This window comes from Impatiens glandulifera, chromosome 2 (assembly GCF_907164915.1).
Source record: "Impatiens glandulifera chromosome 2, dImpGla2.1, whole genome shotgun sequence".
Classification (NCBI taxonomy): Eukaryota; Viridiplantae; Streptophyta; class Magnoliopsida; order Ericales; family Balsaminaceae; genus Impatiens; species Impatiens glandulifera.
The window spans coordinates 13463885-13535973 of record NC_061863.1 but is presented as its reverse complement, the minus strand read 5'-3'; the positions used below and the strand labels follow the sequence as shown (position 1 = coordinate 13535973).

Below are 72089 nucleotides of genomic sequence, written 5' to 3'. Positions count from 1 at the left end.
CATTACAGCTGCTTCAACCAGCTTTTCGATGCTTTAACTTTACTAAGTTTACGAAAAGATGGGGCTGATCACTACAACAAAACATACTTTCAGCGACCCTTATATGCCAACCCATATTAAGCGTGAGTAAAAATTTAAAAAAAAAAACTTTTGCCAACCTTTATATCTATACCACCACCTTTATTTTTTTTATATACCAACTTTTTAATTTTGTTAAAACCTTATAATTTAAATATTCTAAATTTTAATAATTTTTATGTTTTATTTTTAAACTTTGTAAATATTTTATTATAATTTTTTAATTTTTTTAAAATTAAATTTGACTTAAAATTTTGTTAACATTAAAATTTAATTTATATTTTTTATATAACATAATTTTTAAACTTTGTATAGTATTATAAATATATGTCTTTTATTTAATTATTATTTAAATTTAATTAAAAGTAAAATATGATAGAGTTCAGTAGTTCCTGAAGTGTTAATATGACATTTATCCCACATTGGAGAAAAAGAAGAAGTTTTTGGTATATAAAATATGAGAGAGTTCATTAGTTTCTGAAGTGTTTTTAAGGTTATAATGTGCTCACCTTAAGGGTTTAGGGTTATGTTCATCAGGTACTTGAGAGATGAAGGGCAAATGTGACAATAGTAGAGATAAAAAAATAACATCTAAAATGAAAATAGAAAAAAACAAATTTTAAAAAAATAGTTTAAAAATAAAATAGACTTTTAGCGACGTTTTTTAATTTTGCCAACGCTTAAATAAGCGTTGTTAAAACTTTCGCCTTTCGGCAACGCTTATACCGACGCTTAAATAAGCGTGGTAAAAACTTGCGCCCACCCTGCTTCTGGCGACGCAAGAATAAGTGTCGGTAATGTTTTTAGCGACGCTTTTAAAGGTTGGCAGAAGTCTTTTTAAGCGTCGCCGAAAGTCATTTTTGTTGTAGTGGATGTGCACAGCCCAACAGCAGACCAACGTGAGATATATAAGTAAGTAATTAGAACCTACTTCAATATTTATTGTCAAATTATTAACTTGTTGAGAGTAAGATCTCACTTCTAATAAATACTATTTAAAAAGATAAAAAAAAGGATAAAACTCATAACAAAAAACTTTCATTCTAAGTATTATATTAAGTTAATATTTGAAATCATTTTGCCTTTTTTTATGTATATAGTCTAAAATTGATAACTTCTGAAAAGTAATTGCAGAATTATGAAGTATCTAGATTAGGAAAGAGTTCATAGGGAGGATTAGGTAAAAAAAATGAAGCTATCAGTTTTGATATTTTTGGGGAACAAAAGTATTTTTTTACTAGGCCACTTTTTAATTTCCCCCGAACTTCAATATGTCCTCCAATAGATATCTTGCTAACAAATTTATTTGCACAAATTTGATCATCACATCCATCAAATAAATGAAGACAAAATAAAATCCCTATTTAACTTTGTTTAGAGTACATTATTTATACAAGTCAGGACCATGGTTAAAATTTTAAACTATTCATAAATTCCAGAATAAAAATAAGAATTTGAGTAGATAAAATCAAACAAAATTCACATAAAATTTAAATGTGAATTAAAATAAAATTTGATCTAAATAATTATAATTAATTTATTAATTATTTAATTAACCTTTAATGATTTGAAAAGAAATTAAATATATTAAATATTGTTAATTATTGTTGTAACCCACATGAATTTATTGTTATCCATTTATTAACAATTTAAAAATAAAGTGAGGACGTAATCAAGTTGAACCATTGTATTAAAGATTTATGGTTAATTTATTTTTGTGACAGTTTATTATTTTAACAAATATGAATGAAGTTTCATTTAACATTAAATGACAACCTATAATGATTTTTGAAAAGATAAATCATAGAATCTGTAACCACAATTAGGGACGCCCTTACTCAAGGACTGACTGGGTTTAAGCCTATCCTTAATTTTTTTTTAATATATATATATAATAAAATAAAAAATCTGTGCTTCTCATTTATATTCCCCACTTCCCATTTTATTTGGGATTTATTTAAACTTAAATTTTATTTTACTAATTTAATATATTATTAATTTTTTATTATTTAATTATTTTCATTTAAATTTTTTATATTTATTTTTCTAATTTGAAAAGAGATTAAAAATAATATTTTTTTCTAATTTTCTTCCCTAATATCTATTTCTTAATTTATGTATTGGTTAACTTTATTATATTTATAATTGATTTTATTTTATTATGTTGGATTAATATATATTTTTCTAATTTTCTATTTTTCTTATAATTTCACTATAACTCTTTAATAAAATATTTATTTAATTTTTTTAATAATACGGAGCAAACATTTTCGACAATGAAAATGTGAAGACTGAATTTCGCAATAAAATAGATCATGATTTTTTCGCCGATTCTTTGACGCTTTATATTGAACGAGATTTATCTATGGATGTAAATATATATATTATTATAGATGAATTTTATGTTGTAAAGTCTCGTAAAGTTTAACTTATTTAATTATTATAGTATAACGTCTTTTTTGATATATAATTTATTACACAAAATTTAAACTCACTTAAGGTAAATTCCTGGATCCATCCCTTATCGGGATAATTTGATGGGCATCCCATAAACATCCAAAAATCCGAAGATGAGTATATGATGGATTTTGTTTTTTTTGTTAAAAAAATTGAAGAGGAGATAGATAATTTAATAATTTATGGAGAAAATATTAAGTAATTATGTTTCCATTTGTAATGAATGATGCCAAAATTATGGAGGTAAAGAAGCCTGGGAAAGTAAAGTACGATTAATATTATTAAGCCTAAAGATTTTCTTTCAATTTTCCATTTTGAGGTGATGTATGAGGACATAAGAAACAAAAAAAAGGCCATGTTATTTACAAAATTCCCAAAAAGGGTCTCACAATCGTTATAAAATTGGATGTTTTATGTCTATTTCAAACCAAGTGTGAATAAATATTCTAAAATTTAAGTCCATAGAATAATTATCAGATTTATTTCACAAAGAAAAAGTTCACAAAAACTTATAATAATCCTTCAATAATAATATATAATATCGGTGATCGGAAAATTCAAAACAAAAAATGTTCATAATATCTTCATAATCTTCTTATTTGAGGTTTTCGATTGACAAAATGATAAATACGAATAACTTAATAAATTATTTGCCTTTTTGTATGTTTTTATTTTTAACTTAAACGTTGCATCATTTGGATTGTAGGTTACTTTCAATTCTTCCGTATCCTTCTTTTCTCATCGCAAAATGAAGAACTAGATACTATATACTTCACAATTTTTTCATCTCTTTGAAACATTACTATATTTAGCCGTCTTAAACAATGTGTTACCTTCTTTCTTCAATTGCCTCAATTTTCTCTTATGTATCATATCCCATGACTTAGTTTTTTTTTCATCTTTTCCAGTGATTAGGAGTTGCGGATGCATGGTTGAACGCTTTGGGGACAGACTATTATTGAATCTCTATCTTTTAGAAAGAATTTGGTCACAACTTTAAAAAGACTTATTTAGCACAATTGTATAGCATTTTGGCAACAAGGTCATGTATTCGAACATTTACAATCATTAGAACTTAGTGGCAACCACCGTGGAGTGGAGTTGACGACATCCCCGATAAACAATCATTTTAAAATGAACTCTTGATATAAGTTTAACAATCAAAACCTATTTATTTCTTATTAAATTTGTTTATTGGGAGAAACAACACATCCAAATGAGATAAAAGACATAACCAAACAAAAAAAAACACCAATCAACTCTTAACTAACAAACACATAAAAAAAAAGTAAGGAAACATAAATAAAAAAATTTAGGATCGAGGAGGATTATTGTATGCAATGATAGTATAAAATGTTTGGATGAAAGTGAGCACCAACAATACAGAAGCTGCCAAGAGAGATATGGCCGACCATGGGCTGTCGAAGTAGGTGTTGCTTAATTTTGCCATCTGCACATTCCATTTCTTTCCATGATATAGGTTTATATTGTAAAACAACTCCGATAGGTAAGAAGTTTTTGGTTCAAGCGTCAAACCTTTTCCCATATTGCGGAAAATCTTAATGACATCATTCTCTGTACCTGAGAAATTTTGGACTTGAATGATTTTCTGATCGATCAAGTACTTGACATCATTATCATTGGTCATAAGGCAGTTAAGTAGAGTGATATATGTTGAAAATTGTGTTTTGGTTGGATCTTGACATTGCTCAAAAGCCATGCTGTTGAATAGTAAACAAATCATTAAGTTGTTGAGAATCAACGGGGTCATTAACAAAGTCCCATGTTTGAAATCCGCCTTCAAGAAGAACTTTGTATCCCCGGTCTTGGCGGTGATCCCCGCCTTTTGCAGATCAGAGATGGATGGGATCACTCTGGGTTGAATCATTTTGGATAAGTGTGCATACCTAGTCTTAAACTCAATGTCCGGAATTTCTGGCCACAAGGAGGTAAACAAAGTATGGAGCATGTGTAGGAGGTGTCGGAATGGCTGAAAAGGTTCTCCACCAAATCTATTTGTCGACATAGAATAGTTATTCATAATATTAAGATTAGATTTCATATTGTATTCACGAAATGTGTCTCTGAAGGCTGATACTATAGTTTCTTCTAGAGTAATGGAAGACCTTGTTATGCTAAACAATTCCTCTAGGATAATCCAAGGAATTTGATTTTCTAATTTAATCAAATCTTCGAGTATAGACTGATAGATGTTTGAAACAGATGTTATTTGATCGTGTTCAAATGAAAGAATTTGGCGTGACTTTCTAAAGAGTTCGATGATGAAACATCCGTCGAGGATAAGCATCTCAACGAATTCGAATGAGTCGAGCTGATCAACCTCTTCGGTGTATGACTTTCGAGCTCTGTGTTCGAGAGGCATAATTTTTTTAATGAGGTCTTCAAGGGATAGTTTCTTCCTATCCATTAATGCATGGAGGTAACTCCACTTAAATTGTTCAATATAGCGATATTGATCCTTTCCGCGGTGTAATGGTCCGATAGAGACCGTGTGAGGAATATATGAAGATGTCTCAGAATCGGGAAATCTTGGTGGTAGGCGATGTATGAAGGGGTATCTTTTACCATTGGAGTCTACAAGTGATTGTGGCGCAGTGGAGATCTTGATCTGCATTAGTTGGATTCTTTCTACGTCGATCTCAAATGATTGGCCTTCTTCATGAGCTGATGCTTCTGCAGGAGTGATCATATCCATATTATGGATTGGAATACTTTTGTTAGAACAGAGGAGGTGATTGAAATTTGAAAAGAAAGAGAACTGAAGAGAACTTTATGCATGTAAATTTGATTCCAAACTTCATGGGTGGTGCTTGCTGCAACTTAATATTCGTTGGTAAAAAAAATGAAGATGCTCATACAAAAGAATTCAATATATAATTATAAAGTTCGCATTCTTCTCTTTTTCCCATTTATGGGCAATTCAAAATTTGTGGTAGGTACTTTCCACTTTATTTCTCTCTTCTTTTTTATTTTTATTTTTGTTTTTATTTTTGTTTTTATTTTTAAGAAAAGGTGGTTCCATTGGGTTATATATATGAAGCTTGTATATGGTTGCTTAGTTTACATTTTAAAGTGGTTGTCTTTGAAGAAATCTCAAGCAACAAATAATTTTATCCTATACCACTTTTATTTTATAAAATTTTCAAACACTTTTACAAATAATTTAAATATATATATATATATATATAATAGTTTAGCCTTTGGGTATATCAAAAGAGTCTCACAGAATGTCATCCATTTTCGGCCCTAAGAATTTGGGACCCAATGCAAACTTAAATTTTGGGGTCCTAAAATAGTAAAAAAAATAATTTGTAATAATATAAATAGTTAATATATTATAATAAGAAAATAAGAGATTAAAAAGGAGATAAAAATAATATATATATATTGTATAATATATATTTAATATTAAAGGAGAAAAAAAACGAAAAAATAAGATTAATTATAATATAATACTTTTAAATATTAAAAATTGGGGGCCCTATAAAGATGGGGCCATATACAACTGCATAGGTTGCTTTACCCAGGGCCGAATCCATTTATGTCAAGTTGAAAAAAACTTCCAATAAATTTCTTCCAAGTATAAAGATGTACACGTTTATTCCCACATCCTTCCATCCAAATTATAAATAAAAAAATCTAATTAACCATGGTCTTCTCATTAGAGTCTTTATGAACAAATTTTATTTCACTATTAGATTTAATATTTGTTTGAAGAGTGAAGAATTCATTGATCACATTCTTCTTCATGGTAATCTTGCCAAGAGCATATGGGTTCTTTTGCCGAACTTCCTTCAAATTTTAATGAAATACACCACCAAAAGTCGTTGACTTATGGGTCAAATGGATTGAATTGAGCTCTAACAACAAAACCGCGGACGACTGAAAACCAATTCCTCTCATCATGTGGTGGACAATCTGGAAATAAATAAATAAAAGAATTTTCGAAGGGAAAAATTATGAATACGAGCGTCTCAAATAATTTATGTTACGCCCGTTTACCTTAATACGAAAAAGAGGGGCTTGTACGGGATGCTAATCATTTTTTTAGTTTCAGTTTCAGCCTTCTTGTTTCAACCGAGAATTCTAAGGTCAGTAAATTCTAACTCATATCACCATTGAGACTGAGTCAGGATGCATTGGAAATGTATTCGAGTTAGCTATAAGTTTCGTATTCTCCATATGTGGAGTTTCAAATATGTACTTGAAGAGATGTTCAGATTGTTTGACTAGAAAACAAAGACGGGTGTCATTTAGATCACTTGAATCAAAGAAAAAGTCAGAATTACTAGACTTTGTGCATTTTAAATTATGTGGGTCAATCAAGATCACTCGGTGGTGCATACTACTTTGTAACATTCATTGATGATTATTCTTGAAAAGTATTAAGCATATACATTAAAGACGATGTTGGGATACTAGGAGATGAAATATCCCTTAATGCAAGAGCAACAACAACATCGAACAATTGTGGAAACGCAAGAAAGCAACTAAAGGATGCAGACACAATATTTATAGTGGTTCGAACAAAACAGGTCTAAATCCACTTTCGAAGCACAAGAGACTCTCAAATTTATTATCAAAAATGTTACATGAATATTACCATGATTCTCTCATAATTATAGCTCACACACAACTCACAAGGAAGTAATCCTCTCAAGGCAAAGACTTGGCTTTCTAAAGTGCCAAACTTCACCTTAAATAAGCTCCAACTAGGTCAATATCAATATCTTGTACAAAACTCTACTAGAGCTTTCAAAATATTTTTATCATATTTTCCTAATTGTATTTTCATAACAAAATATCTAATTTTCTTTTGTGTTAATCTTATTTTCTAATATCAAGATTATACACCAAAAGATATAGTTTATTTTTTTTTTGTTGAATATACTATTTCTTTGTACCAAGATTGTGTACCATAAATATACCATAATTATAATATTATAAATCAATTCTCAACACTCCACCTTAATTTGCAAGCTATCTCTTTATTGTCTTTCATTATTTGTTTGGTCAACAAACAAAGTCTCCATAACTCCCTAATCCAGGAAACTGTAACATATCAGCAATATTGTCACCTTTTTGATAACAACTTCTTTTTACTCGATTATACTCCTCTCAATATAAAACCTCACATCAAACTTTAGCGTGAAAAACTCTTTTGACAAGAGTAAAACCCCGGGACCCTTATGTCTCTTAAATCATCTATTATATCACATATAATGAACCACACAATATTTTTGCAAATTAAGATTTATAATCTAACGGATTATATAAATTTTCAAAAATGCCATAATAATTAAAGATGGTACATACATATAAAATTGTATCTTCACCAATGGTGGAAATACCTAAACCTAAGTATCTAGGGAGAAAAGATAAAATAGGTGAAGAAAATAGTTTTTTCTTCCTAACACTTGCCTTCTTCTTGATTCGTCTCCCTTTTATTGTCTTGTTCTTGTCTTTGGAATTTATAATATGATAGATTACATAAATACTCAAGAACAACATCATCATGAAAGATGACATATATATATAATCTATCTTCACATATTGTGGAAATACTTATACGTATGTATCTAGGGAGTGAAGAGAAAGTAGTTGAATAAAAATAGATTTTCTTCCTAATATCTGCCTTCGTCTTAATTTTCCTTTCTCTCTCTTTGTCTTATGTTGGAAAAAACCCTAACAGAAACAAAAGAAGAAAACAAACGAAAGAACACACTAACAAAATTTGATAACGGAATTCGGCCAAAATGTTGCATACGTCTCCGAGCACTAAAGTTATCAATTAATAAGAAGAAGAGATACAAGTATTGGGTACAAATACTAATTTTCAATATTAAAAAATAGTTTTAAGTGCTTCCAATTGGCGCTCTTCAGCGCCGACTCAAACACGGAAGATGTTTACCAAATCTAAACAATGTTTAGATTTGGTTTTTCCCATGTCTTTCATCTCCAACACTTTACCCAACCTTCAATTTATTAATTTCATATTGGCTCATTGATACTATCAACATATCATCAATGTACAAGAGTAGATGGATATAAGACTCATCTTGCAGTTTGCACAAATACACACATGAATTGAATATGCTTCTTGTGTACTTGTGCTTCATCATAAACTTGTCAACGCCTGTACCATTGTCTCGACGATTGCTTCAACCTGTACAATGATTTATTCAACTTGCAAACTCAATTTTCTTTATCAACAACTTTGAATCTATCTGGTTGATAAATGTAGATTTCCTCGTTCAAATGACCGTATTTGACTGTGGTCTTCACATCTGGTTGAGCTAACTCCAAATTCATCTGCGCTACTAAGACCACAAAATTCTAATGGAAGAGTGTTTAACAACAGGAGAAAGTACCTCATTATAGTCAACTCCTTCCTTCTGAGCGTAATCTTTAGCTACCAATTTTTCCTTTTAGCGAACATCAAATTTTTCGAGAAATTCTTCTTTCTTAGCAAATATTCATATACAACCAATAGCCTTCTTCCTTTTTGGTAGATGCATCAACTTGCATATCTCATTCTTCTGAAGAGATTGCATCTCATCCTTCTGAAGAGATTGCATCTCATCTTCCATAACACCTCTCCTTTTTCCATTTTCAGTACTTCGACTGACATCTAAAAAATTGGATGGAACATCATCTACGATTAGAAGTGCATAGGCCGCCATGTCAACAAACCGACCTGGTTTTTGAATAACTCATATTGATCTGTTCACAGTAATTGATTCATGTTGTTGTGAAGGTTCTTAGGTCGGAACCTCTTCCTCATATGACTCTTCGTCTATAGTTAGAGAGTCACTTATAGTTGGGCTTATCTTTATATGCTCAAACTCCACCTGTTGCGGAGTACAATCAATCTTTTCTAGTGTTACCTTATTCAAAATTGAATAATTGTCAAAAGAAATATCTCTACTGATAATGGTTTTCTTTGCATCCAAACACCAGAGGCAATATTCTTTAACTCCCGTAGTAAATCCCATAAAAAGAGCCTTCTTTTCTTGTGGATCTAACTTTGATTCAACTACATGATAATATGCAGTAGAACTAAAAATATACATAAAAATCAAAATCAGTTGCAGATTTTCCAGACCATACCTCTAACGGAGTCTTTCTAACAAGTGCATATGATGGTAGACAATTTACCAAATGTTGAGCCTATGACACAGCTTTTGCCCAAAATTTCTTGTCTAACCCAACATTAGACAACATACATCAAACTTTTTCCACCAATGTCCTATTCATACGTTCCGATACTTTATTCTGTTGTGGTGTTTTTCTAACTGTGAAGTGTCGAAATATGCCACACTCTTGGCATAACTTCTGGAATGGATCATTCTTATATTCTCCACCGTTATCAGTCTAGAGAACTTTGATCTTTCTTCATGTCTCGTCTTAAACTTGAGTTTTTCATTTAAGAAAAATCTCAAACACTTCATATTTGTTCTTCATAGTAAACACTCATACTCTTCTGAAAAAATCATTAACAAAAGTTACAAAATAATGTCTACCTCCAAGAGATGGAGTCTTGGTAGGTCCCTAGACATATGAGTGCACGTAGTCCAAAATACCCTTGGTGTTATGGATAATAGTGCCAAATTTTACCCAGCCTTGCCAAATTCTTTAAACTCAAAGTTTACGTACTCATAATCATTTTAAGTCCTCATCTTCTTATTTCTCTTATCCACTTGATTCTCCACCAAAGTCTCTCAATCTTTGAACTTTTGAATTTCTTAACTCTTGTGCTTCATTGTCCATGATGCCAGAATCTTGATGTGAAGTGACCTCGGAGATAATAACTAAATATACTTGTGAGTTACCTTACAAAGAATACACATTCTTTGTATTAATTCTTTCCATAACATCTAAAGTACCTTGCGCTCCAATAATGATCCATCTTTTGCCTTCCAAACATAATATTTTCTATTATGCTTCTTTAGTTTTAGGTAGTCTTTTCTAAAGTTTCCTTCCTCTTAACACTAGAAACACTTCACATTTTTTTAGTCTTCAACATACATAGACTTAGAAATCTTAATTCTTTGCCTTCTTTCTCATGATGTTGTTTACTTTTTGCAAATATGTGTTCTTCATTGTCTTATTGTCTACAATTTGTCCTTTTTGTTTGTTCTTTGGACATCAAGTACCTCGTACTTCTTCCACCTTAAACTTGGAAGCCATTCATACCAACAAGAACTACAACTTGGACATTTTTTGGAAACCTCCTTAAAACCTGTCAAGAACCTTTAAGGATCCTTCAAGCTCTTAAGCTTCCTCTCCTCTCGAATAACCTTGCTCTTATACCACTTGTTGGGATACAAGGAGATGAAGTATCCCTTAATACAAGAATAACAACAACACCAAACAATTTTAGAAATGAAAGAAAGTAACTAAAAAACGCAGACACAAGATTTATAGTGGTTCGGCCAAAATAGGCCTACATACACTTTCGAAGCAAAAGAGACTCTCAAATTTATTATCAAGAATGTTACAAAGGTATTAAAATGATTCTTTCACAATTAAAGCTCATACACAAATCACAAGGAAGTGATGCTTTCAAGGTAAAGACTTAATTTTCTAAAGTATCTAACTACACCTTCAAATAAGCCTAATTAGGTCAATATCAATATCTTGTTCAAAACTCTCATAAAACTTCCAAAATTTTCTTACCATATTTTCCTAATTGTATTTCCATAACAAAAGATCTATTTTCCTTTTGTGTTAATCTTATTTCCTAATATCAAGATTATACACTAAAATATATATGTTTCTTTTGTTAAATATATTATTTTCTTTACCAAGATTATGTACCATAAACATAATATAATTATAATATTGTAAATTCATTCTCAACAAACGAAAGATCAAGTGCTAGACACATTCAAAGTATGCCTTGAAGGGTACCTTGAAAACGGTTTGGAAATGCTCTAGAACCCAGTTGAGTTGGACTGAAAAGCCCAAACTCTACTTGTTTGGCATAGAAACTATTAGGCACAAGGTAGAAAATAGAAAGGATGCCTAGTTGATAGCCACCCCCTTTGATATGGCCACCATTATCTCGAATCTTTCTTGGGTTTAGGCGTCAAACGACCATGCTTTCCCTTGAAGAGATTTTTCAATAATATCATTAAGAAAACAATACTCATATTTGAGATACTTTTTCATGTTAATTGCTACGGGACCATCGATGTCTGAAAAAAAGGCTTGCATATCTTAGATGTTCTCGGCCAGAATCTCATCAGAGAAGGTTCGACCTTCCGTCCGAAGCCCAAGAATCTAGGCAAAGAGAGCTTCGGATAAAGAGATTCCATCACCCTTCGCTGTTACTAAAATGGAGTCTCCGACTAGATTTGTAGAATCAAACAACTCACGCACCTCCTCGTTGTGAAAAATAAACGGTCCGCCTAGAAACTTCATGAGGCCGGAAGCCTCTACAAATCTGAATATCGCCACCATCGTTGACAGCCCTGATGCATACACAAAATCAGAATCCACATGCATGGTGTTTTGAGCGAAAGAGACAATTTTCTTAGTCATCCTAGGGTTTAGAGAATAAACGATGAAGAAGGCAATTTTTCTAGAGAGAAGGCAAAGCGAAATAAGCGACATAGGGTTTAGGATTTATGGTTTCTGAAAATCTCAAATAGAATGTGAGACGTCTTAGGCATGCAAGTCACCCTTTTATATATTTTAACTGACACGTCTCAAGAGACATTATTAAAATAAACCGTCATTATTTAAAATAAAATACATTATTTTAAAAAATCATTATTAAAAGGCGTCATTAAGATATGTCATTGAATAGAAATAAAATACATCATTAATGGTAATGCGTGTGGTAATGAACCGTTAGGCGTGTTGGTCTCATTTTAATGACATGATAGACATGTGTCTTCATGTTATTCGTTATTAAAGATATTTATAAGATAAGTGTTAGATTAAGTTAAATAAAGAAAATAGAAAATTAATTAAGAGAGAAATAATTAATTAACTTAAGAGAATAAGTACGACATAGTTTTGATGATGTGATCTAAATAAAACTAAGTTGTGGTTTAAATATGACTAAGTTGTGTAATTTGCATTTATGCAGGTGCAGATCTAAAGAAGTATATCTTTTCGGACGTAGTCTGAAATAAGCGCAAGTAGACATCATCTAACTACTAAAACGTGTAGTATAAAGTAGTGCGCGAGTAGACGTCGTCTAACTACTTAGACATGTAGTCTAAAGTAGTGCGCGAGTAGACGTCGTCTAACTACTTAGACGTGTAGTCTAAAGTAGTGCGTGAGTAGACGTCGTCTAACTACATAGACGTGTAGTCTAAAGTAGTGTGCGAGTAGACTTCGTCTAACTACTTAGACGTGTAGTCTAAAGTAGTGCGCGAGTAGACTTTGTCTAACTGCTTAGACGTGTAGTCTAAATTAGTGCACAAGTAGACGTCATTTAATCTTCTTAGATGTGCTAGTCTAAAAAAAAGCTCAGTTAGATGTCGTCTAATCTTCTTAGACGTGCTAGTCTAAAGAAGAGCGCAAGTAGACGTCGTATAATCTTCTTAGACGTGTTAGTCTAAAGAAGAGCGTAATCAGACGCCTTACTTCAGCAGACTTCTAAAGAAGCATCCGTCTATCTATCCAACTCATCAGTAGAGTTCATTATCAGCAGTCAAACAAGCCAACTGATCTTATCAAATGAACGATCGCCACGTACGTTATTATTAAAATTGTCCGCGTTGTACTATTCCAGTACAACACGATCTAAGAGATTATTCGGCACACTATCAGTACAGTACGCCCACGATCCCAACGAATATAGTCTTATGTACTAGCTCGTACATCTGGCGTACATCCAATGGATTGCTGACACGTGTTAGAGTAGAAGATTTGAACGTTGGTGCTTTTCAAGTATAAATAGATATTCAAAGACAATGGGCGAATCTCTCGGTTTTCAGCACATTCTCTCGATCTCTTTGTCAACTTGATTAACATAAAAACACAAGTGCAAGAATCTCAAATTGTCAAGTGCTGTGATTATTCTCCCTGTGCTGTAATGGCAATAGTCATTTGACTACTTTTGATGCCAAAGTAGACGCTGGTATAATGTTAAGATATTCAGCAGTTAGTAAAGCATATCGAGTATTTAATAAACAAACTTTGACTGTTGAAGAGTCCATACACTAGTCTTTGACGAATCTGTGGAAAGAAATTCTAACAAAGTCATCGAAGTTGCTAACATATTAGAAGATGTTAACCTTCAATCTAATAGTGACGATGAAGCTCAAGATGTAAGAAACATGTCGTCTGATTAGACAGCTGATCCGATTGATGCTCAACCAAACGTCTAGACTATAAGTCAACAAGTTGCTGACAGTCTGGATGTTACAGGGCCAACTAATCAAACATCTGACCTTATTGGACCTAACTTCAGATGGAATAAGAACCACCCGCCTGAATCCATTATTGGTAACTCGTTTTCTTCTATTAGAACAAGACACCAACTAATGGATGAGATGACTAATTCAGTGTTTATTTCACAATTAGAACATAATAAAATAGATGAAGCATTGCTTGACCCCAATTAGATCAATGCAATTAAATAAGAACTAAACCAGTTTGAAAGGAACAAAGTATGGCATCTAACTCCAAGACCTGGAAATCAATCGGTCATTGGAACTAGATGGGTATTTCGAAACAAATTAAGTGAAGATGGCCTAGTTGTGAGAAACAAGGTCAGGCTAGTAGCTCAAAGCTATAGACAAGAGGAGGAAATTGACTTTGAGGAGTCTTTCTCTCCTGTAGTAAGTCTTGAAGCTATTAGGATATTCCCAGCCTACGCTGCTTTTAAGAATTTCAAAGTTTATCAAATGAACGTTAAAAGTTTCTTTCTAAATGACATTCTTAATGAAGATGTGTATGTCGAACAACCTTTAGATTTTAAAGATCATTCGTTGCCTAATCATGTGTTTCAGTTAGACAAAGCACTTTATGGTCTCAAGCAAGCTCCTAGAGCTTGGTATGATACATTAACAAAGTTTTTATTTGAACACGATTTCATAATAGGCACAGTGAATAAAACTTTGTTTAGATTTGTTAAGGATTCGCATACTCTACTTATTCAGATATATGTTGATGACATTATTTTTAGGTCAACTAACCCCAAACTCTGTGAAAAGGTTTCTAAGCTCATACAGGACAAGTTCGAGATGAGCATGATGGGTGAGCTGACATTCTTCCTAGGTCTTCAAGTGCGTCAACTTAAAGATGGAATCTTCATCAACCAAGCCAAGTACACGAGGAAATTGCTAAAGAAATTTGGCATGAAGAGCTGCTCAACTGTCTCTATCCCCATGAAATCATCTAGCAAGTTGGACAATGATGAAGATGGTCAGAGTGTGGATATCACGGCATACTGAGGGATCATAGGCTCGTTGCTCTACATAACAGTTAGTCGATCGGACATCCTGTTCGCCGTCGGCATTTACGGGAGATTCCAAGTTAACCCTAAACTATCCCACTATATAGCTGCCAAACATATCTTAAAATATTTAAAGGGGATTCAATATGTTGGACTGTGGTATCCAAAGGATTCCAGTCTCAACTTAATAAGTTACTCTGATGCAAACTATGCAGGGTGCAAGATTGATTGGAAGAGTACCAACGGAACTTGTCAGTTCCTAAGTGACCGTCTGTTTTCTTGGTTTAACAAAAAGAAGACGGCCATCTTCACGTCTATAGCAGAAGAAGAATACCTTGTCGCAGGTAGCTACTATGCTCAATTTCTTTGGATTCAACAGCAATTGAGAGACTACGACATCCAGGTAGACGAGTCTCCCGTCTTCTATGACAACACTAGTGCGATAGCGATCACATTCAACCCGGTATTACACTCTCGGACCAAACATATCGACATTTACCATCACATCATTCAGGATCATGTGGCATAGAAGCACGTCCGGTTGGAATACGTGCCAATAGACATTCAAGTGGCAGACATATTCACAAAGCCACATTTAGAGACTATGTTTTCCTATTTAAGAAATATCTTGGGACTTTTTGATCTAAACTAAATTTATTGTTCATTTTATAAAACTATTTTATGAATAAATTTAAGGGGAACTTGAAACACATCAAATAAGCTAGACATGTTGAAACGGATTTTCGCAAGTTTTCTGTTGGATGTTTTTATCCCGATGTAGCAGAGCATCCATTCTATTTTTAATAGATTGGTGATTCTGGAAGAGAGATCTATTGAGACATCTCGGGCCCAATCTGATGTAAACAAGGAGATTGAGAAGACTTCGTGTGATGTAGCAAAGATCATGGATCATATGAACATTATGAAGTCTACTTTGATCAATAGCAATCTCCACCTCCACATAGAGACAAAATTTGTCATAGAAATTCTCACTCTCTAGATTGTCTAAATGTCCAAATCCCTCAAGTCTGCTGAAGCTGAGTGCATAGAAGATGCTGACGCGGTCGCTCGTCGCTTCTAGGCTGAAGAAGACGCGACTGCTGAAGTTGCTAGAGCCATTGTTGTTGTTGACCCTGATAATGTTAAAAAGTGGGAAAATAGCAATCGAGGGGGAACAAGCAATCAAGGTACTCGCTCCAGGAGAAAGCCAGATCAAGGAGGCCGTGGAGAAGGTCGAGGAAAGAAGCTCTTTTCAACAAAGTAAACGACTTTGAAAAAGCACAAAAGCGAAAAAGGGGAGGATCGTGATCTTAAACTTTACATATCCTATTTATTTTCTATTTATAAATATATTAGTTAACGTTTATTCTATTGTTCCCAACTTAATTTTTTACTTAGTTTTAACATCATCAAAAAAGAGAAATTGTTAGATTAAGTTAAATAAAAAAAGAAATAATTAATTAAAAGAGAAATAATTAATTAAGGAAAAATGTTCTAATAAACTTAAGTGAATAAGTTTAAATCAATACGACATAGTTGACATAGTTTTAATAATATGGTCTGAACAAAACTAAGTTGTGTAAATTGTCTTTACGCAAATACTACTCAAAAGACGTATGTCTTCAGATGTAGTCTGAAGTGCACGAGTAGACGAAGTCTGAACTTCTACAGACGGGTAGTCTAAAAAAGTGCGCAACAGACATAGTCTAAACTTCAATAGACGGGTAGTCTGAAGAAAGTGCGCGAGCAGACGTAGTCTGAACTTCAACAGACTAGTAGTCTAAATAAGTGCGCGAGCAAACATAGTCTGAACTTCAATAGACGGGTGGTCTAAAGAAGCGCTAGTAAACGTCTAAGCTTCAACAGTCTCTCTAGTCTAAAGAAGCGCTAGCAGACGTCTAGGCTTCAACATACACTTTGGTCTGAAGAAGAGCTAGCAGACGTCTAGGCTTTAACAGGCGACTAAAGCAGCGCCCGTTCATCTTCCTTGCTCATCGCCCAGTAAACGAGAAAATGCCACATCAGCACACACATTAATCAAAGGAATAATGCCACATGTCAATATTCAAATTCGACTATTGCATTAACTGTCGTATATCATTATACAAACCTTCTAAGAAGCTCAATAATTACATGTTATTCAAGTAGGGTTACGATACTCAAGTGCGGTTACAGTATTCAAGTAGAGCTATGCTACATCAGCACGCGGAGCTCCACATCACGCCATCATTGAATTCAAAGCAGTTGTGACTCATATATATAAGTGGATTTTAATCAAGAAGAAGGTTGTTGTCTCTTTTGAATCACTAGTTCTTCCATTTGGTTCTCTTGACGTTGTTCACATACGATACAATCACTCTCTCACTATTCTAGTTGTAATTCGTATACTCTATACTTTCCATTAAGATAAGCTAAGAGAGAAATTGTTGTAATATCTGTTAAGAATATTAAGCACGGTAAGTTGAACATAGGTGTTTTTTTCAATAGAGTGAGAGCTAAGAGTTCAGAACAAGCATTGTTAAGTCTTGAGTTTCTGACCGAGCTTGTGTAGAAGCTATACAAGCTAAAGTCTTCTAGTGAATCCTTCTAGATAAGAAGAAGGGGTGACGTATGAGTTTTTATCTCCGAACATCCATAAATAACTCCATATCCATTTCTTACTGTCTTATTCATTTTGCATCAATACGCTTCAAATTTAGCGAGTAATTCCGCACTTGAATCCGATTCAAGGACTCGCGAAGATTTGTCACGAGAAGAGAAACAGGTCTTAACCTCTAACAGGGTTAACACCGAATTGGAAGTCGATATCGTTTAACAATACTCAAACCCCACCAGTTGTTATTGACGCTGATCCCAACAATCTATGTTTACCGTAGTTTGTACCGTTTGATCGACTTCAAACTTTGACAATTTGTTGGTTATTTCTATGCTTACGTTCTGAACGGTGAATATCTGTTTTCTAATGCTTTTAAGTCAGTTCGACGAACAACCGAAATTGTAGAATTTGTATAGTTGGTTGATCTTGCTCTTTCTTGTTCTTTATTGTTATTTGTCAAGATTGTTGTGCGATTTTAATGTAATGGATTAAACTTTAGTTTAGTTATATCTAAAGTGAACCCTTAATTGTAGCATTGTTAATGATAGTGCATATTCGGTCTCGATTTGAAAAGATATTTTTTTACGCTAAAACTTGTCTTGTATTGTTATTTTGATTTTATACACTATTTTGTTAATTTATTATACTCAACTTATTAAAAAAATATTATGTTTTAATGAATACATTTTTTCATAAATAGTGGTGATGTGTTTTATATTGGGTGCTGAAGAATATTATTAATTTTAATGTTTTAGATAATTTAAAGTTCATGGTATATCCTACACGCATAATCATTGGACCAAATTTTGTTATTCAAATTGACATTTTCTAATATATGTATTTTAGATTAAAACCTGATACAGAAAATGAGCCCATGGGCACTGGCACCACAAATGATGAAATAAGTTCGGACGATAGGGCCGACCGGCCCATGGTGATGAATTTTAGGGTTTTGGGGCCCATGAACCCTTTAAACCTCTCCTAGTTCTTTCTCACCCCTATATAAACTGGTGCAAACAGATGGATATCAATAACATCTAGGGTTTTATGTACACCATCGGCAGCCATTTTCATTACCCACATAGCCAAGCATCTAAATTTTTCATTTAGTCTCATTTCTAGTATTAAGTTTTTATATTTCGCACTTCTCCACAGCTTTTGTTAACGATCGAAGAGTTTCAAATGATGAACACTTTCAAGTTGAGTACTCATAATCTTTTGGGTACTGTGATTTTCTTCTTGAATAGGAAGATCTGATGCCTTCTCTTTACTAATTTCTTGATTGCTGTTTGTTATTGTCTGTGGTGATTCATGCTATTTTGTAAGCCAGTGATGACTAAGATTTAATTTGTTGTATTTTCTTATTGTTTGAGGATGATGATACAGAAAAAATCACAGTTATCCCTGTCTGATATACAAAGTGATGAATTCTATGTGATCTGACTCATTTTTTTTATTCCTTTTACAATTTTTCAACCTGCTTCACACCTTTAATTTTAAATTGAATTCAGTTCTTGTGTTCCAATGATGACTAAGTTGAGATTAACTGAGCTGTAAATCATTTTTGCAGCAAATGGTGATAATTTTGAACTAGGACGGTCTGAGGTTGCTTTTGATCAATTTTTTATTTTGATTGAAATGAAATTAGTTTAATTTGTTGAGGATGATGAGACATAATAAATCACAGTTATCCCTGTCTGAGCAAGTATTTGCTGAATCCAATGTGATCTGACTCTCAATTTTTTGAATTTTATTTCATTTCCTTTAATAATCTTTTATTTGGTTAAGTTTTGTTTTTGTTACAGAAGATTTTGTACCTATGATTTTGATCCTGAACTATTAAGTTTTAATATGATTATTTTCAAATTGTTTGGTTGACTGTTACTGAATTGCTATATACCCTCTGAAGGCAAGTTTTATGTAAAATTTCAATCTTATTTTCATTCATCCAATTGTTATGATCATCCCAGTATGCTGTTTCATTGTATTTTTTAAATTTAAATCTTGATTTGTGAATTTTTGTTTGTTTATGACCAATATTTAAACAAGTAATCACTAAGATTTAATTTTACATAGCTCAAAAGATTCAATTTTATCCTATTTTGTTCTGTTATTTTTACATTTTGAGGATGATGATATATAGAATTTCACAGTTATCCCTGTCTGATATATAAAGTGATGAATTCAATGTGATCTGACACTATTTTACTTTATTGGGTTTTCTTTTGTTCTATTTTTTCAATTTGTTTCATATATGTTAAATGAAATGGATGTTCATTTCATTCTTGTGTTCCAATGATGACTAAAAGTTGAGATTAACTGAGCTGTAAAATATTTGCAGCAAATGTTGATAAATTTGAACTAGGACGGTCTGAGGAGTAACTTTTTTATCTATGATACCAATTGCCATAAACTCTGGCATTTTATTTATGGTGATCGTGAGAATGAAATTGTTTGAATATTTGATAATTACGAAGTGGCTTAAATTAAGTGTCCACCTAAATTAATGTCATTTGGTAGTTAGAAGACATGTTTTGCATTAGTGTTTTTAAATTTTGAATTATTTTGTATTAATTTAGAGATTTATTATAGTTTAATATCAAAATTATTAAACATATATTGGTTTGGTTAAGTGTGATTCTAGTTTTTGTTGAAATATTAGAAAACATGTTTTAAAATTTTATATTTTGATGTTCTCCAGTGTTGTCGTGTAATACTAATGACTTGTTATTTTATTTTTCTTCTTATTTTTTTACCTTTTTATTGAAAGTTTCCATCTTAATAAATTTTGTTTTCCCATTTTCATATTATCCATGCCCCTATGCTATCCATATTTTCCCATTTTCACCATTTTTGAGCAAGAACATGGTCTTCAAAGTTTCTTGTTTAAGGTAGTTCTCTTTTCGGATAATAATCATAATCTCCATAAAGGGCTTTTATATCCACTGTTTTGTCTATTTTTGAGCAAGAACTTTCAATGGTTTTTGTTCTTGACATTTTGATTTAGATTTTTGCATAATAACTTGTAAATATTTTATAAATGCTAAACTTACCCTAAATCGGTCTTAAATTTCTTTGGATGTTCTGTCATTTTTTTTAAATCGGATTGAATTTTGGGCCCAAGAAAATTTTAGAATTTGAAATTAAAAATTCTTGATCCTAATAAAACTAAAATTCTTGATCCTTCTTTGTCATTTGGTGTAAATCAGGTTTAATTATTGATTTTTCTTTGCACTCATTACATTTATATTACATATACATATGAGAGCAAAAATATTTGGGTTTAGGGATAAACAAGATAATTTTGTCCAAAAGTAGTACAAAAATCTAAAAAACGACCCTAAAAAGTCTATGCCTTGTGTTGTTTATTTTATTTTCGTTTTACTTTATGTTTTATTTTATTTTTGTAAATAATATTTAATTCCATGGATATGTGATTTGAGGAGTTGTTTTTTACCATTTAGTTAGAAACAAGGTTTATTGGGGGCCTTTAGCGACGCACATCCAAGCCACACATTTTTCCATTTTTTTGCTTTCTAGTAGTGAGCAACATGGAGCTTTTCTTCGAGAGTTTTTGAAATAATGATTTGTCTTTAAAAGTGTTCAATATTTGTTTTGAACTGAATATTTGACCGAATTCAAATATGGTTTTCGAATTTTATTTTTAACTTTTGAATTGAATATCAATCTGACAAATTCAAATATTGTTTTTGAATTGAAATTTTAAACCAAACTGAAAATCGAATCATTTTTTATTATTTATTTGATTATATCATTTATTATATATAATGTATAACATTTTATTATATATAATAATTTATTTATTTTATTATATATTATATAATTTATTATATATTAATTCATCCTTAATTCTTTAAACATAATTCTTCACTCAGCTTACTCATATATATTTTTTAAATTGAATTTTAATTTTTAGTCATATATATTTTCTAACTCTAATTTTATCTATATTAAAATTAGGTTTAGAGAATATATATGAATGATGAATTAAAATTCGGTTTAGAGAATGTATTGATTGATGAATTAGGTTTAGAGGATGGGAGATGAATTATTATATATTTATAAATTATATAATATATAATAAAATAAATAAATTATTATATATAATAAAATATTGTATATTATATTCTATTAAACCCAAATTATATAGGTGACCCTTAAATTACTTTGATCGCTTACTTTTAGCTCTCGAATTATTTTTTAAAACAAATTACCCCTTAAACTTTCTGAAAGGTGATCAATGACCCTCAAACTATCAAAAAAGGGTCACCAAAGTCTGTCAATTTTTCTTTTACAATATAACGACTTTTAATTAAAACCCTCATTTTCAACCCTCCCTCTCTTTATTTTTCTCTTTCTCTCTACAAATTTACAAAAAAAAAATATAAAGTCATCTCTCTCATTCGCTCAAGTTCTCAGTCTCATATTTTGTTAAAGATCCCGTAGAAGTTAAGATTCATCTTCTTTCGATCGAGTACGAATCTACCTTCAAATCAATCGTCGCTCCAGTACAAAATTACCTCAAAAGCCATCCTAAATCAAATAGGATTGCCATTGTTGCTCTAGGACATTGCTACAACGTCTTGGATAGGACTAAAAAATATTTATTTTACAACATCTCTTGAAAGCTAACTTGATAAGAACTTTCTTGCAAGCTAACTTGATAAGAAGTTGATTGTATTGCTGCAAGATGAAGAAAGCTTATGGGAATACTTCGTTCCTTTGACCAATTTGCAAATGCGGTGCTGGAAGGTGCTTGTGAGAGTTATAGTTTGTGATATTTATTGTGGCATTCTTCTAGGCCTTTATATTATTCGAGGGGAGAATGTGGTTCTAATTGGCGAAATGAATTTGGAAAGGAAGAACTTCCTCCTCACATGACCTCTGTTTTAGTTGCAAAAATAACAAGGGCGAAGGTGGAAAGGGAAGCTTTAGATCTGAAAGGTACAATGAGAAGGAGAATGGAATTCCTTGACATGGATTAATTGATGATTCTTGTGATTGTGTATTTATGAATCCAACCATTTTGGCGAGTCTTTTAGACCAAACTACAAAACATACCGACTTAATATCTTAGGTAGTGTTGTTTCTTTTCTATACATTTGCATCATTCTTTTTAAGAGAAGCCTTAGTTGAGAAAGAATGATCTGCTAAAAATGAGTCAAGATTGAATATATTGATAGTTTTGGGGAAAAGTAATTTAAGGGTTAAAAATCAACCATCAAAATAGTTGGATCCACTAGTGACCCATTTTGAAAATTTAAGGACTAAAAGTAAGCGATCGAAATAATTTGAGGTCCATCTAAGTAATTTGCCCTATTAGGGCTAGGGATGGCAATGGGTACCCGATACCCGTGGGTACCCGATGATCGGGTTCGGGTATTTTAAATCGGGTTCGGGGTCGGGGTCGGGGATGGGGAGTGAAAAATGGTACCCGATCGGGTTCGGGGTCGGGGATGGGGAGTGTTGAAAACCCAAACCCGATACCCGATACCCGAATATATTAAATATTAATATATATTAATAAAATTTAAGTGACTTATCAAATTCCAACTACTAACTATCATTAAATAAATACATTAATTATGTTATCATTACTCCTAACATCATTTTCTACCTACATTATGCACGCTTAACATAATTTCATTAATTTGTAATAAATATTTCCCTCTCATATATCTCCATTCAACCTTATTTCAAGAGTTCAAGTCTTCAACTTCTATCTTCTTCAACTTCTTCTTTTCAACATAAGTTACATGGCTATGCAAGTAAGTAATGTTTTCAGTTTGTTCTTCAACTTTTACAATCTTATATTTATTTGTTTACTTAATCTTCAATATTTATTTTGTAGCTTCTTCTTCCGTTTTAACAGCAACAAAGTTGATTTTTTCTATAAGATCTACATGACTACAAGTCTACAACACAAGTAGGTAAGTAATACTTTCATTATTTTTAAACTTTTTATTTAATATGTGGAATCTCTTCAATACTAAACATAACTGATATATAGGACAAGAGATTTATGCATACTTTCATTATATATAATATGTCTATCAGTTATTTGACTTAGATTAAATAAATCGCATCAAACATTATATAAATTTATACAAGTGTTAGATGAATTTTCACAACTAACCAACTAGGGTTCTAAATTATAATAGAATATTAATATTATTAAATATTTTTTATGAAATAATTTATAATTTAATAAAGTAATACAATAAATAAATTTATTTTTTATAAAGAAAAAAATAAAGGGTCAAAAGAGTTTTTTTAAGGAATATTAAAAGTTCTTTATATTTAGTTTAATGTATCAGTTTAAAAATAAAAGAGTTTTTTTTTTTTAAATATTATGCTTAACTATATTTAGGGAATAATAGTTCAACATATTAGTTATTTATTTTTATAAATATTTTTGGAAAAATATTAATATATAAGACCAGGTAAAAGAATCATATTAATCCTTATTTTTATTTTCTAAGTAATTAATTGTTTGTCAAAGATTTGAGATATGTTATTAGTATATTTTGTATTTGTTAATGTTGATTGTTTTTTATTGATTTTGTAGGTTGTAATTAAATGTGTTGAAGAAGTGTATTCAAGAAGGATGTTTTTTGTGAGAACTAATTTGATGATATTTGAAGTTTTGTGTTTAATTAAGAATTATGTTCTATCACTTTTAAGTTTATTTGTATTAAAGTTTATTTGTATTTTTTAGTATGGATGAATTTATATTATGTAGTAGGAATGAATTTATATTTTATTGTGTGGATGATTTTCTGTTTAAGGATATTATAATATTTATTAATAGTTTTAGGTTAATTATATTTTGTAGTAACATATTATATTTAATTTATATAATTTTAGTTAATTAAAATATAATTTTTTAATATTTAATATCGGGTAATGGGGTACCCGTCGGGGATCGGGTACCCGATGAATCGGGGATGGGGATATAAATAGAGATACCCGTCGGGTTCGGGGTCGGGGTCGGGTAGTAATTTGAAAATCGGGTTCGGGGATGGGTACTTCACTACCCGGCGGGTAGGGTACCCGTTGCCATCCCTAATTAGGGCGATCAAATTTTCCTTTTATCAATTTTATTCTTTTTTATTTTCTGTCATGCATAGACTTATGTTTATTTTATGTTTTTGGTTTGATTAGGGGTAGGTTTGTGTATTTTTATATCTTATGTTAGACTAAGCCTAAAACAGAACTTATAATGAAAAATATAAATCTCAATACCAAAAATGAAATATAAAACATAAAACCCAAAATAATGAAGATTTCTCCATGAGTTTACCTAAAGTCTATACTTAAATGAACACTCATTTATAATCCTAAAATTTGGCAACATAGAATAACCTAAACTTTGGGAAATCTATTATTAGACTTCATTAATCATCAGGAAAACTTATGCGAGGTTTTATTTTTGTAGGCTTTAAGTTGTCTTTTATTTGTTGTGCTTTCTTTTCATTTTATTTTCCTGTACAAACACACAAGACCTACATCAAAAATTGACAAAATCACATTTATTTTTAGGGTAAATAAAAAAATAAAAAGTATAGCTTAAACTATGTTTTAAAAGGCTAAAACTAACTTAGTAAAGATCTAAGGGGTGTTTTGGGTCATGTGATCTATTTTCAAACGCAACTAAGCACCGAACTCGAAAAAATCCTTAATTATAGCGTGCATACCCTATATTATTTTTCTAATTTTATTAAAATTAGGTGACGACTCTATATTCGTGAGATTAATAAAAATTGAAAAACTCTAAATAAACTATCAAAACATCTCATTAAATATTCTAATATCATTCCATTGATGATAGGTTATGAAGTCATGTATAGTATTATTTTTAATGTTAAATTTTTTATCACGTAAATTTGACCCCTCACAAATTTTTTTTAAAATGCAGAGTTTTCTAGCGACTATTAAAAATATTTACACTTAGCTTGAAAATTAATTTTGGCCTAATTTTAACACCTACTTTATGCTTTAATGCAGAGTTTTCTAGCGACTATGCAAAATACACTTACTTGTTATAATTGAATGAGTTTGAGACTGAAATGTGAAGATAGTATAAAGTATATGTTGTTGGACAAAGCCTATCTATACACATATATATTTTACGTGTTAGGGTTTGTCAATGTGGATGAGCATCCCAACCCATTCTTTGAGGCTCTGTTTGATTTAATAAGTATATACTCTAGGAAAAAACCTGAGTTAACCCTCTCTTTCTTTCGAACATTCTCTACTCTTGAAAATGAGGAGTTTTATATTGGAGGTGAAGGTACATCCAATTGAGAGTCTCTTACATCGACTGTCTTTGTCCTTTCGTTGTTGGTGGAACAATTCTCTCTTAAGCCCTTCCACGCTTTAGAACAAAATCCAAAATGTTAATTCTACCCAGCCATTGTTTTGTCTTGGGTTGTCGAGCAACAAAACCACGTTGCAAAGTCTTTTGTTCATTATATTGATACTATGTATATATATGTAATTGCGTGTATGCATATAGTTATACCTAGACACTGAAGTCATAGAGGCAAACGCGAAAGCAAAGACAACGTGAGAACTCAAGATCAAACTATTTGGATCCATTGATGGACATGTCGATTCAAGAGATGCTTACATCACATCAAATAAATGGATCATATGATAGAAATACAAGCCTAAATTTTGATGAAATTGAATGAACCCATAACTAGGAGCACCCATAGAGCTGTTGAAATCGTGGAGACAATAGTATGGAAGCTGATAGAAACACTAATATACCTCATGGATTGAAATTGTTGAATCTGCCTTACGCTAGGAAGAAAGACCTATCAAACTTTATGGACGAGTATATCATGAACATCATGCCTTATAAGTTAGTGGAGGTCACGATGACACAACTATTCTTTGAGTATTTGTCTCTATATCGCTATAGAGTGGAATAATCGTGAGAAGATTGCGTAGTATCAAACTATGGAGGAATAGACAAATGTTTTCATTAGTCGGTTTGCCATGTTTGTGAAAATTGACAAGTTAGAAAGAAAGATGCGTTTGATTCGGAAAGGAACTAGTGAAACATTTGAAATCTATGTGAACACAGATGGAAAGACACCGCGTCTGAAATGGATGAGCTACCAAGTGAACATGCTCAAGTTGACATGTTGAATGTCGACATGAATGTTCAATATACAAAGAATTTGTTAGGAACCAAGTACCGTTATCTAGAATATCTTATTAGTGCCGGAGAGGGTTATGATAATGCCCTCAAGAAAGAAGCATAAAAAAGGGAAGAAATATGTTCAAGTTGTTCCCATAAATAGCCAAAAGAAGAGATCAAAAGTTAACCAAATCGCTAGTATGTGGGAAGATAAGAATGCATGGCTGGAACAACCTGTCCCTCTGAACATATTCAACCACCTTTACAACAAAGTAACTCCATTGTTGTTTGGATAATACACATAAAATGATGTTTTATTTTAATTTTTAATTTTTAATTTTTAATTTTTAATTTATTAATAAATGGTTTTAAAATTATAATATTTAAATAAATTTTATTTTATTTTTTTTATAAATAATTACAAAACTAATACCTCTATAAATCTTACATGAATTTGTTGGAATTATTTTCAATATTTGGGTACATATATTATTTAATAATTGTATATTAGTTGTTATCATAATAAAGATTAAAACTCAATTAAAGTGATCTATTAAAGTATAAAGATTATGGGGTTTATTTAGACATTTATAATAAATGTGAGGATACATTTGTGTAGAAGCAGAAATACCATTTATTATTTCGTTGATGGGCCGAATAATAAATGGGTATATTAGGGCTAGGTCTCAAACTCATATAGATAGTCTACCGATTTGTTTTTCTCATCTAATAATAAGGTTTATGTTCATCTCTCAAGAACACTCAAGAAGGGCTATCGATATAGGGTTGGAAGACTTAAACCCCACCCACATCAGACATTCTGATCCAGGTCCAGATCCAGAACAAGAAGATCCACATTTCGATCCAGATTTAGAACAAAAAGATCCAAGATCAATAGAAGATCAAGAAGAAGAGAATAACGAAGAACGACTTAATGTTCAGATTCAGGTACGTTTCCGCAACATATGTTTATCTCAATTTATTAAAATAGAGTATTAAGAATATAGATTTAAGGATTAAAGATCTAGACTAAAGAATCTAACAGAATTATCTTCAATATCCATTGATTGATGATGCCTAGGAAGTTGACAGAATTTAAGCTTGGCCTAGTTTGGATAAGTCAAGGTAATTATGGACAACAAACATGTCCTTAATTTATAAATGGGGCATTATTCTTTAGGTTAGTTGGGTTGCATATCTAATGTCAAGAGGAATCATAACCATGTCAATTGCATCAAGAGATAATCATGAAGCACAAGTCCAGTTTGCTTTGGAAAGAGGAGTACCGGCTTTCTTAACGGGCAAGGAGAATATATCGCGAAAGCCCTTTTCCAAGCGTAGTACAATAGACCATTTATGAAAACTCTGGTGTTATTAAGTTTTTATACATACACTAAAAGATTTATTTTTAAATCTCTAACGAAGCGCCAAAGCTACATTTTTGTATAAATCATTTTCTAAAATAATGTTTTATTTAAAGAGATTTTTGGCATGTAAACCTGGGCTATATTTTTATACCTTCGACCAACTCAGTCTGGTCTTATTTTTAAATTAGAACCTAAAAAAACTAGAGGAATCGGACGTAGGGGTCAGTACCGACGGGAGGGCACGTACAACTTTTTTGTGATAATTAAACCCTAATTTAGTTTAATTAATTAAAAATTTAAAAATAATTTGGGGTTAAAATATTATAATTATTTTACCCAAAATAATCCCAAAAAGGGGTTAAATAATTTAATTGTGATTTTAAACATATATTATGTATAGTTTGTGCCTTAAAATAATTAATTAAGTACCTCAAAATACCCAAAAATAAAACAATATGGACATAATTTTTATTATGTTTTCAAAAAATATTTTTGTGTATTAATTTAGTGAAAAAAACGCAAGAAAGGGTTAAAAATTCGATTTCAAATAACATTTTTATTAAAAATAAAACTAATAATCATGCGGGTTAGAAATTGTGTTCAAAGTTTGCACTAGGATTCGTGGCTATCAAATGAGCGCATGGGCTTCTTCCAACGCGCCAAGACGTTCCACGCACCAGTTGTAACCAATGAAGCGTGCACCCGGGTCGTAGTAGAGGAAGGGACGTCCGTTAGATAGGACACTAACAGAATGCCCAAGCGACCAACGAAACGAAACGATGCATTTCATTTAAATGAAACGATGTTGTTTTGAGAGTCTTCTTCGCCGAGACTAGACGAATGCCGGAAAAACGCGATGGACGCCGACGACCTTCCAAAAAATTGATCTATACTATTACTCATCCTTATCCCTCTAAACTTCTCCAACGTGCACGTCTCTCCATCGCCTTCAATTCCCCTAGGATAAGAATTCAAACCCTACCCTAGAACTAGGCTTGCGAGGACAGAATAAAAATCAAAGTATAAGGTTTTCAGAAGCCAAGTTGAGCACGAATTCCGCTTCGAAACCGACCTAGCTCAAGTATAAATACTCCCTAGGTCTTCATCTTCTGATCCATCGAACAAAATCCAATAATTATGGCCTACTTGAATATTTCTATTAGAGCTCGAACGACTAGTTTTTGAAGAAACTGCTCCAGTGCTCCAAGCTTCGATTTAGAGTTTTGAAAAGCCTTCTTAAGATCACAGGAGTATTTTTTAATCACAAGTAAGCTTCCAAATCATCAGTAATTCAAGTTGTGATTCAAACTTGATTTTTTTAAGTTCGATCAGGTTGATCTTATTTAGGGTTTAATTATGTACTTTTTATAGTCGAGATCAGTCCTTAAATGATTTTCAAGTTTTCTGTCGAAAGAAATTTCATCAATGCAACCCCAATAAAAAAACTCAAATTTGATTTGAAAATCTGAAAATTTTGAAATTCGCGTTCTAAAGCTTTTAAGCTTGAATTTTGATTCAAATAGTTGCATAACAAATGAATTTCAAATGATATTACATACATTCTGATCATGACTGTGACCAAGAACCGAGAAAATTGACTTGGACTGAGACCAATGACCGATATTCTTGAGTTAGGACAAAACCCCAAGACTAGTGTTCTTGAACTAGGACCAAAAAATCCGACTGGGGATTTTCGCCCAGGACTGATACCCAAGTCTTAGGACGTAGAAGTCCAGCCTTGGGATCGAGCCTCCCAAACCCAAGACCGAAAATCTCATCCCAAAGCTAGCCCCAAATCGAGAGATTTCTACACCTTGACCAAGAAACTTAGCCTAGGCTAGTCTAGGATCGGTAGGATTTTACACTTAGACTGGCAATTTCATTCAAGGACTGAGAGCCCTTGGCACCCTAGCCTAGGACTCCGATCCTTCGACCAATGGTCTCGAGCCTCGACCGAGAGCTCCCTTAATTTAGACCTCGCCTCTCCGGTCCCCGACCGATGAAAACGGACCCAAGCCTTATGACTCCGGTCTTAAGGCCTGTTTAGTTCCATTTTCAAAACCTAAAATTACTTTTGTAATTTTGCACTCCAATCCATTTTCAAATAATCTTGAGAGGTATGAAAATAATTTCAAAATATTTCTGGGATATTTCCCATGCAAATATTTTGACTAAGACCCCCGTTTGATGTTTATTTCTAAACTTTAACTCATTTTTTTAATATTTTTTAAAGTTTTTACTCAATCTTGTACAACACACAATCGCATGTACGCCCTTTAAATAATTTTAAGTAATTATTTACATAATCCAAATTTATCCTTGTTTAGGACCCCAAAGTAATAATTTGAGAAAATGAATGTTCTAAATAAATCTTTAGCTAGTTAGGTTTTTAAAAAATAAAACTGTTTTCCACGGGCCCGGAGAACATAGCGCGAAAACCATTTTCCGAGCATAACTAAATAACATACCTCTTATGAAAATTCTGGTATTATTACATTTTTATACGTACACCAAAAAATTTATTTCTAAATCTCTAAACGAAGCGTCAAAGCTACATTTTTGTACAAACTATTTTCTTAAATAATATTTTATTTAAAAAAGATTTTTAGCGTGTAAACTGAGACTATATTTTTATAACTTTAACCCGCTCAGTCCAGTCTAACCTTTAAATTGGAACCTAAGAAACCGGACGTAGAGGTCGATACCACGCGAACAATAATATAATAACTTAATAATTAATAAAATTATTTCAATCAGATTTGTGGTATTAAAAGTATAATATAATAAATGTTATTATTACTTACTATTTTTTATAAAAATTTAATTAATACATAATTAATTTAAAATATTTTAATAATTATACTATAATAATAAAAAATATTATAGTTATCTTATCTTATTTTATGATATATACGTGTTATCAAAAATTTTAATTCGAGTAAGTTTCACAAAGTTATTGTTTTTATAATATGAATATAATTTAATATAATATTTAAAATTTGATATTTAAAATTTTATAAATATTAAAATATAAAAGATACAAATTAAATATATTTAAAATTATGATAATAATTATATTATATAAAAATAATAATTTTAAGGTTTTATTAGTGAGGCCCATAAACCCTCTAAACCGCTCCTAGTTCTCTCAGCCCTATATAAACTGGTGCAAACGGAAGAATTTCAATAACACCGTCTAGGGTTTTATGTACACCATCTGTAACCATTTGCCAAGCGTCTAAAATTTTCTTTCCGTCTCGAAGGAGTTTCAAATGATGATCACTTTCAAGTTGAGTACTCATAATCCTTTACAAAGATTTTATGTGGGTATTGTGATTTTCTTCTTGAATAGGAAGATCTGATGCTTTCTTTCTCTTGTAGTGTTTGTTACTCATTTCTTTTCTTCATCTGTTCTTATAGTGTTTGTTATTGTCTGTTGTTGTTCAATCTAATTTCTATGCCAGTGATGACTAAGATTTAATTTGACAGAGCTTCAAATATTACTTGTTGTTATGTTGAAATATTCTTGAACTAGGACGGTCTGAGGCTTTCTGTTTGTATTTTCTTATTGTTTTTAGGATGATGATACAGAAAAATTCACAGTTATCCCTGTCTGATATACAAAGTGATGAATTCTATGTGATCTGACTTATCTTTTTTAGTTTCTCTTTCAATTTTCCAAACTTTCAATACCTTTAATTGTCTGTTGAATTCAGTTCTTGTGTTCCTATGATGACTAAGTTGAGATTAACTGAGCAGTAAAACATTATTGCAGCAAATGTTGATAAATTTGAACTAGGACGGTCTGAGGTTGATCTTTTATCAATATTTTTCTTTTGATGAATGATTATATTACTCTTTTGAACTTGTTTTGAATGAAATGAAATTAATTTAGTTTGTTGAGGATGATGAGACATAATAATTCACAGTTATCCCTGTCTGAGCAAGTATTTGCTGAATGCAATGTGATCTGACTCGCAATGTTTCACATTTTATTTCATTTCCTGTAATAATCTGTTATTTGTAAAGTATAGTTTTTGTTGCAGAAGATTTTGTAGCTATGATTTTGATCCTGAACTATAAGTGTTAATATGGTTATTTGCAAATTGTTTGGTTTGGCTATTACTGGATTGCTATATGCTCTTTGAAGACAAGATTATGAAAAGTTTCAATCTTGTTTTCAGTTATCCATTATTTTAAATTCATTGTTATGATCATTCATCCCTGTCTGCTGTTTCATTGTATTCTTTAACTGAAATCTTGATTTGTTTTCATTTTTCTTCATGACCAATATAAAACCAGTAATTACTAAGGTTTAATTTTAAATAGCTCAAAAGATTGATTTTTTCCTCTGTTTTGTTTTGTTCTGTTATTTTTACATTTTGAGGATGATGATATACAGAATTTCACAGTTATCCCTGTCTGATACATAAAGTGATGAATTCAATGTGATCTGACAAATGTTTTTTTTTGTGTACTTTTTTGGGTTTTCTTTAGTTCTATATTTTCAAATTGCTTCAAAAGTGTTCATGAATTGGAGGATGTTAATGTAATTCTTGTGTTCCAATGATGACTAAAAGTTGAGATTAACTGAGCTGTAAAATATTTGCAGCAAATGTTGATAAATTTGAACTAGGACGGTCTGAGGAGTACTTTTCTTAAAACTTTTTCTTTTGGTGGATGTCAATTGACCCAAAAAATTTCTGTCAAATGGGATTGTTTTATTTTTTTAATTAGTTTAAAGATTTATTATAGTATAATATTAAAATTATTAAATATATATTGGGTTGGTTAGTTGTCTTTTAAGTGTGATTATAGGTTTGGCTAAAATATTTAAAAACATATTTCAAAATTTTATATTTTAATGATCTCCAAGGTGTGGTTTAAACACAAATGTCTCATTATTTATTTTTCTTATTCTTTTTATTTTTGTACCTTTTTATTGAAATTTTCAAACTTAATAAATTTTGTTCTAATTTTCCCTTCTTAAGTTTTACAATATATGTAACTGTTTTATGTTAAGAAAAATTTAGTCTTCTTTGTGTTAATATTGAATAATTTAAAAGCAAAATAAATAAACAGATAAATTATTTTTTTTTTTGTATTTTTCAAACTTAAAATTAAATATATGTTTAATAATTTTTTTTGTTTTGTTTTTTTCAGAAAACAGTGTGCTTATTTTGAACTATAAATGAATGGCAAATTTCAAATATACGAGAAGGTTGATTTTTGGGTTTTCACTTAAAAATTATTGTTTAATAAAGATTAGGAAATAATTGATTTTTAAAATATTAAGATAAATATACCTTTTTGTTGAGAGAATAGTAGAGGTGTAAACTAGCCCTGATTCGAGTTTGGCTCGACTCGTTTTTTATTGGTTCGGCTCGATCGAGCTTTTAATATTAAGTTTGAACTCGGCTCGATCATATAACCATAGTCTCGATAGCTAGAATTTAAATATATTTATATATTAATTTCTTATATTAAAAAATATAAATTAATATATTTATTTCTGTATAATTATTATTTAATATATATTTTTTAATTTATAATATTATTCTGGTATATTTTGATATATCAAAATATTGGAAATCTTTACTTTTTACGTACTAATAATTTTGGTTTCGTTATCATAAGCAATAAGCCTATAAATAGTTTTATGGGTGTTTTAAATTTTGATTAAAAAATAAAATATAATAGAAAAAAATTATATAATTAGACTCGAAAAAACTCGACGAATCATCAAGTGAGTCTTATCTAAGCTCGAATCTTAAACGAGCTGGCTCAAACTTGGCTCGAATTCGATTTTAACCGAACTCGAATCGAGATTTGACCGAGCGGCTTAGCTCATTTACACTCCTAGAGGATAGGTTGAATGTGAGAGAATTGAGGTATTTTTGATATTTAAATAAATAAAATTGGTATTTAAATATATATATAATTGATTATTAGATTGTTAATAAGATGAGTTTGGGGATAAAAATCGGGTTTTATCTCAATAACCAAATATCAAACAAACCTTAAGTTATTTTATTTGTATCCCAACCGAAAGAAGAGCAATGAATACAATCAAGTGATGAAAAGGATCTTGATTTTTAAAAAACATTGATCGACGAGTTGAAAATATCTAGGACGCTCTTTAAAAGTTGATTTTGAAAATGTAAGAGAAATTAATTTAAGGTTTGAAAATTTTTAGTTTATAAAATGATGTTTTTATAAACAATTTCATAACATATCATCTCGTCGAATCGAAAAGAGTTTGAGAGTTTTTTAATGGGAATAATATCATAGGCTTATTTTATAATTTTCACTATTAATTAACCTCACGACTTCACAGTCTTTACATAATTTTAAAAATTAGGAAATTAAGAGAGTGAGTTCAGCGTTTGGTTATGTGTGGAAATGATTTTTTAGACGCTATGTTTCACAACGTCCTACAGTCTCCACTATTTAATTTTGGTTGTTTGTTAAATTCCTTACACCACAATTTAGATTTTTCTATTTTTAACATCTCAAAGGTTTGAATGTAAAAAATGACAAAGAAAGAAATTGACAAATTCTAAAAGACTAAATAAATAATCCACAAATAAAATTTTCTTACAGGATGTCGACTCTTTAGTAGTAAGGTTAATTAATATTAAAAATTTTAAAGTAGATTTATGATATACTTTCCATTAAAACAACTGACAATCTCTTACAGATTCGACGGGATGATAAATTATTGAGTTGTTTACAAAGACTCGTTTTAGAAACTTAAAATTTTCAAACCTTAAAATTAATTTCCCACACATTTTTAAAAATTGATCACACTCTTTTGGCGACTTTGCTGGGACATTCGACAATTAGCTCAAAAAGTAATTCTGGCCAAGTATTTAAAAGTATTTAATTCGACGTCATTTGCGGGTCTCTGGAGTTCGCAAAGGAGACGAACAAAACGACGTCATTTTGTTTAATCAAAACGTGACGTTGTGTTTTGTTGGCACTAGAGAGATCGAGCTAACGGGGTTACCGTCCTCGTTAGTTGTTTTGGTGTAGACTAGGCGCGCGCGTGCTTCTACTACAATCGGGTGCGTGGCGTGTTCCCGGACGATAGATGAAAAAATCCAGCGCTGATCCGATGGCTAAAATCTTTACTGTAACAATTAAACATAAATTCGGGTACACATGATTATCAATTTATATTTTTAATAAAAGAGTTATTTGAAAGCGAATTTTTAAAAATTTCTTGCTTTTTCTTTACTAAATTAATACACAAAATATTTTTGACAAAATAATAAAACTTATGATCATTTATTTTATTTTTGGATATTGTTTGGTATTTTGGGGTATTTATTTAATTGTTTTAAGGCATAAATTATATTTATGTTTAAAATTATATTAAATAATTTAAACCCATTTTTGTGTTTAATTTGGTTAAAATAAATACACTATTGTAATCTCAAATTATTTTTTGAATTTTTATAAATTTTTATAATTAGAGTTTAATTATCACAATAATTAATCATAATTTGATTTTTAATGTCTTTTTAGATTATTTTAAATTTAAAAATTCAAAATATTATTTTAATATTATTAAAAATTAATAATATTATTTATAAATTAAAGTATACCAAATTTTCATGCTTATAATATTAATATCTACATTATTTAATATTAATATATAAAATCAAAATCATAACTTTCCTTATGAGTTTATATAAAGAAGGTTCATGGGCAAACATTTTGAAGAGATAAATAATTTTTGGTAAAAATACTTAAGTGGTATTTATATATATATATATATATATATATATATATTTATATATATATATATATATATAATTAATGATGTTTAATTTTTAAAGTGTTCGGATTGTCAGGTCGAGAGTTGTGGTTAACTTGGATATATATGTGAGAGTAATGGATATTTGTTGATCCGTTGAAGCATATTCTAGAATAATATTCTTCTGTCTGATATGCTCCCGGATTCCTCCATGCAACTGACTTATTGTACCTATAAGTAAACATATTTACATCTTTTTGGTATCCACATTCACTTGGATCCTCGGTCAATCAGTCCATTGGGAATCTATATTTGAATTATCTTGATGAATTTCCCATGTTGTGTTGTGATCAGTGCATAAAATTTCAGCTTAACAGACGTCTTCCTGCTAGCAGCTGATCCGTTAATCTTAGAGAATGATTTTTGTCTAAAACTCCTTGACTTCCTATCATTTTTGGTTTGTCAGACTTACTAGCTGCTCCTTTCTTAGGCTTCAGCCAGCTTTCGGTTGGCTTAACATAAATTATTTCATCCTTTATGGTTAGATCTTCACAGCTATGATCAGTCCTGTATTAGTTAAACTACTCCTGACAAAACTTATTGGCTTAAACTTGTCTTTCAGGTTTAACTTTTCACAAGACTTGTCTGGGATGGCATTGTCAAATCCTAAACTAGATTTGCATCCAACAGGCCTCAACATACTTATTTGCTATTTGACTGCATCTCCAAACCTCGTCTAGGAACTAACCACATAAGTAAAACGTTGGTTTTCAGAAAAAGTGTTTGAACCTTTTCCTTGAGCTCCTCATTCTCAGATGAGAGCTCAACCACTCCATTTTCAAAATATTTTGGTTTAGAAGTTTTAGATGAAGAAGAGTTATCATTTTCATATTTCAATCTCATGTCATTACAAGAGTCTGTCAACTTCTTGTACTCAATAATCATGTCATTAAGTGCAACAGTTAATTAATCTCTTGTAAACTCTTCAAAGAAGAAGTCAAATACCTCATATTCTTCTTATACCATAAAGCCTATATTCATCATTGATGTCGCTAGATGAAGAATCATCTAAGTCGCTTTGTTCCCACTTGGCCTTGCTATCAGCAGCCATGAGAGCATTCAGCTCTTTCTGGGCCTTCTTGTCATCCTTTCTCTTGTCATCACGCTTTGACTTCTTGCATTCCATTTTGAAGTGTCTTAGTTTATCATAATTAAAACACTTCAAGGTAGCCTTATAATTACTATTATCATCATTGTTATTATTTGAAGAGCTTGATTTATGATTGCTCTTCTTCATGAATTTTCCGAATTTTTCACGAAGAGAGCCATGGCGTCGCTGCTAATCTGCTCCACAATAGTCTTCACATCATTGGCGGCAGGTGTCTCCTCAGCAGTCATTATCGCCTTGGTAGAAATGACAGATGTGGAATGATCCTCTTCGTTCCTAGAGTTTATCTCAAATTTGTAAGCCTTCAGATCGTCTAGCAAATCATAGAGCTCTATCTTATTGAGATCTTTGGATTCCCTCATCGTCATCGCCTTGATATACCACTCTTTGGGAAACGCACGCATGAATTTGATTGTAACCTCTTTGTTGCTGTAAGTCTTGCCCAAAGTGGAGAGAGTAATGATAATTTGCTAAATCTCTCATCGAATTCAGTCATCGTCTCTCCAGGTCACATCTTGATGTTGTCGAACTGTTGTGTGACAACCATGAGTTTGTTTTCTTTGGTTTGCTCATTGCCGTCACACAGTTGAGTCAGCTTCTCCCAAAATTTTTTTGGCTTTGGGGAATGCGATGATCTTGTTGAACATGTTATCATCCAATATTTTTTAAAGGATGTCTTTAGCCATGTTGTCGAGGTTGTTCTTCTTATCTTCACCTGTCCATTCAGATCTTGGTTTCTCAATTTTTATTGGACCATCGATGATGATAAACCACATGTCATCATCTATGACAGATAAATGAGTTTGCACTCTCACTTTCCATCCATTGTAGTTTTTATTACAGAACATATGAACTTTGTTGGTGGCAGCCATAAACATGATTTCGGATCTGGTGATGCTTTAAGAATAGAAAATGAGGCTTTAATACCACTTATTAGAATCGGTGTTGACAATAGAGACAGAGGTCTAGCTATTGTAAACAATTTATACACTTCAATTCGATTTTAACTCTATTAAAAGTTAAAATATGTTTCTATTCTTCACAAATCTTTATAAACTCTTGAACAAGTTCAAGTACGGAAACCGTTTATTGGATTTGAAGTTTCAGACAGATGAATGTAAATGGTAGAAAGTAAAGGACACATGATTTATTTATGGATGTTCGGAGTAAACCCTTCTACGTCACCCCTTTTTCCTCAACACGAAGGATATTCACTAGAAAACTTTGATTTGAATAGAACCCACTATACAAACCCAATCAGAAACCACATGACTTAACAACCGCCTGCTTCTGAATTTCTAGCTAACTCTCTGTTGAACAAAACACCCCCTATTCAACTTACGACATTGAGATTTCACACAGAAATAATAATGAGTGAATTAGAGAATAATCACATAGACAGAAAGTGAATTATTAGTGCTTGAGCTTGAGAGATTGAATAATCAAAGAGAGCTTAAACAACTTGTGAAAGTAAGATTGACCGGTTGTTCATCCGTTCTCCTTGAGCTTCTATTTATAGTTGAAGTGCACAAACATTTGAACTTTCTTGGAGGACACATGGCATGTCTACGTTGAACACCCGCCAATAGTACGAAGGTACAACAAACTTAGCATTGGGATCGTGCTCGTACAAGACATGTAGTGCGTCGAATATCCTCTAATATACTTTTGTACTGCATCGTGGGCAATTTGAATATTGAAGTATGTGGCAGTTGTTCATTCGTTCAGATCAGCTGGCTTGTCAGACTGTTGAAAACGATAACTGCAGATGAGCTGAGTGAGTACGTAGTTAGACGCGCCTTCGGACATCTAAATGAGATAGACCGCGTCTAACTGTGCTTTACTTTAGACGACGTCTAAAGGAGTTAGACGACGTCTAACTGCGCTTCCCTTTAGACCACGTCTAAAGGAGTTAGACCGCGTCTAACTGCGCTTTCCTATAGACCACGTCTAACAGCGCTTCCCTTTAGACCACGTCTAAAAGAGTTAGACCGCGTCTAACTGCGCTTCCCCTTAGACCACCTCTAAAGGAGTTAGACCGCGTCTAATTGTGCTTCCCTTTAGACCACGTCTAAAAGAGTTAGACTGCGTCTAACTATGCTTTCCTTTAGACCACGTCTAAATGAGTTAGACCGCATCTAACTGCGCTTTCCATTAGACCACATCTAAAGGAGATAGACGACGTCCAAACAGATAGCCTTCTTTAGATCTGTACTTACACAACGCCAAATTATAACCTAACTTAGTTTTGTTCAAACCATATCATCAAAATTATGTTGTGCATATTCTTTTACGATAATTAATTATTTCTTTATTATTTAATTTTCTATTTTCTTTGTTTAATTTAACCCAACAATTTAGTAGAACAATCGAGTTAAGAACACAAATTCAACTTTAGATTACGAACTTAAGAATTATCTAGTGTATTTAAACAGAAATAAAGTACATAACGTAAGATAATAGATTTAAGATCCTTCCCTTTTAATTCTTAGAATTTCGTCTTGAAGAATTTATTCATCGGTTAAAAGGTTATGCATCTGACCTACAACTCGACCATCACCACCACCGCCTCTATCGTTTCTTCGACCACAGCCACCTCAATCAGATTGGCAGCTACCTCGACCGCCTTGAGCAAGTTTTATTTTTGATCGAGTTCCACGAGTGCTTGACCCCCTCTATTGCTACCTTCCCCCTTTTTAACAACATCGACAACTTCCTTAGCTGCCTTAGCAGTAGCATCCTCTTCAGCCTGGAAGTGTTGAGCAACAGCGTCAACAACTTCCATACGTTCAGCTTCTACAACCTTAAGGGATTTGCCTATCTCCATGAGTTGATGAGTGAGTGACACCAACACATATTTTGTTTCATTGTGATGTTCAATATTTCGAGACTCGGTTTTGACAGAAGTTTCATCGATATGAGTGAAAACGAATTGCTGCATTCTTTTAGCATGAGTGTGGAGAAGCTTAACATCTTGAGCAATTTCTAGTAGATCTTTATTTGTGCTCTTTTGGGCATTGGCTAAGGCAGTACACGCCTTGGAATTCACATCATTTGCCCTGGAGTTTGACACGTTTGCTTTGGAGTTTGAAGCGTTAGTCTTCTCAATGTTCTCCATTCTTGAACCAAAGACTGAACACTTTGTTGAATGGTGAACAAAGAGTCCAGAATAAATTTCTGGAAGTTCATGACTCTTGGAGATGCTTCCTTAGATGATGAATGGGTAGAAGAGACAAGATGTGATCCAACAGGAACAAAGCGGATATGATTAGCATAACAACTTACCTGCATTGAGTACTCTAGTTCCTTTTCTTTGGCAGGTGCGTGAGGAGCATTCAACCTTGCCCTGGAGTCCTCTTGATCTTCTTGGATTTCACCACATAACTCCAAAATGCAGCCTGATATATCTTCAGATCGAAGACGATGATCTGGGAAAGAGGTTGACTTGGATTGGATAGGAGATGGACGTTTTAATGTTGGAGGAGAGGGGAACCTTTCTTCGGGTATCTTCTATTTAGATGAAGAAGAAAACTTAGAAGCTCCGGTTTCAGGCGCCCCTTGACAACGGGCACGTTCCCCCTCAGCAGATGGGATCTGCTCTAGTTTAGACGGCTTCGAGAGTTCCCCCTCAGCGGATGACGTCAGTTCTAGTTCAGACGGCTTCGAAAGTTCCCTAATTGCATAAATAATTTTTTCTAATTGCATATATAATATTTTCTTTATTTGCATAAATAATTTTTTGGTTAATATAAAAATTAACTAAATGATAATAAATATTAAATACAAAATATATATATACATACACAAAATTATAAAATTATTTCAACAATTTCGAATGGTCTAGCAGTTAAAGTATTCACATTTCACTGGTGAAAAAGTGGTCAAAACCGAGAGTTAAAACTCTCGGTTTTGAGCATATAACTCTCGGTAAAGAGACCTTACCGAAGGTTTTAGTAACTCTCGCCATCCCTCGGTATTGACTCTCTCGGGATTTCCACAAAGAGAAAAACCGAGAGTTATATGAAAACTTTCGGATTTTTCTCTTTTGGAAAAACCGAGGGTTTTACAAAGAACCTTCGGTTTTTCTCTTTGTGGAAAAACCGAGGGTTTTACAAAGAACTTTCGGTTTTTCTCTTTGTGGAAAAACCGAGGGTTTTACAAAGATCTTTCGGTTTTTCTCTTTGTGGAAAAACCGAGGGTTTTACAAAGAACCTTCGGTTTTTCTCTTTGTGGAAAAACCGAGGGTTTTACAAAGAACTTTCGGTTTTTCTCTTTGTGGAAAAACCGAGGGTTTTACAAAGAACTTTCGGTTTTTCTCTTTGTGGAAAAACCGAGGGTTTTTCATATAACTCTCGGTTTTCTCTTCGGCTAAAAACCGAGAGTTTTCTAATATCTCTCGGTTTTTCCACAAAGAGAAAACCCGAGAGATTTCATATTTACTTTCGGTTTTTTCATGTAAATTTTTAAAAATGTGCGGATTATTTTGTTCGCAACCAAAACCTGTTCAGCCACCAAACCAATATATCAATGATAAAAGAAATTCAACATACATTAAACGATCACATTAATTGATCATGAACCTTACAAAATTCGACACCAAACTAATATTCCGAACAATCTGTTCTAAATCCAACCACTAATGAAAAAATGTTTTGAATCGAAACAACCTTAGCTTGTGGGGGGAGGAGGTGGTCCTTGCCTCATGTACAATTCTATTCTCTCCATTCTTGCGTTCATCTCTGACTTCTCCCTCTCCATTCTTTCCACAATTTCTTCATTTTCCGCTTTCATTTCATCCATTCTGCGCCTTCTTTCTTCATCCCTCTTCTCCAGTTCCTCCAGCTTGAGCTTCATCATTTGATTCTCTTCTAACAATCGCTCATTGTTTCGCTGTGAACTGTTTCCACTACGACGATCCTCACGAAAGTGTGTGGGCCGGACGCCTGATCCCATTCCGAAGACGACCCCGTGTTTTTGTTGTCCGAACACCCTCTCCGTCAATTCAAAATCAGATATTCCCGGTTCGTTACTAACAACCTCCTCCATCTCAGCCTGCACAATTCAAATAAAATATCATTTCTAAAATAAAAAAACTAGGCATATTCAATTCACTTACTATTTTCTCTTGCACGTGTTCGTCCGGGACGGGTGTTGGGTTTTCTTGTGTCGGTTTTGGTGTACGGGTCCTCTTGAATACTTCAATTACAGACGGTGGCCGTCCCATTTCAATCGCCTGTTGAATTAAATGATTTATATAATTAATAACAATCTTTATATTAATTTATTACAAATAATGTACTTACCAACTCGTCTTCAATTTGTGCAAACGGTGTACTTCCCGTTCGATGCGGGAATTTCAGGTTCTTCCGATTCTTCATATTTGTAGTACTGTGTCTCTGTATTTGAAATAACAAATGAAGTTAGATTAATTAATATCAACTTTTATTTGAATTATGAAACCGTACCTTAAACGTTTCTGTGAAGAAATGGTTGCGACACACAAACTCCCAATCATCTCGATCGTAGTCCGGTGGAGGATTAGCCAGTACCGCCGCCTCGTCTCCTTTGTGGACGCGGATATAATTCTTGTTCAAATCCGACTGCCATCTATCCCATATCTGATTGGCGTGTCCCAACCCCGTCGTTCGAAAAGACTCAATGTCACCATTAGTCGCTTCGAACGGATCCTGAAAAAAATAACATCCAGATGTGAAAAATAATTATTTAATGACGTAATGTATAATCAAGTAATAATTATTAACCTTGATAGCAGTCCACAGTGAATCCAATTGGTCTGCACTTAAAGCCTTCCACTTGAGAAGACGGTGTGAGACGGCTGCGGGGCTCCGGATAATCGACCCCACATGTCTAGACCACCGTGTCCTTCCCACGTCTGTACCGCCTGGCCTCCCATCCTTCTCTCTAAACGTTAGAGGGATCCTCGTCCCCGCTAGCCTCTTAGACAGCGCAATATTCTTGTTCTTCCCCCGTCTCTTGCGGGCAGAAGATTCTTCAAAATTATCAAAATCTTAATTAAATATGTCAATCAATTGAAACACTAACTAATTTGTAAACGAAATACCTGTCGATGATGGGTCGGGAGTGGTCCCGTGCTCCTCCTCGTCATCCTGCTCCTCGATAGGCTCCTCAAGACCCTCGTCTTCAGCCTCATCGCTAGGCAGATTATCAGCGAATGTGCTCTCTATAAACTCTGCGAGGTCATCATCGTCTTCAGTCTCGTATGTTCAGGGAGGCGCAGTAGCTATCGGGACCACAGGAATCGGTGGTTGGTCTCTCGAAGACGATCCTCGTTGCTTTAACGACTCGGATTGGGCAAGTAGGTTTTGGTAACTCTTATCCAATTTCTTGGGTGTCTTCCTCATACTCTTCCAAGTTGTTTTAGGAGCTTCAGACATTCTTAATTCACACCATTAATAAAAATGAGTGAATACTTGAAATAAAGTAGTAATAAAAATGAATATAAAGTTAAAAACATAATTAAATCTACCTAATTAATTAATCTGAACTATATGTTTGTAAACCGCGGTTTTATTTTTGTCACAATCTTCCAACCGGGTCGGGCTGACATATCAGGGGCGTAGAATACTTGTTTTGCTTGACTCGCCAATATATACGGGTCTTGACTTTGCGTTTTCAATATTCGGTTTACATTTACACTTACGAAGCCATATTTATCCACTTTCACTCCTAGTTCCCCCGAGTGTGTATCAAACCACTTACACTTGAATAAAACAACTCATTTGTGAGAATAGTATTGTAATTCGATTATATCCGTCAAAACTCTGTAGTATGACATAGTTTCAGATCCGTTGTATCCCTCAACAACCACCCCACTATTTTGAGTTGTCAAACCTTCGTCGTGTTTTTCTGTACAGAATTTGAATCCATTTACTTTACACCAAACATACATAGACGAGTACATACTTGGACCTTCTCCTAAGATCTTGAGGTCTCTTGATATGTCGTTACTTTCTGCTAAATGGGCGACCTATATATGTATCCGAAATGTAGTTGTTAATATGAATAAAAAGAGTTAGGATATATGGTTTGTAATTTACTCACTCGATGCTTGAAATATGCGGCAAACGTTTCTCCACTGGACTCGTTGTTATAATCTCTGCAAATAGATCGAATGTTAATTAGTAACACCCTTTAATGCTAATTAGTAACAACAACTTTGAAACTTACATGTAAAAAGGTTCTGCTTCGGGACAATTTTTCAAAATGTAAGAATGAGCTGTCACTCGATCTATATAATCCAAGTTGTATACTTTTCCGTTGGATAGGTCTTCCAATGATGCAAATATTGAAATCCCCGAGATTTCAGGTTGTGCATTTTCTTGATCTTGTTCTCCATATACCTGGCATATAAGCTAATACTTTCGTTAACAAGATAGCTCTCGCTTATAGAGGCTTCGGGGTGGTTATTATTCCGCAAATATCTTTTCATTGTACCCATGTAATGTTCAAAGGGATACATCCATCGATACTGAATAGGTCCTCCAAGCAAAGCCTCAAATGACAAGTGAACCGGGAGATGCATCATGATGTCGAAGATTGACGGCGGAAAAATCATTTCAAATTTGCAAAGTGTCAATGTAATATCCATGTACAATTGTTTCAGGTCCTCTTGAATCAAATCTTTGAAGCACAACAACCGAAAGAAACGAGACAAATTTACTAACGCATCATACACATACTCTGGAAGCAATCCACGAGTTGCTAAAGGAATTAGATATTCCAACAAAATGTGACAATCATGACTCTTTAATCCCGAAAGTTTTTTCTCTTCCAAATTTACACAACCCCCGATATTTGAGCAAAACCCATCAAGCAACTTGAGATCTTTCAAGAAGTTACAAAGACGTATTTTATTTTCGGATGTCAAAGTGAAAGGCGCTTCTGGATAATGAACAACTCCTTCATCATTTATAGGATGTAACCATGATTTTATGCCTAAGAGTTCTAAGTCTTTACGAGCTTTAGGACCATCCTTAGTCTTCTCTTTCACATTCATTATTGTTCCCAACACGCTATCACAGATATTTTTCTCAATATGCATCACATCCAAATTATGTCTCAATAATAGCGATTTCCAATAAGGTAGACGGAAGAAAATGCTAAGTTTGTTCCAATTGTCGCCCCGCGTTTCATGATATATCTTGGTTCTCTTGCTCATATCCGCACTAAGAATAATGTCTTCTAGGTCTCGTGCTTGCTCATAACTTTCTTGGCCCGTTAACAATCTAGGGGGATCCCTATAATCAGTTCGACCATCAAACGACTCTTTATCCCTTCTGTATTTGTGCTTAGGTGGAAGGAAACGTCTGTGACCCAAGTAACATTGTTTGGAACCATGGACCAATCGAAGGGATACCGTGTCGTTGTTACAACAAGGACAAGCAAATTTACCTTTCGTACTCCAGCCTGATAAATTCGCGTATGCGGGAAAGTCGTTAATGGTCCACAACAACGCCGCTCGCATGTTAAAGTATTGCGAGGTGTGTGCATCAAACATTTTCACACCTGTTTGCCACAGTTCATGCAACTCATCGATCAATGGCTGCAGAAATATGTCAATTGCATCTCCCGGACTCTTTGGACCCGGAATTAACATAGATAAAATGAAATTGCTAGAATCCATGCAAGTCGTGGGTGACACATTATAAGGGACGAGAATTACCGGCCAAACACTGTATGATTTTTTCCCATTTGCAAATGGTTGAAATCCATCGCTTGATAAACCAAGTCTTACGTTTCGGGATTCTGAAGCAAAATCTGTATAATTTTCATCAAACGTCTTCCAAGTTAAGGAATCAGCGGGGTGTCTCAACGTATCACTGTCAACTCTTCCTTCTTTATGTCATCTCATCATTGGAGCCGTTTTTGAGGACATGTATAGTCTTTGCAGTCTTGGTATTAAAGGGAAATATCTCAACACCTTTTTTGGAATGAATTTCCCGTTTTGCATCTCCCGAACCGTCCCACTTGTTTGGTCGACTTTCCATCTTGAAAGACCGCAAACTCTGCAAGAATCTTCATTTATGTCGTCCTTCCAAAATAGCATACAGTTGTTCTTACATGCGTCTATCTTGTCATATTTTAGCCCGATATCAGTAATGAATTTTTAACTTTCATAGTATGAGTTTGGCAATTGAGCGTCAATCGGTAATATGTAGTCTTTAAGCAGACGCAGCAACATATCGAACGAAGAATTCGTCCATTGACATACATTTTTTATGTGAAGTAGTTTCAGTAGTGCCGATGATTTCGTTATTCGAGCACCTTCATACAATGGTCGTTTGCAATCATCAAGCAATTTATAAAATCTATGCGCATCTTCGACTGGTTCATCGTTATCCGGGACGTCATTAACGTTGGGGAACATATCGTTTATAAATTCGTGCATATAACGTTCTTCGTTGACCTCTTCATTAACTGTATTATTCATCTCCGGTCTCCCATCGTTGAATTCCGGCACGGCATCCTCCGACTGATCATCGTCATCATCATCATCATCGAAGTCATCGGCATCTTCATCGACATCGTCATTCACCACTTGAGTAGTACGTTTTTTTTCTCCATGAAAATACCAATACTGATAATGCACATTTATTCCATAAACAATGAGGTGAGTCTTCACTTCGTCTATTTCCATAAACGGCGTGTTCAAGCATTTCACGCAGGGACATTTCACGGTTTGTCGGGATGTACTCCTAACAGCATACTCGAGGAATTTGTCAACGCCTTCCTCGTAATCTGGATGATCTCGACGTAAGGTCATCCAGCTTTTATCGGGTACTTCCATATTTCTAATAAAATGGAAAACAACCCGCATTATTATTTACTTAAATTTGTCTAAATTAATTAGGCTTACATAATGCTAACATAATTTCTATCTAATGTCTCATTATTCAACCAAAATTCAACATACATATAATCTAGAATTATATCATTCATACACCTTTCGAAGCAATCAATTATAATCCAACATAATTTTATTCATACATAATTCATTGCATTTAACAATTCTAACCTACAATCAATTATAATTCAAACCCAATCTAATCCAAGATAATCTAACAAACTTAATACCTAATCTAACATAAATCAAATCAAACAAAAATATCACTTAAATCTAACATGAAAAGCTAACATAATCAAACATAAATCAGACATGATACCTAATCTAACATAAATCTAATCGAACATAAATCTAACATGAAGAACTAACCTTGCACAAAAAGAGCAACGAAGAAGAGCAGCGGATGTAGATTGACGGGCGGGCAGGGGGCGGCTGAAATTCGTAATCCAAACCTAACAATAATAAATTACACCCAAATCACAATCAACCCTAAACCCTAAACCAAAACCTAAATGAAACAACATATAACACTAATCAAACCAATCACAATCAAAACAAAATCAAACCAAACCTAAATGAAACAACATATAACACAAATCAAACCAATCACAATCAAAACAAAATCAAACCAAAACCTAAATGAAACAACATATAACACAAATCAAACCAATCACAATTAAAACAAAATCAAACCAAAACCTAAATGAAACAACATCTAACACAAATCAAAACAATCACAACCTAAATCAAAATCAAACCCAAATCATACCAACCACAATCAAACCTAAATCAAAATTAAACCCAAATCATACCAACCACAATCAAACCTAAATCAAAATTAAACCCAAATTATACCAACCACAATCAAAACTAAATCAAAATTAAACCCAATTCATACCAACCACAATCAAACCTAAATCAAAATTAAACCCAAATCATACTAACAATAACCTAATCTTAAACTTATAACCTAATTTAACAATAATATATACATAATCTAACCAAAATCTAACCTAATTGCAAAAATCTAACAATAATCTAACCTAATTTCAAAAATCTAACAATAATCTAACCTAATCTGAAAAATCTAACAAGAATCTAAAATTAATCTAACCTAATTGCAACAATCTAACAATAATCTAACCTAATTGCAAAATAAATAATAAACTAACCTTGCAGGGCGGCGGCGGCGGCAGAGATTCTTCACGTTTCGGCGGCGGCAGCGGGCGATTCTTCAAAAGAATCGGTGGTCTTCGGCAGGGCGGCGGCGCAAGGTCTTCGGCAGGGCGGCGGCGCAAGGTCTTCGGCAGGAGTACGCGCGGCGACTTGTTCGTCGGGGAGAGACTTGAGTGCGGAGGAGATGAGAGGAGAAGAGGGAAATGAAATCGGGAAAAGAAGAGAAAGAGGCGCCCGTATTTTATTTTATGATGTAATTTCCGAGAGTTTTATATAAAACTCTCGGTTTTACCCTTATTGAAACCCGAGAGTTGTATATATAACTCTCGGTTTTACCCTTATTAAAACCCGAGAGTTGTATATACAACTCTCGATTTTGACCCTTATTAAAACCCGAGAGTTTTATATACAACTCTCGGTTTTGACTTAAAACCCGAGAGTTTTATATACAACTCTCGGTTTTGACTTAAAACCCGAGAGTTTTATATACAACTCTCGGTTTTCACCCTTATTAAAAACCAAGAGATTTATATACAACTCTCGGTTTAGAGGGGTATTTCCGAAGGTTAAATATATAACTTTCGGGATTATCACTTCCAAATTTGTTAAATTCTTTTGTTTCTCACCTACTAATGACCTTTAACAACATTGATTAAACACATTTGTTATCCTTACAATATTGCACAATCCATATGATCAAACATTACACATATTCTTTACATAATCATACATAAACATTCAAATACACTTCTCTATATTAATAAAACACAATCATAAACATTTCAACATAAAACACAATATAAATTTTTAAAATATAACTCACACTTGATTATATTAGTTAGAAGTCTATATTGGAAAGAAAAAATACTCTAATTTAAAAAATTGAAAATATAAAAACCGAAAGTTATATAATTAACCTTCGCAAATACACATAAAAAACGAAAGTTGTATATATAACTTTCGGTCTTGAGAAGTATAAAACCCGAAAGTTTTATATAGAACTTTCGGTTTAGATGGATATTTCCGAAGGTTAAATATTTAACTTTCGGTTTTATCACTTCCAAATTTGTTAAATTCTTTTGTTTCTCACCTTCTAATGACCTTAAACAACATCGATTTAACACATTTGTTATCCTTACAATATTGCACAATCCATATGATCAAACATTAAACACATTCTTAACATAATCAAACATAAACATTCAAACATAAATACTTCTCTATAATAATCAAACACAATCATAAACATTTCAACATAAAACACAATATTCATTTTTAAAATATAACTCACACTTGATTATATTAGTTAGGAGTTAAGATTAGTGGCTTAAAAACAAAATAATTTAACAAATTAGGAATTGTCAAAACCGAAAGTTATAACATTAACTTTCGTTTTTTATGTGTATTTGCGAAGGATTTACATATAACTCTCGGTCCTGACCATAGTTAAAACCGAAGGTTTATTTGAAAACCTTCGGTTTTTACCCTTCCCCATACTTAGAAAAAAATCCTATTTTTTTAATGTAAGGTCAAAACCGAAGGTTTTCAAATAAACCTTCGGTTTTTACCCTTCCCCATACTTAGAAAAAAATCCGATTTTTTTAATGTAAGGTCAAAACCGAAGGTTTATTTGAAAACCTTCGGTTTTTACCCTTCCCCATACTTAGAAAAAAATCCTATTTTTTTAATGTAAGGTCAAAACCGAAGGTTTTCAAATAAACCTTCGGTTTTTACCCTTCCCCATACTTAGAAAAAAATCCGATTTTTTTAATGTAAGGTCAAAACCGAAGGTTTATTTGAAAACCTTCGGTTTTTACCCTTCCCCATACTTAGAAAAAAATCTTATTTTTTTAATGTGAGGACAAAACCGAAGGTTTATTTGAAAACCTTCGGTTTTTACCCTTCCCCATACTTAGAAAAAAATCCTATTTTTTTAATGTAAGGTCAAAACCGAAGGTTTTCAAATAAACCTTCGGATTTTACCCTTCCCCATACTTAGAAAAAAATCCTATTTTTTTAATGTAAGGTCAAAACCGAAGGTTTATTTGAAAACCTTCGGTTTTTACCCTTCCCCATACTTAGAAAAAAATCCTATTTTTTTAATGTAAGGTCAAAACCGAAGGTTTTCAAATAAACCTTCGGTTTTTACCCTTCCCCATACTTAGAAAAAAATCCGATTTTTTTAATGTAAGGTCAAAACCGAAGGTTTATTTGAAAACCTTCGGTTTTTACCCTTCCCCATACTTAGAAAAAAATCTTATTTTTTTAATGTGAGGACAAAACCGAAGGTTTATTTGAAAACCTTCGGTTTTTACCCTTCCCCATACTTAGAAAAAAATCCTATTTTTTTAATGTAAGGTCAAAACCGAAGGTTTTCAAATAAACCTTCGGATTTTACCCTTCCCCATACTTAGAAAAAAATCCTATTTTTTTTAATGTAAGGTCAAAACCGAAGGTTTTCAAATAAACCTTCGGATTTTACCCTTCCCCATACTTAGAAAAAAATCCTATTTTTTTAATGTAAGGTCAAAACCGAAGGTTTATTTGAAAACCTTCGGTTTTTACCCTTCCCCATACTTAGAAAAAAATCCGATTTTTTTAATGTAAGGTCAAAACCGTAGGTTTATTTGAAAACCTTCGGTTTTACCCTTCCCCATACTTAGAAAAAAATCTTATTTTTTTAATGTGAGGACAAAACCGAAGGTTTATTTGAAAACCTTCGGTTTTTACCCTTCCCCATACTTAGAAAAAAATCCTATTTTTTTAATGTAAGGTCAAAACCGAAGGTTTATTTGAAAACCTTCGGTTTTTACCTCAATATTTTAAAAAAAATTCGTCAAAACCGAAGGTTTCAAAATAAACCCTCGGTTTTGCGATGCGGTTTTTTTTTAAAAAAGGGTGAAAAGTCAACAAAACATAATTATTTAAAACATATTAATTAAACCAAACCAAAATAACATAATAACAATAATTCATAAATATTAAAACATAACGCATAAAATTAAATATTAATTGTCATAAACCCATAATAAATCCATAATAAATCTACAAATTAATTATTAGATGGGGTGGAAGGAGCGGGTGGTTGATTCAGTCGACTCCTCAACAAGACAAGTTCCTGTTCGAGATTCTCTAATCTCCGAGACATTTCGGCCCGGTCCGCTTTGATTTCACTGAGCAAACGACCTCTTTCGGCATCCCTTAGTCGGATTTGTTCCATTTCAAGCGTCATCTTTCTGACCTCTTCCTCACGTGCCGCAATTTCTTATTTTTGTTATTAGATTCTGGTAACACGGATGCAGTTTCTCCGGTGTACGCCGAAGTCTCTTCCATGTCGAATCATCACCCATGTCCTAAATGCATTTCAGATCATATATGTATATATATATATATATATTCATCAAACAAAATAACGTAAACTAACAAAAATCTAGATCTATAATATATATATATATATATACAAACTTAAGAAAAATCTAAATCTTACAATAAACAAAACAAAAAAACCAAATCAAACAAATTACCTGAAGAGAGGAGAAGAACCCGCGGCTTGGAGGAGGCAGGCGGCGGCGGAGGCGAAAGAGAGAGAAAGGAGAGAAGCGGAATGAAAAAGAGAAGGGTTAGGGTTTGTATTTATAGAGGTTGAGGCCGAAGGTTTTCATAAAACTTTCGGTTTTGATATTAGTCAAAACCGAGGGTTTTTTAAAAAACCTTCGGAAAAACCAATTTCAAAAATTTGAATTTTTTTTTAATGAGCAAAACCGAAGGTTCTTTGTAAAACTTTCGGAATTAAAAAACCAAGGGATTTCAAAACCGAGGGTTTTCACAAAAACCTTCGCAAATAACCCACATCCAACACTTAGAATTTTTTTGGGTTTTTTGGGAAGGTAAAAACCGAAAGTTCTTTGTAGAACTTTCGGTAATAATGAATAAACCCGAAGGTTTTACACCCTCTCGGAATCTATTTTTAATAGCGAAGGATTTGTTCCTCTCGGGAGTATTTAGGAGAGGTTTACAAAACCTTCGGGAAAAACCGTCGGTAAAGACCCTTTTTTTACTAGTGTTTCATTCTTAAGACTAGGGTTCGAATCCCCAAACATGAAAATTTATTGACTATAATATATGGTGACACAACTTTTAAACAAATGATACTCTGAAAGTCTGAGGTCGGAATTAGTGGTTAGTTTGGCTTTCATTTGAAAGTGTGAGGTCACGAGATGTAAGTCGGGTGGTGGGTGGTTTGTTGAGTGTGAGGTCGGAAATTATTGGTTGAGTTGGAGAGCATTTAAAAGTGTGAGGTCACGAGATGGAGATCGTGTGGTGGGTGATTTGTCAAGTGTGAGGTTGAAATAGTGGTTGATTTGGCGAGCATTTGAAAGTGTGAGGTTACGAGATTGAGGTCGGGTGGTGGGTGGTTTGTCGAGTGTGATGTCAGAATTAGTGGTTGGTTTGACGATCATTTGAAAGTGTGAGGTCACGAGATGAATGTTAGGTGGGTGATGGGTGGTTTGTCGAGTGTGAGGTTGGAATTAAAAGATTGGTGGTTGAGTTTGACGAAAGATAAAAAAATGTGTTATCAATTAAGGTCAACTAAGATTAGTGGGTGGTTCCCCAAAAGCATATGAAAAAGTGTGAGTCACAAGATGATGGTCAATTAATGAGTTAAGTGGGCTGCCCAGAGATAAAATATATGTTAATAAGTTTAAGATTAAACTTAATTTTTACAGACTAAAACCAATTTTAATTAGATATGAATAATATTAATTTTATTTAAAATATTTATAGATAAATAATATTTTAAATATATTTTTATTCGTACAAATGCATGGTATTCATGCTAGTTTTGATAAAAATACTTAAGAGATATTAAACATTAATGATAATTAAAAAAATAAAAATAAATAAACATGTAATATTTTAGTTTTTGTTAATTATGAAGAATTAACCTGAAACCTAACTGTTATTACCTTTCTTTCATTGAAAATAAATAATATTTTAATGTTTTTTTTAATATTTTAGTTAATTAATCAAGTTATAAATTAGATTAAAAAATCTAAAAATTAATTTATTATGATTATATTTTTTTAAACACATCAATGCATATGTATTTATAAACTTTAATATTATATAGTTTTGTAGGTGCTTTCCAAACTAATTTATGTTTCAAGTTTATCTTACATAGTTTTGTAGGTGCTTTCCAAATTAATTTATGTTTCAAGTTTATCTTTTCAAACTAATTTATTATAACTTATTTTACTATTAAACTCACATTTTATTTGTTTTAATTTATATTTTTATTAATTTTTATTTTATTATTAAATATATTCTAAATTTATTTTTAATATTTTTAATTATATATTTAAATTATTATTTTTATTTAATATATTATAATATAATATAATAAATATTATCATTACTTAATATTTTTATAAATATTTATTTATATATAATTAATTTAAAATATTTTAATAATTATAATATAATAAATATTATAACTTAATAATTTAATAAAAATTCACTTAACACATAATTAATTTAAAATATTTTAATAATTATAATATAATAACTTTATAATAAATAAATAAAATATTATAATTATTATTTTTATGAGGAGTCATAGAGAGAGGAGGGAATTTGGTGAAAGAATAATTTCACATCTTGATAAATGTAAAAGTGGGAGGAAAGAGAGAAAATAGAGAAATTATTTGATTTTTTCAGCGAGTTATTCCCTCACCAAATTCTCTCACCAAATTCCTTTATTTAATCATTTCTCTATTTTTATTTTGTATGGATATGTTATCAATTTTAATTCAGTTGGTTTTGACACGTTTATTTTTAATTTTTTTTCACAAAAATTATCATTAATTTAATAAAATATTTAAAATTTAAAATTATATATTTAAAATTTTATAAATATTAAAATATAAGAGATATAAATCAAATATAAAAATAATAATTTTAGGGTTCTTATTAGTTGGGCCCATAAACCGTCTAAACCGCTCCTAGTTCTCTCAACCCTATATAAACTGGTGCAAACGGAAGGATTTCAATAACACTATCTAGGGTTTTATGTACACCATCTGTAACCATTTGCATTATCCACATCGCCAAGCGTCTAAAATTTTCTTTCCGTCTCGAAGGAATTTCAAATGATGATCACTTTCAAGTTGAGTACTCATAATCCTTTACAAAGATTTTATGTGGGTATTGTGATTTTCTTCTTGAATAGGAAGATCTGATGCTTTCTTTCTCTTGTAGTGTTTGTTACTCATTTCTTTTCTTCATCTGTTCTTATATAGTGTTTGTTATTGTCTGTTGTTGTTCAATTTAATTTCTATGCCAGTGATGACTAAGATTTAATTTGACAGAGCTTCAAATATTACTTGTTGTTATGTTGAAATGTTCTTGAACTAGGACGGTCTGAGGCTTTCTGTTTGTATTTTCTTATTGTTTTTAGGATGATGATACAGAAAAATTCACAGTTATCCCTGTCTGATATACAAAGTGATGAATTCTATGTGATCTGACTTATCTTTTTTAGTTTCTCTTCCAATTTTCCAAACTTTCAATACCTTTAATTGGCTGTTGAATCCAGTTCTTGTGTTCCTATGATGACTAAGTTGAGATTAACTGAGCTGTAAAACATTATTTGCAGCAAATGTTGATAAATTTGAACTAGGACGGTCTGAGGTTGATTTTTTATCTATAATTTCTTTTGATGAATGGTTATATTACCCTTATGAACTTGTTTTGAATGAAATGAAATTAATTTAGTTTGTTGAGGATGATGAGACATAATAATTCACAGTTATCCCTGTCTGAGCAAGTATTTGCTGAATCCAATGTGATCTGACTCTCTATGTTTCACATTTTATTTCATTTCCTGTAATAATTTGTTATTTGTAAAGTATAGTTTTTGTTGCAGAAGATTTTGTAGCTATGATTTTGATCCTGAACTATAAGTGTTAATATGATTATTTGCAAATTGTTTGGTTTGGCTATTACTGGATTGCTATTTGCTCTTTGAAGACAAGATTATGTAAAGTTTCAATCTTGTTTTCATTAATCCATTATTTTAAATTCATTGTTATGATCATTCATCCCTGTTTCATTGTATTCTTTAACTGAAATCTTGATTTGTTTTCATTTTTCTTCATGACCAATATAAAACCAGTAATTACTAAGGTTTAATTTTAAATAGCTCAAAAGATTCATTTTTTCCTCTGTTTTGTTTTGTTCTGTTATTTTTACATTTTGAGGATGATGATATACAGAATTTCACAGTTATCCCTGTCTGATACATAAAGTGATGAATTCAATGTGATCTGACAAATGTTTTTTTTTTCTTCTTTATTTCTATATTTTCAAATTGCTTCAAAAGTGTTAATGAATTGGAGGATGTTAATGTAATTCTTGTGTTCCAATGATGACTAAGTTGAGATTAACTGAGCTGTAAAATATTTGCAGCAAATGTTGATAAATTTGAACTAGGACGGTCTGAGGAGTACTTTTCTTAAAACTTTTTCTTTTGGTGGATGTCAATTGACCCAAAAAATTACTGTCAAATGGAATTGTTTTATTTTTTTAATTAGTTTAGAGATTTATTATAGTATAATATTAAAATTATTAAATATATATTGGGTTGGTTAGTTGTCATTTAATTGTGATTATAGGTTTGGCTAAAATATTTAAAAACATATTTCAAAATTTTATATTTTAATGTTCTCCAAGGTGGTGGTCTTTAAACACAAATGTCTCATTATTTAATTTTCTTATTATTTTTATTTTTGTACCTTTTTATTGAAATTTTCAAACTTAATAAATTTTGTTCTAATTTTCCCTTCTAAAGTTTTACAATATATATATGTAACTATTTTATGTTAAAAAAAAATTTAGTCTTCTTTGTGTTAATATAGAATAATTTAAAAGGAAAATAAATAAACAGATAAATTAAATTTTTTATTTTGTATCTTTTTCAAACTTAAAATTAAATATATGTTTAAAAAAATTTTGATTTGTTTTTTTAGCAAAGTGTGCTTATTTTGAACTATAAATGAATGGCAAATTTCAAATATATAAGGAGGTTGATTTTTGGGTTTTATTTGGGTTTTTCTTAAAAATTCTTGTTTAATAAAAATTAGGAAAGAATTGATTTTTAAAATTTTAAGATAAATATACCCTTTTGTTGAGAGGATAGTAGGGGTGTAAACGAGCCGAGACTAACCTGAACTTGAGTTCGGCTCGACTCGTTTTTTATTGGTTCGAGTTCAAGCTCGATCGAGCTATCGATCTTTTAATATTAAGTTCGAACTCGGCTTGATCATATAACCATAGGTTCGATAGCTCGAATTTAAATATAAATATATATTAATTTCTTATAAAAAAAAATAAATCAATATATTTTTTTTCTTATAATTATTATATAATATATATTTTTTAATTTATAATACTATTCTTAATATAACAAAATATTGAAAATCTCACTTTTTACTTATCAATAATTTTGGTATTGGTATCATAAGCAATAAGCCTATAAATAGTTTTATGGATGTTTCAAATTTTGATTGAAAAAATAAATTATTTGATTAGGCTCGAAAAAGCTCGATGAGCCATCAAACAAGTCTTATCTAAGCTCGAATTCGGCTCGAATCTTAAACGAGCTCGGCTCGATTTCGATTTTGACCGAACTCGAATCGATATTTGACCGAACGGCTCACGAGCGACTTTGCTCGTTTACACCCCTAGAGAATAGGTTGAATGTGAGAGAATTGAGGTAGTTTTGGTATTTAAATAGATAAAATTGATTATTAGATTGTTAATAAGATGAGTTTGGGGGATAAAAACCGGGTTTTGTCTCAATAACCAAATATCAAACAAGCTTTAAGTTATTTTATTTGTATCCCAACCGAAAGAAGAGCGATGAATACAATCAAATGATGAAAAGGACCTCGATTTTAAAAAAAACTTGATCGATGAGTTGAAAATATCTAGTACGCCCTTTAAAAGTTGATTTTAAAAATGTGAGAGAAATTAATTTAAGGTTTGAAAATTTTTAGTTTATAAAACGGTGTTTTTATAAACAATTTCATAACATACCATCTCGTCAAATCAGAAAGAGTTTGAGAGTTTTTTAATGGAATAATATCATAGACTTATTTTATAATTTTCAATATTAATTAACCTCACGACTTCATAGTCTTTACATAATTTTAAAAATTAGGAAATTAAGAGAGTGAGTTCAGCGTTGGTTATGTGTGGAAATGATTTTTTTAGACGCTATGTCTCACAACGTCCTAAAGTCTCCACTATTTAATTTTGGTTGTTTGTTAAATTCCTTACGCCACAATTCTTTTGTTCTATTTTTTCAATTTGTTTCATATATGTTAAATGAAATGGATGTTCATTTAATTCTTGTGTTCCAATGATGACTAAAAGTTGAGATTAACTGAGCTGTAAAATATTTGCAGCAAATGTTGATAAATTTGAACTAGGACGGTCTGAGGATCATTTTTCTTTAAACTTTTTTTATCTATGATACCAATTGCCATAAACTCTGGCATTTTATTTATGGTGATCGTGAGAATGAAATTGTTTGAATATTTGATAATTACGAAGTGGCTTAAATTAAGTGTCCACCTAAATTAATGTCATTTGGTAGTTAGAAGACATGTTTTGCATTAGTGTTTTTAAATTTTGAATTATTTTGTATTAATTTAGAGATTTATTATAGTTTAATATCAAAATTATTAAACATATATTGGTTTGGTTAAGTGTGATTCTAGTTTTTGTTGAAATATTAGAAAACATGTTTTAAAATTTTATATTTTGATGTTCTCCAGTGTTTTCGTGTAATACTAATGACTTGTTATTTTATTTTTCTTCTTATTTTTTTTTTACCTTTTTATTGAAAGTTTCAATCTTAATAAATTTTGTTTTATATTTCTTTTAAATTATTCTACTATGAAAAGTTAATGTATGAAAAGTTAATGTAGAATAATTTAAAAGAAATATAAATTAAAATTTTTATATTTTATGTTTTAAAGAAATTTATATGTTAAATAAATATTTTTATTTAAAAGCCTTATTAGCAAAGTTGTGTCTCGGAAAGTAATCTGATTGAGATCGAGGGTGTAGTGTTTGTCCAAATTGGATCCAATCAAATGATGAGGGAATTGAAAATGCTAAAAGTAATAAGATGCTATAATCAAAAAATTCTGAATTTCTATTGGTAAAAAATGTCACATATATTGTTGATGGGCCAAGTAGAGAGTCATTTCACCTTGCCAAAAATTAATAATTTTCTCTAACATGTCAAATGGATAATTTTTCATCATTAACTTTTCTCATATGACTAGGCTTAGATTTTACTTAGATTCCCATTGTAAAACCCCTTATTAATGACTTAGGCATGGACTATTAAGTTTTTATCATCAAGTCCTTGGGCTTCCCACATGTTTTTCTCATTATCCATGCGCCTATGCTATCCATATTTTCCCATTTTTGAGCAAGAACATGGTCTTCAAAGTTTCTTGTTTAAGGTAGTTCTCTTTTTTGGATAATAATCATAATCTCCATAAAGGGCTTTTATATCCACTGTTTTGTCTATTTTTGAGCAAGAACTTTCAATGATTTTTGTTCTTGACATTTTGATTTAGATTTTTGCATAATAACTTGTAAATATTTTATAAATGCTAAACTTACCCTAAATGGGTCTTAAATTTCTTTGGATGTTCTGTCATCTTTTTTAAATCGGATTGAATTTTGGGCCCAAGAAATTTTTGTAAATATCCTAATAAGACTAAAATTCTTAATTCTTCTTTGTCATTTTGTGTAAATCAGGTTTAATTATTGATTTATTGTTTGCACTCATTACATTTATATTACATATACATGCATGTGAGAGCAAAAATATTTGGGTTTAGGGATAAACAAGATAACCCTAAAAAGTGTATGCCTTGTGTTGTTTATTTTATTTTCGTTTTACTTTATGTTTTATTTTATTTTTTTTTGTAAATAATATTTAATTCCATGAATATGTGGTTTGAGGAGTTGTTTGTTACCATTTAGTTAGAAACAAGGTTTATTGGGGCCTTTAGCGATGCACATCCAAGCGACACTTATTGACTTTTCCATTTCTTCAATAATGATTATGGATCTCGCTTACACTTCTTTTGCTTTCTAGTAGTGAGCAACATGGAGTTTTTCGATCTAGTTTTTCAAATAATGATTGTCTTTAAAAGTGTTCAATATTTGGTCTGAAATGAATATTTGACCGAATTCAAATATGGTTTTTGAATTTTATTTTTAACTTTCGAATTCTTTAAACATAATTCCTCACCTTACTCATATATATTTTTTAAATTGAATTTTAATTTCTAGTCATATATATTTTTTAACTCTAATTTTATTTATATTAAAATTAGGTTTAGAGAATATATATGACTGATGAATTAAAATTCGGTTTAGAAAATATATAAGTGGATGATTGATGAATTAGGTTTAGAGAATGGGAGATGAATTATTATATACTATAAATTATATAATAAATAATTATTATATATAATAAAATATTATATATTATATTCTATTAAACCCAAATTATATAGGTGACCAATAACCCTCAAACTATCAAAAGGGTCACCAAAGACCTTTCTGTCAATTTTTCTGTTACAACATATCGACCTTTAATTAAAACCCTCATTTTCAACCCTCATTTTCTCCCTCTCTCTTTCTCTTTATTTTTCTCTTTCTCTCTACAAATTTACAGAAGAAAAATATAGAGTCATCTCTCTCATTGCTCAAGTTCTCAGTCTCATATTTCGTTAAAGATCCCGCAGAAGTCTTAATATCTATCTTCTTTCGATCGAGTACTAATCTACCTTCAAATCAATCGTCGCTCCAATACAAAATTACCTCAAAAGTCATCCTCAATAAAATACGAATCTATCTCCATTGTCATTGTTGCTCTATGACATTGCTAAAACGTCTTGGGCAAGACTAAAAAATATTTACTTTACAACATCTCTTGCAAGCTAACTTGATAAGAAGTTGATTGTATTGCTGTAAGATGAAGAAATCTTATGGGAATACTTTGTTCCTTTGACCAATTTGCAAATGCGGTGTTGGAAGGTGCTTGTGAGAGTTATAGTTGGTGATATTTATTGTGGCATTCTTCTAGGTTTATATATTATTCGAGGGGAGAATGTGGTTTTAATTGGCGAAATGAATTTGGAAAGGAAGAACTTCCTCCTCACATGACCTCTGTTTTAGTTGCAAAAATAACAAGGCGCAAAAGGTGGAAAGGGAAGCTTTAGATCTGAAAGGTACAATGAGAAGGAGAATGGAATTCCTTGACATGGATTAATTGATGATTATTGTGATTGTGTATTTATGAATCCAACCATTTTGGTCGAGTCTTTTAGACCAAACCACAAAACATACCTACTTAATATCTTAGGTAGTGTTGTTTCTTTTCTATAGATTTGCATCATCCTTTTTAAGAGAAGCCTTAGTTGAGAAAGAATGATCGGCTAAAAATGAGTCAAGATTGAATATATTGATAGTTTTGGGGAAAAGTAATTTAAGGATTAAAAATCACTCATCAAAATAGTTGGATTGCCAAAAGTAAACTATTATAATAGTTGGAAGAATTTTAGTTAGAACCGTTATGTTTAACGAAAAAATTGACAGAAGGGTCACTAGTGACCCGTTCTGAAAATTTGAGGGGCGATTTGTTTTCAAAAATAGTTTAAGGGCTAAAAGTAAGCGATCGAAGTAATTTGAGGGCCATCTAAGTAATTTGCCCTATTAGCACGATCGAATTTTCCTTTTATCAATTTTTTTTATTTTTTTATTTTCTGTCATGCATAGACTTATGTTTATTTTATGTTTTTGGTTTGATTAGGGGGTAGGTTTGTGTATTTTTATATCTTATGTTAGACTAAGCCTAAAACAGAACTTATAATCTAATCAAAATAAGAAATATAAATCTCAATACCAAAAATGAAATATAAAACATAAAACCCAAAATAATGAAGATTTCTCCATGAGTTTACCTAAAGTCTATACTTAAATGAACACTCATTTATAATCCTAAAATTTGGCAACATAGAATAACCTAAACTTTGGTAAATCTATTATTAGACTTCATTAATCATCAGGAAAACTTATGCGAGGTTTTATTTTTGTAGGCTTTAAGTTGTCTTTTATTTGTTGTGCTTTCTTTTCATTTTATTTTCCTGTACAAACACACAAGACCTACATCAAAAATGGACAAAATCACATTTATTTTTAGGGTAAATAAAAAAATAAAAAGTATAGCTTAAACTATGTTTTAAAAGGCTAAAACTAACTTAGTAAAGATCTAAGGGGTGTTTTGGGTCATGTGATCTTTTTCCAAACGCAACTAAGCACCGAACTCGAAAAAATCCTTAATTATAGCGTGCATACCCTATATTATTTTTCTAATTTTATTAAAATTAGGTGACGACTCTATATTCGTGAGATTAATAAAAATTGAAAAACTCTAAATAGACTATCAAAACATCTCATTAAATATTCTAATATCATTCCAGTGATGATAGGTTATGAAGTCATGTACAATATTATTTTTAATGTTAAATTTTTTATCACGTAAATTTGACCCCTCACAATTTTATTTTTAAATGCAGAGTTTTTTAGCGACTATTGAAAATATTAACACTTAGCTTGAAAATCAATTTTGGCCTAATTTTAACACCTACTTTATGCTTTAATGTTCTTCCCCAAAATACACTTACTTGTTATAATTGAATGAGTTTGAGGCTCAAATGTGAAGATAGTATAAAGTATATGTTGTTGGACAAAGCCTATCTATACACATATATATTTTACGTGTTAGGGTTTGTCAATGTGGATGAGCATCCCAACCCATTCTTTGAGGCTCTGTTTGATTTATTCGATAAGTATATACTCTAGGAAAAAACCTGAGTTAACCCTCTCTTTCTTTCGAACATTCTCTACTCTTGAAAATGAGGAGTTTTATATTGGAGGTGAAGGTACATCCAATTGAGAGTCTCTTACCTCGACTGTTTTGTCCTTTCATTGTTGGTGGAACAACTCTCTCTTAAGCCCTTCCACGCTTTAGAACAAAATCCAAAATGTTAATTCTACCCAGCCATTGTTTCGTCTTGTGTTGTCGAGCAACAAAACCACGTTGCAAAGTCTTTTGTTCGTTATATTGATACTATTTATATGTAATTGTGTGTATGCATATAGTTATACCTAGACACTGAAGTCATAGAGGCAAACGCGAAAGCAAAGACAACGTGAGAACTCAAGATCAAACTATTTGGATCTGTCCAAACTATTTGGATCTATTGATGGACATGTCGATTCAGGAGATGCTTACATCACATCAAATAAATGGATCATATGATAGAAATACAAGCCTAGATTTTGATGAAATTGAATGAACCCATAGATAGGAGCACCCATAGAGCTGTTGAAATCGTGGAGACAATAGTATGGAAGCGGCTAGAAACACTAATATACCTCATGGATTGAAATTGTTGAATCTGCCTTACGCTAGGAAGAAAGACCTATCAAACTTTATGAACGAGTATATCATGAACATCATGCCTTACAAGTTAGTGGAGGTCACGATGACACGACTATTCTTTGAGTATTTGACTCTATATCGCTATAGAGTGGAATAATCGTGAGAAGATTGCGTAGTATCAAACTGTGGAGGAATAGACAAATGTTTTCATTAGTCGGTTTGCCATGTTTGTGAAAATTGACAAGTTAGAAAGAAAGATGCGTTTGATTCGGAAAGGAACTAGTGAAACATTTGAAATCTATGTGAACAGATGGAAAGACACCGCGTCTGAAATGGATGAGCTACCAAGTGAACATGCTCAAGTTGACATGTTGAATGTCGACATGAATGTTCAATATACAAAGAATTTGTTAGGAACCAAGTACCGTTATCTAGAATATCTTACTAGTGCCGGAGAGGGTTACGATAATGCCCTCAAGAAAGAAGCAGAAAAAGGGAAGAAATATGTTCAAGTTGTTCCCATAAATAGCCAAAAGAAGAGATCAAAAGTTAACCAAATCGCTAGTATGTATGTGGGAAGATAAGAATGCATGGCTGGAAGGTCTAGCCAGACAACCTATCCCTCTGAACAGATTCAACCACCTTTACAACAAAGTAACTCCATTGTTGTTTGGATAATTCACATAAAAATGATGTTTTATTTTAATTTTTAATTTTTAATTTATTAATAAATGGTTTTAAAATTATAATACTTAAATAAATTTTATTTTATTTTTTTATAAATAATTACAAAACTAATACCTCTATAAATTTTACATGAATTTGTTAGAATTATTTTCAATATTTGGGTACATATATTATTTAATAATTGTATATTAGTTGTCATCATAATAATAATAATGATTAAAGCCCAATTAAAATGATTTATTAAAATATAAAGATTATGGGACTTATTTAGAGATCTATAATAAATGTGAGGATATATTTGTGTAGAAGTAAAAATACCTTATTATTTCGTTGATGGGCCGAATAATAAATGGGTATATTAGGGCTAGGTCCCAAACCCATATAGATAGCCTACCGATTTGTTTTTCTCATCTAATAATAAGGTTTATGTTCATCTCTCAAGAACACTCAAGAATGGCTATCGATATATGGTTGGAAGACTTAAACTCCACCCACATCAGACATTCTGATCCAGGTCCAGATCCAGAACAAGAAGATCCACATTCCGATCAAGATTCAGATCCAGAACAAGAAGATCCAAGATCAATAGAAGATCAAGAAGAAGAGAATAACGAAGAACGACTTAATGTTCAGATTCAGGTACGTTTCCACAACATATGTTTATCTCAATTTGTCAACATAGAGTATTAAGAATATAGATTTAAGGATTAAAGATCTAGACTAAAGAATCTAACAAAATTATCTTCAATATCCATTGATTGATGATGCCTAGGAAGTTAACAGAATTTAAGCCTGACCTAGTTTGGATAAGTCAAGGTAATTATGGACAACAAACATGTCTTTAATTTATAAATGGGGCATTATTCTTTAGGTTAGTTGGGTTGCATATCTAATGTCAAGAGGAATCATAACTATGTCAATTGCACCAAGAGATAATCATGAAGCTCAAGTCCAGTTTGCTTTGGAAAGAGGAGTACCGGCTTTCTTAACGGGCAAGGAGAATATATCGCGAAAGCCCTTTTCCAAGCGTTGTATAATAAACCCTTTATGAAAACTCTGGTGTTATTAAGTTTTTATACATACACTAAAAGATTTATTTTTAAATCTCTAACGAAGCGCCAAAGCTACATTTTTGTATAAATCATTTTCCAAAATAATGTTTTATTTAAAGAGATTTTTGGCATATAAACCGGGGCTATATTTTTATACCTTCGACCAACTCAGTCTGGTCTTATTTTTAAATTAGAACCTAAAAAAACTAGAGGAACCGGACGTAGGGGTCAGTACCGACGGAGGGCACGTACAACTTTTTTGTGATAATTAAACCCTAATTTAGTTTAATTAATTAAAATTTTAAAAATAACTTGGGGTTAAAATATTGTAATTATTTTACCCAAAATAATCCCAAAAAGGGGTTAAATAATTTAATTGTGATTTTAAACATATATTATGTATAGTTTGTGCCTTAAAATAATTAATTAAGTACCTCAAAATACCCAAAAATAAAACAATATGGACATAATTTTTATTATGTTTCCAAAAAATATTTTTGTGTATTTATTTAGTGAAGAAAAAACGCAAGAAAGGGTTAAAAATTCGATTTCAAATAACATTTTTATTAAAAATAAAACTAATAATCATGAGGGTTAGAAATTATGTTCAAAGTTTGCACTAGGATTTGTGGCTATCAAATGAGCGCATGGGATTCTTCCAACGCGCCAAGATGTTCCACACACCAGTTGTAACCAATGAAGCGTGCACCCGGGTCGTAGTAGAGGAAGAGACGTCCGTTAGTCAGGACACTAACGGAATGACCAAGCGACCAACAAAACGAAACGATGCATTTCATTTAAATGAAACGATGTTGTTTTGAGCGTCTTCTTCGCCGAGACTGGACGAATGCCGGAAAAACGCGATGGACGCCGACGACCTTCCAAAAAATTGATCTCTACTATTACTCATCCTTATCCCTCTAAACTTTTCCAACGTGCACGTCTCTCCATCGCCTTCAATTCCCCTAGGATGAGAATTCAAACCCTACCCTAGAACTAGGCTTGCGAGGACATAATAAAAATCAAAGTATAAGGTTTCAGAAGCCAAGTTGAGCACGAATTCGGCTTCGAAACCGACCTAGCTCGAGTATAAATACTCCTTAGGTCTTCATCTTCTGATCCATCGAACAAAATCCAATAATTATGGCCTATTTGAATATTTCTATTAAAGCTCCAACGACTAGTTTTTGAAGAAACTGCTCCAGTTCTCCAAGCTTCGATCTAGAGTTTTAAAAAGACTTCTTAAGATCACAGGAGTATTTTTTAATCACAAGTAAGCTTCCAAACCATCAATAATTCAAGTTGTGATTCAAACTTGATTTTTTTTAAGTTCGATCAGGTTGATCTTATTTAGGGTTTAATTATGTACTTTTTATAGTCGAGATCAGTCCTTAAATGATTTTCAAGTTTTTTGTCGAAAGAAATTTCATCAATGCAACCCCAATAAAAAAAACTCAAATTTGATTTGAAAATCTGAAAATTTTGAAATTCGCGTTCTAAAGCTTTTAAGTTTGAATTTTGATTCAAATAGTTGCATAACAAATTAATTTCAAATGATATTACATACATCCCGATCATGACTGTGACCAAGAACCGAGAAAATTGACTTGGACTGAGATCAATGACCGATATTCTTGAGTTAGGACAAAGCCTCAAGACTAGTGTTCTTGAACTAGGACCAAAAAATCCGACCGGGGATTTTCGCCTAGGACCGATACCCAAGTCTTAGGACGGAGTAGTCCAGCCTTGGGATCGAGCCTCCCAAACCCAAGACCGAAAATCTCATCCCAAAGCTAGCCCCAAATCGAGAGATTTCTACACCTTGACCAAGAAACTTTGCCTAGGCTAGTCTAGGACCGGTAGGATTTTACACATAGACTGGTAATTTCATTCAAGGACTGAGAGCCCTTGGAACCCTAGCCTAGGACTCCGATCCTTCGACCAATGGTCTCGAGCCTCGACCAAGAGCTCCCTCAATTTAGACCTCGCCTCTCCGGTCCCCGACCGATGAAAATGGACCCAAGCCTTATGACTTTGGTCTTAAGGCCTGTTTAGTTCCATTTTCAAAACCTAAAATTATTTTTGTAATTTTGCACTCCAATCCATTTTCAAATAATCTTGAGAGGTATGAAAATGATTTCAAAATATTTCTGGGATATTTTCCATGCAAATATTTAGACTAAGCCCCCGTTTGATGTTTATTTCTAAACTTTAACTCATTTTTTTAATATTTTTTAAAGTTTTAACTCAATCTTGTACAACACACAATCGCATGTACGCCCTTTAAATAATTTTAAGTAATTATTTACATAATCCAAATTTATCCTTGTTTAGGACCCCAAAGTAATAATTTGAGAAAATAAATGTTCTAAATAAATCTTTAGCTAGTTAGGTTTTAAAAAAATAAAACTGTTTTCAACGAACGCGGAGAACATAACGCAAAAACCATTTTCCGAGCATAACTAAATAACATACCTCTTATGAAAATTCTGGCATTATTACATTTTTATACGTACACCAAAACATTTATTTTTAAATCTCTAAACGAAGCGTCAAAGCTACATTTTTGTACAAATTATTTTCTTAAATAATATTTTATTTAAAAGAGATTTTTGGCGTGTAAACTGTGAATATATTTTTATAACTTTAACCAGCTCAGTTCAATCTAACTTTTAAATTGGAGGTTAAAGAAACCGGAAGTAGAGGTCGATACCGATGGGAGGGCGCGAACAATAATATAATAACTTAATAATTAATAAAATTATTTCAATCATCTTATTTTAAAATTATTAACGATTTGCTATATTAGAAGTATAATATAATAAATGTTATTATTACTTACTATTTTTTATAAAAATTTAATTAATAAATAATTAATTTAAAATATTTTAATAATTATACTATAATAGTTTCATAATGAATAAAAAATATTATAATTATCTTATTTTATGATATGTATGAGTTATCAAATTTTTTTATTTGAATAAGTTTCACAAAGTTATTGTTTTTATAATAGGAATATAATTTAATATAATATTTAAAATTTTATAAATATTAAAATATAAGAGATATAAATTAAATATAATTAAAGTTATGATAATAATTATATTATATAAAAATAATAATTTTAGGGTTTTATTAGTGAGGCCCATAAACCCTCTAAACCGCTCCTAATTCTCTCAGCCCTATATAAACTGGTGCAAACGGAAGCATTTCAATAACACCGTCTAGGGTTTTATTTACACCATCTGTAGCCATTTTCATTAACCCACATCGCCAAGCGTCTAAAATTTTCTTTCCGTCTAGAAGGAGTTTCAAATGATGATCACTTTCAAGTTGAGTACTCATAATCCTTTACAAAGATTTTATGTGGGTATTGTGATTTTCTTCTTGAATAGGAAGATCTGATGCTTTCTTTCTCTTGTAGTGTTTGTTACTACTCATTTCTTTTCTTCATCTGTTCTTATAGTGTTTGTTATTGTCTGTTGTTGTTCAATCTAATTTCTATGCCAGTGATGACTAAGATTTAATTTGACAGAGCTTCAAATATTACTTGTTGTTATGTTGAAATATTCTTGAACTAGGACGGTCTGAGGCTTTCTGTTTGTATTTTCTTATTGTTTTTAGGATGATGATACAGAAAAATTCACAGTTATCCCTGTCTGATATACAAAGTGATGAATTCTATGTGATCTGACTTATCTTTTTTTGTTTCTCTTTCAATTTTCCAAACTTTCAATACCTTTAATTGGCTGTTGAATCCAGTTCTTGTGTTCCTATGATGACTAAGTTGAGATTAACTGAGCTGTAAAACATTATTTGCAGCAAATGTTGATAAATTTGAACTAGGACGGTCTGAGGTTGATTTTTTATCTATAATTTCTTTTGATGAATGGTTATATTACCATTATGAACTTGTTTTGAATGAAATGAAATTAATTTAATTTGTTGAGGATGATGAGACATAATAATTCACAGTTATCCCTGTCTGAGCAAGTATTTGCTGAATCCAATGTGATCTGACTCTCAATTTTTCGAATTTTATTTCATTTCCTTTAATAATCTGTTATTTGTTAAGTATAGTTTTTGTTGCAGAAGATTTTGTAGCTATGATTTTGATCCTGAACTATAAGTGTTAATATGATTATTTGCAAATTGTTTGGTTGGCTATTACTGGATTGCTATATGCTCTTTAAAGACAAGATTATGAAAAGTTTCAATCTTGTTTTCAATAATCCAATAGGTTAAATTCATTGTTTTGATCATCTATGTCTGATGTTTCATTGTATTTTATAATTGATTGTTATGATCTTGATTTGTGTTCATTTTTCTTCGTGTGTTAAAATCTTGAAGAAGGAGAAGTAGAAATGTAATCTTGTATAATCGAAAGTTATTATTCAAACAATTACATATCTCCCTTGAATAAGAGTTCAATACTAACTAATTAACCAAACTAACTAATCAGTTACTAACTAATTAACGGTTTAATAAACCGTTAGTTATTATTTTTACATTATGACCATTATTTAAATGCACCCTTAATTACTAAGGTTTAATTTTAAATATCTCAAAAGATTATTTTTTCCTCTGTTTTGTTTTGTTATTTTTACATTTTGAGGATGATGATATACAGAATTTCACAGTTATCCCTGTCTGATATATAAAGTGATGAATTCAATGTGATCTGACACGAGTTTTTCTTTTCTCTACTTATTTGGGTTTTCTTTAGTTCTATATTTTCAAATTGCTTCAAAAGTGTTCATCAATTGGATGTTAATGTAATTCTTGTGTTCCAATGATGACTAAAAGTTGAGATTAACTGAGCTGTAAAATATTTGAAGCAATTGTTGATAAATTTGAACTAGTCCATTCTAAATTTTTAATATAAGTAATTATTTTATATTAAAAATTTTAAACAATATAAATTAATTTATATTAAAATATTATAAATTTATTTAAGTACAACCAATTTTCACACCATTTTCGGGATAATTAAAATATGAGGCAACAACATAATTCACTAAAAAAAAATATAAAAAATATTTATTTAAAAACACAAATTTAAACCTATATTTCTTCACCTTATTATTTGTTATTTAAAAGAATATAATATTATATATCATTTTTTAAAATTATTAATTATAATATTGAGATGTCAAATACTAAATAAAAAAATATTAGAAAGAATCTGACATTAGAAATATAAGAATTTTGAAGGTATCATCAAAATTAATTTTTTAATAATATTATATTAATTTTTAGGTTTAGTAATGTTATAAAAGATTTAATAGATTAAATTTTAAAATTTTAATAATGAATAAATTAATAGATAAAAATTAGACAAATAAATAATAATATAAAATAAGAAAATAAATAATTAATTCTTATTTTTTATTTACTTATTTTGTTTTTAAATAAATATTAAATTTATATACTAATAAAAACTTATAGAAAATATACTAATATAATTTATTTTTTAATTTAAATAATTTATTAATATTCAAAATAAGTTAATAAAAATTCATATTATTTTAAATAAAAACATTAAATTTATAAATATATAATTAAATAGTAAAAATTATATTGATAATTTATATAAAAAAAATTTAAGTGGTTAATATTAAAAAATATACAATTTTTAACATTAAATTTGACATATCCCAATTAATAATAATATTTATAATTTTAAAATAATATTTCAAATCGTGATCGTGCTGATTGTTAATCAGCACGAACCTGGCAGACGTGCCGACAATCGTGATTCTGATGACTATGGTTATTATTGAATAATAAATGTTTTTTTAACCATAAATTTCAAATCTTATAACATACATTCCGGTCATGTTTGATCGAACTAAAAAATTTCAAATTTTAATTTTGAAACTTATTACAAAGTTTGATTAATGTTCTTGTTTCGGTCATGTTTGATTATAACACCATTTGGAAGCTGTTGGAACAAGAATTAGGCAATGAAATGACATAATTCAAAAGTTCACAAATCTTGTCTTAGAAATCATTTCGAAAAATTGATTGTCTTAGGGCTCGATTGATCGATTCTAGGATTGGGGGTTGAGATCCCTATATCCAGTTGAGTTAATAACAACTTACAGATCACGTTTTCATGATATGTATTAAAAATTGTAAATCTGCAAACCGAGGAACGAGAGGTAGAACCGAGAATCCCCAATCCTGACTGAGACCTAGGACCAAGAAAATTAACCTAGGACCGAGATCCCAATATTCTTGAGTTAGGACTGAGCCCCAGGACTGGTGTTTCATAGCTAGGACTGAGAAATCCGACCGAGGGTTTTCACCTAGGATCGAGAAATCTGAATTGGGACCGAGACTCCCAAGTCTTAGGACCGAGAGGTCCAACTTTGGGAGCATGTTTCCCAAACTTATGACCGAGGATCTCAGCCTAAAGCTTCCCTAGACCGATAGGTTTCTACACCTCGACCAAGAAACCTAGCCCCAGGCTAGTCTAGGACCGATATGTATACGCCTAGTCCGGTAATTTCAGTCAGGGACTGAGCGTCCTTGGCACCCTAACCTAGGGACTCCGGTCCTCCGACAGAGTATCTAGACCGAGGCTCTCTAGTCCCCGACCGACAAAAACGAATCCGACCTTTAAGAATCTAGTCCTAAGGCTTGTTTAGTTCCACTTTTCAAAACTCATAATTAATTTTGTAATTTTGGAACCCAATTCATTTTTAAATAATCCTGAGAGGTCGGAAAATGATTTTAAAATATTTTCGGGATGTTTCCTAAATAATATTTTGACTAGGCTCCGTTTGTAATTTATTTATAAATTCTGACACCCTTTTCTGATATTTTTTCAGGTCTTTTACTCAATCTTTTCTAACCGCAATCGCAGGTACACACCTCTAAATAATTTTGTACAATTATTTACGTAATCCAAACTTATCATTGTTTAGGACCACTGACAACTAATTTATAGAAAATAAATGTTATAAATAAATCTTTTGATAGTGAACCTTTTAAAAAATAATACCGTTTTCAACGGGCGCGGAGGATATAGCGCATAATCCCTTTCCTAAGCATAAGTAAATAACAGAACCCTTACAGAAATGCTGGAAAAAAATACGTTTGTACACGTACACCTTTATATTGATTTTTCTAAAAATTAATTGGCGATGTCTTCAAATAAATAATATTTTTTCAAAATTAATCACAATTAATTTAATTCGGATTTCAATCAAATTATCATTTAATTTTAGCAAATTCTCAAATTATTAAAATTTGAATAAAATTAATTATTTTTCATGGTTAATTTTAAGAAGTTGTCAAGTACTATTAAAATCTTTTTAAAATTATGTTTTACTTTAAATGATGTTTGACATGCAAACTAAATCTCGAACCACCCTGAGTCCATTTTGTCCTGTGTCATTTGGCACGTGTTAAGCCATAAGGATCTCGAGGTTACAATAATATTAAATATTATTACCCATAGACAAAAATAAATACATTAAACTTAATCAAATATACTCATTTAAAAAAAAAAATACTATTACATTATTTTATTTTTAATTTTTTTGGCTAATAAATGACAACCTACCCTCCGTCTAGTTTAGTTTATTTTTTATTATTTTGTATTACATAATTTAACAGTTTAAAATAACAAAGAGTTTATGTAAAATTATTTGATCATATAAGTTTCGAAATCATAATGAATAATAAAGTTGTAACACT

At 31.5% G+C, this 72089-nt stretch overlaps 1 protein-coding gene, 17 non-coding genes and 11 pseudogenes across 18 annotated transcripts; 28 read left to right on the top strand and 1 right to left on the bottom strand.

The window, feature by feature from the left end:
• Positions 1 to 3736: 3736 nt before the first annotated feature.
• Positions 3737 to 5284, bottom strand: LOC124927836 (UPF0481 protein At3g47200-like). The gene has a single exon (XM_047468319.1). The coding sequence runs from the start codon at positions 5249 to 5251 to the stop codon at positions 3848 to 3850; it is 1404 nt and encodes a 467-aa protein (XP_047324275.1). The 5' UTR covers positions 5252 to 5284; the 3' UTR covers positions 3737 to 3847.
• Positions 5285 to 18759: 13475 nt separating this feature from the next.
• On the top strand, positions 18760 to 18830 carry LOC124928269. The gene has a single exon (XR_007098488.1). It is a non-coding gene; the product is annotated as a small nucleolar RNA snoR64a (small nucleolar RNA).
• A 106-nt stretch (positions 18831 to 18936) lies between these two features.
• On the top strand, positions 18937 to 19020 carry LOC124928360. The gene has a single exon (XR_007098559.1). It is a non-coding gene; the product is annotated as a small nucleolar RNA R38 (small nucleolar RNA).
• A 70-nt stretch (positions 19021 to 19090) lies between these two features.
• LOC124928296 lies at positions 19091 to 19177 on the top strand (annotated as a pseudogene).
• Positions 19178 to 19225: 48 nt separating this feature from the next.
• LOC124928250 lies at positions 19226 to 19309 on the top strand. The gene has a single exon (XR_007098471.1). It is a non-coding gene; the product is annotated as a small nucleolar RNA R38 (small nucleolar RNA).
• Positions 19310 to 19691: 382 nt separating this feature from the next.
• LOC124928254 lies at positions 19692 to 19775 on the top strand. The gene has a single exon (XR_007098475.1). It is a non-coding gene; the product is annotated as a small nucleolar RNA R38 (small nucleolar RNA).
• An 86-nt stretch (positions 19776 to 19861) lies between these two features.
• LOC124928292 lies at positions 19862 to 19948 on the top strand (annotated as a pseudogene).
• An 11440-nt stretch (positions 19949 to 31388) lies between these two features.
• LOC124928274 lies at positions 31389 to 31474 on the top strand. Its single transcript, XR_007098492.1, has one exon. It is a non-coding gene; the product is annotated as a small nucleolar RNA snoR64a (small nucleolar RNA).
• A 94-nt stretch (positions 31475 to 31568) lies between these two features.
• Positions 31569 to 31657, top strand: LOC124928285 (annotated as a pseudogene).
• Positions 31658 to 31681: 24 nt separating this feature from the next.
• Positions 31682 to 31764, top strand: LOC124928258. Its single transcript, XR_007098478.1, has one exon. It is a non-coding gene; the product is annotated as a small nucleolar RNA R38 (small nucleolar RNA).
• Positions 31765 to 31834: 70 nt separating this feature from the next.
• On the top strand, positions 31835 to 31921 carry LOC124928287 (annotated as a pseudogene).
• Positions 31922 to 32006: 85 nt separating this feature from the next.
• LOC124928253 lies at positions 32007 to 32090 on the top strand. The gene has a single exon (XR_007098474.1). It is a non-coding gene; the product is annotated as a small nucleolar RNA R38 (small nucleolar RNA).
• A 396-nt stretch (positions 32091 to 32486) lies between these two features.
• Positions 32487 to 32573, top strand: LOC124928359. The gene has a single exon (XR_007098558.1). It is a non-coding gene; the product is annotated as a small nucleolar RNA R38 (small nucleolar RNA).
• A 98-nt stretch (positions 32574 to 32671) lies between these two features.
• On the top strand, positions 32672 to 32758 carry LOC124928295 (annotated as a pseudogene).
• A 7429-nt stretch (positions 32759 to 40187) lies between these two features.
• On the top strand, positions 40188 to 60510 carry LOC124924374 (annotated as a pseudogene).
• Positions 54258 to 54343, top strand: LOC124928273. The gene has a single exon (XR_007098491.1). It is a non-coding gene; the product is annotated as a small nucleolar RNA snoR64a (small nucleolar RNA).
• Positions 54440 to 54528, top strand: LOC124928286 (annotated as a pseudogene).
• On the top strand, positions 54553 to 54635 carry LOC124928257. Its single transcript, XR_007098477.1, has one exon. It is a non-coding gene; the product is annotated as a small nucleolar RNA R38 (small nucleolar RNA).
• On the top strand, positions 54706 to 54793 carry LOC124928291 (annotated as a pseudogene).
• On the top strand, positions 54878 to 54961 carry LOC124928248. Its single transcript, XR_007098469.1, has one exon. It is a non-coding gene; the product is annotated as a small nucleolar RNA R38 (small nucleolar RNA).
• LOC124928358 lies at positions 55351 to 55437 on the top strand. Its single transcript, XR_007098557.1, has one exon. It is a non-coding gene; the product is annotated as a small nucleolar RNA R38 (small nucleolar RNA).
• Positions 55521 to 55605, top strand: LOC124928289. The gene has a single exon (XR_007098502.1). It is a non-coding gene; the product is annotated as a small nucleolar RNA snoR20a (small nucleolar RNA).
• On the top strand, positions 57519 to 57605 carry LOC124928293 (annotated as a pseudogene).
• Positions 60511 to 67704: 7194 nt separating the features above from the next.
• On the top strand, positions 67705 to 67790 carry LOC124928271. Its single transcript, XR_007098490.1, has one exon. It is a non-coding gene; the product is annotated as a small nucleolar RNA snoR64a (small nucleolar RNA).
• Positions 67791 to 67887: 97 nt separating this feature from the next.
• Positions 67888 to 67976, top strand: LOC124928284 (annotated as a pseudogene).
• Positions 67977 to 68000: 24 nt separating this feature from the next.
• LOC124928255 lies at positions 68001 to 68083 on the top strand. Its single transcript, XR_007098476.1, has one exon. It is a non-coding gene; the product is annotated as a small nucleolar RNA R38 (small nucleolar RNA).
• A 70-nt stretch (positions 68084 to 68153) lies between these two features.
• Positions 68154 to 68241, top strand: LOC124928290 (annotated as a pseudogene).
• Positions 68242 to 68325: 84 nt separating this feature from the next.
• Positions 68326 to 68409, top strand: LOC124928251. Its single transcript, XR_007098472.1, has one exon. It is a non-coding gene; the product is annotated as a small nucleolar RNA R38 (small nucleolar RNA).
• A 581-nt stretch (positions 68410 to 68990) lies between these two features.
• Positions 68991 to 69074, top strand: LOC124928249. Its single transcript, XR_007098470.1, has one exon. It is a non-coding gene; the product is annotated as a small nucleolar RNA R38 (small nucleolar RNA).
• Positions 69075 to 72089: the final 3015 nt, after the last annotated feature.

Bases quoted from the DNA above. Each gene is read 5' to 3' on its own strand.
- LOC124927836 (XM_047468319.1), bottom strand. From the start codon at position 5,251: ATGGATATGATCACTCCTGCAGAAGCATCAGCTCATGAAGAAGGCCAA.